At 34.7% G+C, this 60,948-nt stretch overlaps 1 protein-coding gene and 1 pseudogene across 2 annotated transcripts; one reads left to right on the top strand and one right to left on the bottom strand.

Annotated features, from left to right (window-relative positions):
- Window positions 1-382: 382 nt before the first annotated feature.
- LOC100786797 (proteasome assembly chaperone 2-like) lies at window positions 383-3,193 on the top strand (annotated as a pseudogene).
- Window positions 3,194-26,468: 23,275 nt separating this feature from the next.
- On the bottom strand, window positions 26,469-30,630 carry LOC100792442 (floral homeotic protein APETALA 2). Of its 2 annotated transcripts, none has more exons than XM_006600875.4 (10): window positions 29,581-30,630; window positions 29,372-29,397; window positions 29,099-29,129; window positions 28,850-28,937; window positions 28,538-28,683; window positions 28,367-28,411; window positions 28,112-28,200; window positions 27,836-28,005; window positions 27,485-27,706; window positions 26,469-27,135 (listed from the first exon to the last, which is right to left on the bottom strand). In XM_006600875.4, the coding sequence occupies exons 1-10, from the start codon at window positions 30,162-30,164 to the stop codon at window positions 26,938-26,940; spliced, it is 1,599 nt and encodes a 532-aa protein (XP_006600938.1). In that variant the 5' UTR covers window positions 30,165-30,630; the 3' UTR covers window positions 26,469-26,937. The 2 variants fall into 2 exon arrangements, with proteins under 2 accessions (XP_006600938.1, XP_003550051.1); XM_003550003.5 differs by having other exon boundaries at window positions 27,836-28,002.
- Window positions 30,631-60,948: the final 30,318 nt, after the last annotated feature.

Here is a 60,948-nt window from a genome sequence, read left to right as displayed (position 1 = left end):
GAAAAGCATTCCTAAGGATGCTTCCTAGGGAGATTTTGTTGGCTTCCTTTGACGCAGTTAGTAAGTAAAACTAAGTCAAATACTTCATAACATTACTTTTCTTTCAAATAAGCAGCATCACCCTGACTTTCTTTAGTTTCTATCTCATGCAATGTTGCAGATAAGGTTTTAGATGCAGCTGAAGCTGCTGACAAACAAACTCTTTTTGCCACCTCCAAAGCTACATCCAGAGCGATCTCTAACACATAAATGACATTTGATTGAATATTAGTATCATAGAAATTTATAGTTGGATTTCAATGCCACTTTATGCATTAAAATGAACTTCCCCCAACTCAAATAATCCTTGAGTCCAATCAAATACACCAACAATATACAAGCAATGACTGTGGCATTAATTCCCATATCCCTTGGTATAACTCTCATGTGGCCAAAATAAGGGTCAAAAAGAATAAAATTTTGAATGGAATTCCCAGCTGATATATGCATATGCTATTGTTTTAAATTTAATGTCATACACAATCCTTAAACAACAGGTTTGGGGAGAGTGCAGGGGAAGCTACCTACATTTTATACATATCTATCTGTGTTGACACACCCATTTATACACACACACACAAACACACCAACTAGTTGGATTTATTTACATAGTTAGGATTTTTAGATTTGACCAATTTAGTTCTTCAACCAACAAAAAAATATGTTTATATTTAACAAAACAAATATTTGTTCCAAGGGGAGGAAAGGCTAGTAAAGTTAAGTAGTACTCTAGTACTAAGTCTTCAAGATGAAGCCTATAGAAAATTGCAATATCGTTAACATCAACTATCAAAATATCTGGTTAGGATTTTCCCTCTCCCCACGAATGATCAATATAGGTGTTCGTTCACACCTTCATCAGACACAACATTTCCTCGCAGTTGGTGAAATAGTTCCAGCAAGCTTTTATCACATACACCTCTCCGTAGCTATGGCCTTTACTATGGACTGGAAGGTGAACACGTTGGAATGAGATCATCCTTGACCCTTAAATCCAATGCCTCTCTCTCTAGAATAGAAGCTCTGAGTAGATCACAAGCACAAGGTTAGTTCAAACTCAAATTTATGTTATGTTATGTTTTTTTTTTCTATTTTGGTAATTATTTATTACATGACTGTATTGAATATTCAACTTCTTGAATACTTTGTTTTGATTAATATATTGTGAAGCAATGATACTTCAGCAATGCATCCAAGCTTAAATAGTATGCTTTACAACCAACTCTTATGCCATGGACATAACAATCCAAATAACTTAAATCACGTTCAAGAGAATATCAGCCAACAACAATTCTCGTATTACTCTACCTTAAGAAGCCATGATACAATTTTATACCCAACTATTAATTATTAGTTTGGTGCTTAGGTGTGTTTATGTATATTACATGATTATAATTTGTGTGTGTGTTTTCAGCCTGCTCTGTCAATTGGCAATGTAAGGCAGCTAGTTGAAGATCTTTTCATTTCATCAATGGGTTCAGAGAGAGTTGGGTATTTGGATGATCCTAACATTTTGCCTTGTGTTGGCAATGATGCTTATGGATCTTTTCCTTTTCCTCAAGGAGACCTTGCCCTTCCTCATGAAGGTGCTCCTTTGTTTTGTGACTTTTTATTTGTTTCTTTTTAATCTCAAATTCTCTACTCTTTCTTATCACTTCTTTGTAGCTTATGATTCCCTTTCTAATGCTCTCACTATCATCCAACAGAGATCGCCAGTGGTTAAGGTATCACCCGAGGTAGCCTCTACTTTGTTCTTTTAATTTTACATTGCTTTCCTAAATCTAATATGCTGATTTTTTGGCTAGCGTATCATTATAAGTCATTTGCAATGTGTGGATTGTTCCTTATAAGCTTAGTTGTTGGTACTCGATAGTAAATATTCAATATAGAGAACCTGAGACTTTAGTGTTACACCGTTACTTTTTTGTGTTTATTTTGTGTGCATGAACATTAATTTCAAGCCCCTTTGTTCTATCATTCAAGTTCAATATTGAGTGTTTCTGTTGGTTGTCACCTAGTTATTATTCTCTGCAGCAATGGACATTATTATCTTATTCTGGAGTAATCAATAGATTATCATTGGTTTATTATGGATAGTTATATTACTAGACTAGTGTTCTTGTATATTTTCATGTTGAACATCACAGTTGTTGCCCTACTAATCAACAACTGCTCAAGGCTATGCATATTTCTTGTATGGTTGGTTTTGCTCCCCCTTTCAAAAGTGGAGGGGGTAAATTCTAAGGATGTGCTTTATATGAACAACTCTTTTCTGAAATTGACACTTCAACTTTAAAAGGCTATGCCAAATACACAATTGATTCTTAGTGTAGTTTTGAAGAGTGATATGTTTATTACTTCTTAATTTATGGATAAACAATAACATAGAATTATGGGTATTTGATTAGTGATTTGGCTGGAATAACTTACAATTTAATGTGCATGCCACTTGTTAATATTATTGTTCTTGATTCTTTTGCATTATATACCTCACCTTAAAGTTAGTTCCATGCTTAATATTTTATATTAGCTTCTATAGTGGAATTAACATAAGTAATTCTGGAATTTGTTAGAAGAAATTGCACTAATACATGGTCACTTGAAAAGGGTATGATGATTGAGTTTGCAAAAAATATGGCTAATTTTCTTGTTGGTAGTGGAAAAAAGCATATTATTGTCTTCTCCCGCTTATATTTTGGAAAATGGAAAAAAGTTGACATGTCAAGGTGAGGCAGCATATTTCGAAATAGCACTTATTTGTAATTAAGATATTTAATTCATTTATTTCTATAGTTGTCATATTGGTTTAGGGAATTGCATTGAGAAACTTCCCATTCTGATATATCTATTGGCGATCATATAAGTGGTTTGCAGATTCATTACCTTTCTAGATTCATTACCTTTCTAGTGCCAACAAATGAAAACTATTGGGTGGAAGAAACTTCGGGAGTATAACCCTTCTCAAAAGAATTGGAAATATCTTAGTGATTTAGATGAAGGAAATGTAACTCTTGAAGATATTACTTCGGTAGAAGATGAGCTAGAAGAAAAAAATTATTGTGCTAGCTTTCCTTTTGCTGCACTTTTTTCTTTTCTCAATGTAACTTATATGCATTTAAATCTGATGATGCCATATTTCTTGTTACTTATGTAATCATTTAAGCGAGAAAAGGAAAAAAATGTTCTCATCATGTAACAAAATTGTAGTATGATTGGTTCTTGATGTCCTAAACTTTCTTTAAAAAGAATTTCTTCTAATTTGGAGTAGTTTTCCTTACACAACATGCTCCATTTTGTTTGCATGCCATGATAAAGGCTCTACCTTGATTGCATGTCGTGAAAGGTGAGACCAAGTGCATTAGGATTTTTTTTTTCATATGAAGAATAAATATCCATGCCGTTACCTTTTTTTTCATATGAAGGCTCTACCTATTACTGGTTAACTTTCTTTATCTTTGTTATCTTTTTTTATAATGATTTGTATGTTTTATTTATTTTTGTCGTCTTTCTATAATGTTTCATTGTTTTTTTAACAATTATTTGTTATTTAGCTAAATAATTCATGCATTATTGCATTTGTTTGAATAAATGCACTCTGAAGTTGATGGATTAATTGGTTCAGACGCAAATTATCTTATCATGACAAGCAATGATGATATCCTTTTTTTCCAAGGATTTTATTATGATTCACTATTTTTTTTTATCTTCCAAGTGTCACCACATGATAAAATTAACCATTAATATTAATATCAATATTAATATTATTAAAATTTTTGCAAAAAATAACATTGGTTGGTCTAAAATCGATGCGGTGAGCACATTCACTTAATTTTTTTTATAATGATTTGTATGTTTTATTTATCTATGTGTCATGTTGGGTTGCTTATAAAATTAAGTGTCGTGTGTAAAATTCTTTTTGGTCAGAAGTAGTAATTCACTGTAAGCGAGATCTAACCCAGTGGATTAGAAGACACGTGTGGTATCTGACCAGGATAATACACACACACACATGTATGGGGAATGTATCAAATGAGAAAAAATTTAAAATGAGAAGAATTGGGTTTAACTGTTAGATTATAATTAAAAAAATTGATGGTTGATATTAAAACCTAATTTCATCATGTTTACCTAGCTAAAGGAGTATTACTACAGAAAATATGTTTTACATCGGTTAAAAAATATTTTTTTTACGTCGGTTGTACAACTAATGCTGATGCAAGCGACATAGAAAGTCAAACTTTTTGAATCGGTTGTTAATCTATCTTAAAAATTAACTTTTTTTGATCGATTTCTTAATCGACTATTTAAATCAGTTAAGAAAAAGAAATGTGATGTATTAAAAATTAGAGTTTTAACCTCATCATCAAATTTTTAATTGTAATCTAACAATCAAAATCAATTCTTGTCAATTCTTTTATATATATATATATATATATATATATATATATATATATAATCAATACATTTATTTGTATCACTTTGATGGTAATTCAATCCATTTGTGTTGTTACCAACAAATCGTTGATCCGAGTGGTATTGGACTTCATCCCCTTAAGCAAGGGAGAAAATTCAAGTTTTGTGGATGAAAAAAAATGTATTGAAAGGAAAGAATTCCACTAAAGGTGGTCAATCAGGTTTCCCGACGAAGATTAGTCATCAACAAAGTCAATAGAGACTCCACACCAACATGGTAAAAAAGAAGTCATCTATGTTGCTTTGATGACATGGAAGATGAGGACAAGTAAAACATGGTTGATTAGTAATAATGAAATGACATTCTAAACTTGTTGAATGTTCAAGAACCACTTTTAGAACCCATGCAACACACAAGCCATTATTTTGGAATGATTAATCACATAATATGTGCCTACAATTTTTTCTTTATATTTTATCACTTGTTAATTTTTTATTAGTTGTGTGTAAGAGTGAGATATTAGATATGTGCTCGGACAAAAATATCTCTAAAATAAGATAGGTATGAAAAATGAAATTGTACCGATACTTTAACCCACAACTTTACAAATATATATTAAGTTTTTCTTCTTCAAATGGTGTAGTTGGCTTTTAAGTAGTTAAGTAGTGTAGTTTTAACAAAATTCTCTAATGTGTAATTCAATATTTTAAAAATTGACTTTGATTTTATGAAATCAATTTTCAGCTACTTTATTGTTAGAAAATTTGTGACATTTTTTCTGTTGTAATCATGGTAATTAGGGTTTTTGGTTCTCCAATGGAATCACAAGATATCTCATAAGCTTTGATTCTTTGGGCCAGATATGAGACTAATATTTGATCTGGGGCTTTAATAAAACTCAAACTCGTCGCACCTCCTAAAGAATTTATTTTCTGAGAATTAATCTTAGGTCTTTTCCCACAAACTCAGCATACGTAGCAAACTAAACTACACCTAGGAATGTTCACTAATTGGATTGGATCGATTTTGAAGGAAAAAATTATCCTGACTAAATCACTTTGGCTATAATTAGTTGTAGCCTAACAACTCAAAATTATAATACACCATTTTGGGCAATGAACAAATTTTTTATTAATTTTCATTCCATCCAACAAAATTAAGATATGATCTTGGATTTGATCATGTGCCCAATTAGATTAACATTTTTATCAAACATCATGTATCAGATCGCATGTTACAAAATTAAGGTAACCTTCCTTTAAATAGATTGATTTTTTTATGTTTTATTATTTGGAGTGATTTCATATTTATTTAATAATTCAAGGTTATAAAAATAACCTTTTATATATTTTAATATTTAGAGTGATCTCATATTTTAATCTGAATGAGTCAAAACCATCCAAATCAGCCCAAAACCATAGCACCTAGAAAGCCACAAAGGCAAATCAAAGCTCCTGAAAGATATGAGTTTGATGTAGTGTTTTATGTGCTACAAGTAGTAGAAGACATTGATTCATTCAAACTGTCCACTTATCAGGAAATAATTTCATGTTCTAAAACCGAGGAGTACTGGACAATGTTTATGAATGAAAAGATGGAATCCCTTTAGAAGAACCCAATTGGGATTTAGATGAGCTACTTGAAGGCAAACGAGTAGTGGTGTGCAAGTAGATCTTTAAGAAGAAATCTGGATCATCCACTAAAGAAGTCATTGGTTATAAAGCACATCTGGTAGCTAAAGGATACAATCAAAAGGAAGGAGTGGACTACAACAAGATATCCTCTCTAGTAGTTTGAAACATCTCTATACGTGTTTTGCTGGCCCTAGTGGCAACTATGCACATGGAGTTAGAGCAACTTGATGTCAAAACTACCTTTCTCCATGGATGACTAGAGGAAGGCATTTTGGTGCAACAAACTAAAATTGTTGAGGTGGAAGGAACGAAAAATTTTGTCTATAGATTGAAAAGGTCTCTTTATGGGTTGAAATAATCACCAAAGCAGTGGTACAAGAGATTCATTGAGTTCATTGTCTTTCATGGGTACATCCGAAGTCTCTATGACTCATGTTTATCATAGCATGGTGGACGATGGTTCCCACATCTATCTAGTGCTCTATGAGGACAACAAGCTCATAACATCTCAAAATTTGTTGGCAATTCAAAAGTTGAAGTCACTACTTAGTAGTGAATTTGAGATGAAAGACAAGGGAGCTCCTGAAAAGATTCTGGGCATAGAGATCAAGAGGAATCAAGTCCAAAAGAAGCCTTTTCTGTGCCAAAAGGAATACATTCAGAAAGTGTTGAATCATTTTGGGATGGTATCCACAAAACCAGTATGTACTCCTCTAATAGTGTCCATTCGTCTATTTGAACTCAATACTAAGTCAGGATCTAAGAAGGAATACATGTCTCGTGTTCCTTATGCAAGTGTTGTAGGTAGTCTTATGTATGCTATGGTATGCGCCAGACTAGACCTAGCACAAGAAGTCTATGTTGTGAGTAGGTATATAGGCAATCCTAGGAAGAAACATTGGCAGGCATGTTCTAAGAAGCAAGTTCATGCACTAATTGGATCTAGCTACTTAACGTCGATTGTTGGAAACGAATTGAATCACTTGTAATTTAAAAATGTTATTGAACCAAGGTGAAGATTGTTGATTGTTGGACGATGGACAATAAAGATAGGGTTGACAGAAACATTGGTCATCTACCCCAATACTTTTTTCTTCTATATTGATCTTCCAATCTTCTAGAATCTGGTGGACCGTCCAATAACGTAGAAGGGAGTGTCAAGTTGGTGGTTCATTAACATAAGTTGTGTTGTAATTGTAATTGTTTCTTGTTGTAACTATTTTGGGTTAGATAGTTAGTTGTTGTCTCCTTGACAAGGTGCTTTGTTGTGCTATTTTATCCGTAATTATTTTCAAAGAGGTGAGTTTAGTTAATAGAGGGGTGTGGGTAGATAAAAATCTAGCTTCTCAAAGAAGCCTCTCAAGAAAGCTTCCTAAAGAAGTCTCACGAGGAAGCTTCTCAAGGAAGCCTTTTATTGAAGCTTTTCAAGGAAGCTACATGAAGTTGTCTCAGTAAAAATACTTCACAGCCTGCGTTAACCATTGGATCTTCTCGAAATTTGGTCTGTAGCTTCACAGAACACTTTTCCACAATCTGGCCGTTGTTATCTTCGATACGACATCTGAAGTGTGAGGAAAACTTCCTTTCCTGCGAGCAGAAACACTTGAGCGTTTTAGCCTTTGCTTTTCGTGTAGCCTTGGAAAAATGTCATTTCCTTCTCTTCCTTTCTTCCAAAACCATTTCCAACGTCCCAAACACTTTCTCCATCACCCACAGCCACCAGTAGCCACCATAAACCGCCATTGTTCTCCATTGAAATCCCACATCGAGAGGAACCCTTCAACCGAAGCGGAATCTTCCAACTTGGCTCGCGGCTTCAGTAGAGAACGAAGCCCTAATCTGACCTTTCATTTTCCTTCAAGGTAACCATGGTTCTACACTTGTTTCTTGTTAGTTTTATCTTACCTTTGCATCATTCTGAGTTTGGAAACTGTCATTGCATATTTTACGCTTCCTCTGAAAAACCCTAGAGCAAAGAGACTTTGTAAACGTTATCTTTTCATGAAATGAGTGTTATTTTCGTGACCTTCAATGAACCCCGGTCACATTGGCGTGATCAGAATTTCAAAATGATGTCCCTTTGTAAAACCCGAAATGCTCTCAACCCTTTCATGTAGTGATGTGGGTGTTTAACCCAGAGCATTGTTATTAGCTTTGTTTTCTGAAATCCGTATTAAGTCTCCTTTGTTTTGGTATGGTAGAGGCTTGCGTGGAACCGATGAGCAGGGACGAAAAAGAAATCTTCAAGTGACGTGACGAGGGACCCGCGGGTAGCTCACAATAGGTGAGGGGAGTTTATTATAAAATTTATCGTTTTAACACCATAGTTAAGGTCAGGGAACTTAGCTATGAGAATAACTGTCTGTCCCTGTTGCATGTTGATTTTTCCTTCATAGAAAATGATGTTTTTAACTAATGGGATGTGATATAATTGTCCTTCATGTGCATGCGGGTTTTCCAAGAGAAATAATGTTTTTAACTAATGGGATGTGATACATTTGATATTGATGTTGCAAGCTGGTTTTCAGGAAAAACTATGTTTTGACGAATGGGATGCGATATATATTTATTGTGATGAATGAAATTGATGTCTTTATTTGATTTGTGTTGTTTGAAGACCTGAGGAGTGTAAATCTCAGGCATGAGAGAAATATATATGTGCAGAATGTGATTTATTGTTGATGTCGCTATCGAGGATTTTAATTGATATGTGGTGATATTGATAATTATGATGATATTGATTTGAGATGACGTTGTTAATAAAGACCATGTCAACATGAATTGATGTTATTGTTGATTATTATGTAAATATGAAACGAGGTTTTTGTTGTTGATAACGTCATTGAGACGAGATGATGTCTATGTGGAGAATGATATGAAAATGGAATGTTGATTGATGTTGGAAATGCATTGGCATGTGCATGTTGTGTATGTTCATGGGGGGTGCATTGACCTTTTCGGATGACCCATTCGTGGGGGACTTGAGTGGTTAAAGAATCTAAGCATTCGCTACGGGGATGCTTAGGCGCTTTAATTTGTCTATGGCCATTGCACTTGATGGTGCCCATGTTCGATACATTGGATGTTGTGTATGTTCGTGGGGGGCGAAGTGCATTGGCCTTGTCGAATGGCCCATTTGTGGGGGACAAACGTGGTTAAAGAATCTAAGCATTTATGAGGGGATTCTTAGGCGTTTCAATTGGTCCATGGTCATTGGCACTTGCTTGTGGCTACGTTCATACATCGTATGTAGTGTATGTTCATGGAAGGGAAGTGCATTGACCTTGTCGGATGGCCCATTCGTGGGGGACAAGCGTGGTTAAAGAATCTAAGCATTTCTAAGGGGATGCTTAGGTGCTTTAATTGGTCCATGGTCATTGACACTTGCTTGTGATCACGTTCATACCTCATATGACACAAGAAATAGAATAACTGTGGCAGAGTGTACTTTGTACTGAGGGGGCGCATCACCTGGTAGGGAACTCCTTTGGGTCCCATGCTGATCATTTATGGGGGGGCAGTTACGTGCACAACCGGGTGGTCTCGACGAACTCTGCATGGTTTCCTAAGTGAGAGTGTCGTGTGGACACGCTTAGGCTATTTCCTGAGATTTGGTTCTTGGTACGTACCACATTGCATCTGAGAGTTAAGTCAAGTGCATGCATCATTTTGTGCAGTCTTGATTGGATCCATGGATGGATGATGAGTAATTGTTGAATATGGATGATGAGTAATTGTTGAATGTGGATCATGAATAATTGTTGGATGTGAGTGTCGAATAATGAATGTTGTGTAAGCTCATAATGTTTGCCTATGTTTCTTGCTAATTATGGTTATTTGGAATTGATATTGATTCTTTTTATAATGAACTCACCCTTGCAATTTTGTATCGTGTGGTTGATACCTGTGATGATCGCGAACATTGTTCATGGGAGCAGAATGACAACATCAGGGTGCAGGGAGTAAGATTCTAATGAGGAGCTGCCGAGCCGACGTAACGACGTTGGCATTATTTTGGGAGAGAGTTGTATTTTGTTTATCAGCTCCTCCATAATTGGATTATGAGTCATTTTGTCAAATCAAAGATGTAAACTTCAGATTTTACTTATATGCATGAACAAATTTTAATCTTCCATCATGTGGATGACGTGTACTAAGTTGTTGTTCCTATATATATATATATATATATATATATATATATATATATATATATATATATATATATATATATATACACCTATATATATACACCTAAGTAAATGTGTATGTTTTAGTGAATGTATGTTGAGACAAAATTACTTCTATTTTCATAAGCAAATTAAGGGAGTTCTTTTTATAAAAATTGAAATTATCACATATTAGAGTGTTGATATCGTAACGATGAGGCGGGTCGTTACAGTACCAAATTTTTTAAGTAGTAAATTAAATAGTAAGATCGAGTGTCGAGTCCATAGGGACTTTGATTGTACTCGGAGTTTGTATATATCTAATTTTTAAGCAACAATGAATTGAATCAAATCTTGTTCAGTGATGACGCATAAATATAAATTTGATGTAAATTAAACTATAGAGCAAAGAATCTGCAAGGGAGAGAAAACAAACACTAAGAGCAATGAAGTGACGTTGATGCAGAGTTATGGGATGTGTTGGGGGCTCATCCTACCAAAACTACTTTCGATGCAATTGTTAATGATTTTTCTCTATTTAATGTTAATCCAATTATTACCCACATCTACTAGCCTACTCTAACCATGATTCCTCATGTAAGAGAGCCTAAAGCACTTAATATTACTCATAATCCCTTAAGAGTTACATCAAATAATTTTCATTATGAGTAGAGATGCATAAATTAGGATAAATAATATCAATCTATCCTTAGAGATGGATCACGTAGATGTTCTTTTCAAGTTCTTATAATATGAACATTTTCCAATGTCTAAATCCTAAAACACTACATGAGCATGGATGATCAGACCACAAACATGGTAATAAGCATAGAAAAGAAACAATAATATCAACATAACCTTAAATAGATAGTTAGGATTATTAAATCAAGAGAGTTTGGTTTGCAGAACTCCCAACAACGATGGGTTTAGCCTCTTATTGTCATGAGAGACTTACAAAAATAGAAGGTAAGATGAAATGTAAGAGAATGAAAGAGAAATGGAATGAAATGGATTGTTTGATGCTCTAGAGAGTGATTTTTTCTTCAACCTCCAATGGCTACCTTATTCCTCCTATTCCCTTGTTCTTCCTAGTGCAGCCAATCAATGAATATCCTCGTTTTTCTCAAAATATCTTCCCACTTGTTATTAACCTAGCATTGTCACACTGTCACTATGTGCTAAGCACGATGCTCGTGCTAAGCTCGCATGTCCAACTACATTAAGTGACCACGTGCTAAGCCGTAGGGTGTGCGCTTAGCGCGCTTGCACATAACAATTGGCTTCCAAAGTGGCTTCTTGCGCTAAGCAGACTTATTGGGTTTTGCGGTCCTTATGCGCTAAGTGAGGCTGTCACGTTGCGCGTGACCCTCCAATTCTTGAATCCTCTTCCAAACCTTTGTTGTATCTCTACAAAAAAAAAAAAATACAACCAAAATCACTATAAATTGATTAACTTTAATATCTTTTAGATAAAAACTCAGAAGAAGCTATGTTCCTATTATTTTGACACAAAAGAAGTAATAAAAGAGAAGAAAATTATATAATTTTTGGGTGATTTAAATACACAAATAATGTATGCATAACACTCATCGGAAGATAAAAAAAGATTATACAAGACCAACAACTGTACCTGAACATTAAATAACAAAAAATTGTGAAGAAAAAGAACAATGCTTAACTAGGTTTAATGCATATTCCTCTAACAACAAAAACCCAAAAAACAATAACAACAAAAAGAATAGTAAGACTAACTTGATCTGTCACTATTGATTCCAACTCCATAGAGTGAGAGAAGGTTTGAGTAGAAAGAGTGAGAGAGCATTTTTACCTTCGCAGAGAGTGAGAAAGCTTCGAGTACAAGGGTAACTTTGACGACGGCAGGGTGGGAGACAACTTTGATGATGATGGCAAATGGAAGGAGAGCGCGAGAGACAACTCCAATGGTGATAATGAATGGAAGGCGATGATAGAAAGAGAGTATGGGTTACAATAACCAGGGTTAGGTGTGAGAGAGAGACCGTGAGAGGGCACGAGAGAGGGAGTAAGACTGTGAGAGGGCGTGAGAATGAAAAGGCAAAACTCGTCCCTTTGAAAGACGATTTTTGAAAACTAATGTTGAACTCTTACTTTCAACATCAATTCATGAAGAAATCAATATCAAATTATGGTTTCAACAATGATTTTGTGTAAATTGTATTTAAAAAGTTATAATTATTTATAAAAATGTCACCGTATTTTTTACAACAATAACTTTGATATAATTGTCATTGAACTAGTGTTGTTAAAGCTATTTTTATAGTAGTGGTAGTAACTATGTTGCATCTAACATGATAGTAATAAAAGAAAAAAATCTGCTATCTAGTTTAATTTTCAGTACAGTAATTTGTTTAACCCTCTAATTATTGTGTCAAACTTAGTCCACTAACATTGAACATAGCATATAATAGCCAATGAGATAGAATAGCAACCCGCTACCAATAAGCACGGCTTTGATAATTAGATGATTAAACCAAGTGATAATTACGGAACAAAATGTAGTCCAGCCTTAACTAATAAATCAATAGGATCGTATTTTGTCCCTACAGAAATGAACAAAATGATGTTACGGATGCTTTAGTGACAAAACAATCGATAGAACTAAAACACTAGACATTAGAAAATGAAAGTTAATTAATAGTTAGCGAGGAAGAGAGCATGCATACACATCAATCTTCATTTGTAGCTTATCTCTTTTAGAGAAAAGGAAGAGGGGACCATAAGCCAAACCTTCCGTTAGTAGGTGTTGCACTCACAAGAGGCCACCACAGTCCATGTATATGTGGTCCGGTTGCTTAACGTGTGACGAAAGGAATAAATGAGGTTTCCAAATACTTGATATGCTGAGACACTAATCTTATTTATGACCTAACAAATTAGTATTGCACCAATTTCTTTTAGAGTCTCAACTTTAGATTTATCATAGATTTTCCGTAGACTTTCCTTTCTCTTCGATTTTTCTTTTATTTTCATTATGTGCCGTAGAAAAACTTTCCTTTCGGAATGTGAAATGAAATTTATTCATATGTTTGGTCGGTTTTTGTCTCATTGATGATTATTTTGTAATATACGGCTAGTTGGGTGGAAAATATCAGATATGCCATGATGTCTCGCAATTTTATTATAAACATACATAATGCCTGGGTTTTCCTGGTCCCCATGTCTGTATATATGGGCTATTATCACACATGCTAATATGCTACAAAAGAAAATTCAAAACTATTCTCTATTATATTTTACGTCAAGTATTCTCAAGAATAAACTACTGGCACATGGATCAACAATTTGAATAATAGTTTAGTATATCTTTATAATTGTGATTAAATAATTTGAAGTGATAAAAAATCTAAATAATAACCACTGATTACTATAGAATCGTATTTTTTAAAAATTATTACATTTTCTTAGAATAAAGACAAATTTGAATGGAAAATTAAATTAAATATCAAATTGTAATGCAATGCATTTTTTGGTTTTGACCAGACACTCTTGTACGACTAATTCCTCAAATAATGTTATGAATACTCATTAACTACGAAGTCTTCCCAACAAGTATCGTATTGATGGTTTGAAAATTTGGTTCTCATTTTGAAATGGAAACTTGCTCACTACCTTGTCTAACCCTTAATGGTAAAATAAATTATTATGTACGATAATGACAATGATTTCTTTAAAACAAGAACGTTAGTGGGAAAATTTTATTAAGTTTGATATAATAAATTTGAGTTTTTATTCTTTTTGCATTTTTTTTTAATTTGAGTAGTTCTGCTAGTTATGAAAAAAAAATCGAAAGTATGTAGGAACTCATTTCCACGACTTCCATCAAATAAGTGATTTATTTTTCCTTTTTTAAACTTTCAAATAACTAATAAAAATGTGCACATGTATTCGTGCAAAATCTTTAGAGCTATAGTCATATCTGCCATTATAAATAGTAGAACTCTTAACTTTTTGACACATATTTTATGTGTATATAAATGAAATCAATAGTTTTCTTCTTTATTTAGTTATTTAATCAACTGGAATTTTTAGTTTCTTTGATTTTTTTTAACCAATACTCAAATTCGTTAATCAATAATGGATTTAATAAGATATTTACAAATCATAATTACTATAATGTTTTTTTTACAGAAAATATAATGTTTTTGGATCACTCAGATACAACATAATTGGATTAACATAATTTAATTACACATCCATGTGGTTAAGTGAAAAAACTATTAAATCTAAGTGCTCAAATATTTTTACAATTTTAAATTAAAAAATTCAGTTAGATAAATTAGAAATGAATTTGATTGATCTAAAGTGAAAATTTATTTCAGATAATATATAAGGGATCTTCAATAATTTTTTATTAAAAAAAACTAAAGGATTTAATTTGAGTAAATTTATATTTTATGATATATGTCTATATAATGTTAATAGTTTATGTCTTTCTATATATTGAAGAGATAATCAAGAAATAGGGAAAGATATAAAATAAAATTAGAATACATTTATTTAAAATTTTAACTTCATAATTTAATTACTCAACCATGTGGTTAAGTGAAAAATTATTAAATCTAAGTGCTCAAATATTTTTACAATTTTAAATGAAAAAGTTCAGTTAGATAGATTAGATATGAATTTGATTGATCTAAAGTGACATTTTATTTCAGATACTATATAAGGAATCTTCAATATTTATAAATAAAAAAAAAACTAAAGGAGTGAATTATATTTTTCAGTCAAAAAATAAATAAATTTATATTTATGATATATGTCTATATAATGTTAATATATAGTTAATTTCTTCCTGTATATTGAAGACATAATCAAGAAATAGGAAAACAAATATAAAATAAAATTAGAATACATTTATTTTAATTTGTACATCGTAATACTAAAGAGTATTTTCCTTTAAATTTAAATATGCTAACATTATGACCATTTTAAACAAATAACTTGCAAATGCAAACTTATAAATACACTTTATTTAGTTATTATAAAAATATTCATTATAAAAGAATCTTATTCTCCTATAAATAGCCAAATTTAATTAAATATGGAAGGGATGGTAAAGACAAATAACCATATGTGGGAGGAGCGGCTGCTGAAAATTTCACATGGGTGTAGAGGATATAACACAAAATTACACATACACCTCTTGCTATGCATGGTAGAAAATTCCAAGCAGATGCGGGTGAATACAATAACCAACCCACAAGAATACTAGAAAAGGAAAGTGTATATTATGTATGCAACAAGAGGGGAAAATAAATAAGATAAGGCACAAACACAAACACAACACAGTATATAGTGCAGTCAGTGAAAATTGGAATGAGAGAGATGAGGGAGGAAGCGCGTCCCAGAAAGGGAAACCAAAGGAGTAGTTTGTCTGAGTGAATGATGAAAGCGATCTAACAAATGAGAGCACAATGTATCTGATAGGACCAATGACTCCTCACCCAAGTCCTAGTCTCTGTCGCAGTCACTATTTATTATTATTAATATTAGAATTTAATATTTATGTATTGATATTATAAAATAATTTAATATTATTCTTCAATAATAAATTATTATTTAAATTATTTTAAAAATCAATAAATTTATCATATATAATAAATTATAATCAAATAATTAAATGTCTAAATAAAACTTTTTATATATATATAATCTTTTTCTCTTATTGTTATTATTATATAATATATAGTAGTAGCATCAATCACAAGCTCGACCACACACCACCACTTGTCCCCAATTATTATAAAACTACACGATGGGGAAAGAAATTTGTCTTTGAAAAAAGAAAAATTGTTGCAAGTAGACCCCAATTATTTTCCAACCGTTCAAGAAATCCCATATTTGGAAACACCCAACTCAAAGGGTAAAAAAGGTGGTCTCGACCCCAACCTATTTGCTTGATGGCTTTACTCTATTGGATTTCCATTTGTTTTTCACTTTCTGGACCGAGGTTGTCTTACTCTCACCATAAATCAACCATGCTATGTTTTTTCCGTTGTTATTATTATTATTATTTTTAATTATTTATTTAGTTTTTATAATTTCTAAACTTATCCTTCCTTTTTAATTCTTGAGGTTTCATAATTGAATTTTTTAGTTTTTAAAATTTATATTTTAACTATCAAAAGGTTTCTGCTGTTAAATTTTTTAACTCCGTTAGTTAATGAATTTTAATCGTATAAATCTTTTGAGAATTAAAATATAAATTTTAAGGACTAAAAAATTTTCTGATAAATTTGGAAACTATAAAAACTAAATAAATAATTAAACCTTATTATTATTATTATTTATACGCTTAGGGTTTTTTTTTACTCACTTCTATCTTTTTTCTATTAAACTATTTATTTTGTCCATCACTTTCTTTTCTTTTATTTATTTTTCACTCATACACTTCTAAAAAAATATCAACAAGTATAATTCAATTAATTAAATAAGATGCGTTAGTTATTATAAATCTTTGATAATATCTTTAATTTTCACTGATAAAAAAATACACTCCTAAAAATGGGACGTAGGTTTAACATTTAAGGTGAGAAGGGCTTTAACCTGTACTGAACACTGAATTGCAGAGTCTCACTTTGTACTCCAATCTGCAATTTACTGGCTTTGTTCTCTACTTTTCTTTACGTAGAATCAATTAAGGCCCATGGCATCAAATCTTTGGACCGCCACTCACTGAACCTCTTCTTCTTCATCTATATCCTGCAGTGCATTGGCTCTCATGATTCTTAGCTTACTCTCTTGAGGGTTTGCATAACGGGATCTAAATCTTGGACCACGCTAGTTCTTCATCCATTATAAGCTCTTCAAGAAATCATCAGCTTAGATACATTGGTTAATATGATTTTTTTTTTTACATAAATACACAAAATTTACAAAGACATATCAATATTTCTTTTTATTTGCATGACTATATCATTAAATGATAATCACAATTTAAAAAATACTTGTCATAGGAAAAAAATGCAATTTTGTAATCTTATTTTAAAAACATTATTGATTTTATATAATTTTGTACTATTTAGTATGGCTTTAGTCCTATTCCAAATCACATCCCAAATGTATTGGTCAGTTTTTTTAAACAAAAAATTAGATAAAATTAAGCGATACTCCTTACATGTGCATCCAAAAATATCTTACATGTATTAGTATTGAATGCGGGTAGAATACCAATACATTTTGATTTTTAGAGTATTAATTTGCAATTTATAGTCGTAGGTATAAGTATCCTTTAAATTATTAATTGTAGCTAACAAAGTTTATAGTCTTACATATTATAGTTGTTAAGTTATTAAATATTACTATCCATGGAAGATCTTTTGTAATCTAGGACAACATTGTGTTAACTTTTGTACTTTGCTTGAATAATGAGAAGAAACTCGAGATAAATACAAATAAAGAATATATTACTTAGATAGATAAAAATAAAAAATAATAATAATCTCTTTTCATCTATCCAGATAAATCGCAGAGTAAAATAATGAATGATTTTTTTAATTTAATAAAAATGATAATATCAATTTTATATGAATTTTTCTTATGCAGAAATTCATTTTTATTTTGATAAAAATATTTAAAAAAACAAAAGGACTATTGTACAGAAAATCTCTCCTCAAGGAGAAATATTTTTTTTCGGTATAAACTCCACCCAAGAAAATTTTCCTCTTTTAATTTTGCCACAATCCAAACATTAAGAATTCCTTTCTATCGTATTTTTCTCCCCCTGACTATTTTTTCTCTTTTTCTGTAATTCTTCGAAACGAAACAAAAATGTAATGATCTCTTTTGGGCAGTGAGCTGCAACAACAAATCAATCAATATTATAGACGAAAGCGTATCGTTTTTCCTTACTCAAATAATGTGGTTTGCAGACTCATCAAGTCTAATCATTTTTCCCTTTTATTTTATTTTTCCATCAAAGTAGTAAAACCAAGTACAAGTAACCTAAAACTTCGGCCTTATTATATTAAACTATTTGGAGCATACTTTTTGGCTCAAAAATCAAAAAAGACCCCGGGGAGACGAAAAAGGGTTTTGCTTTAATTGATTTTTTAATTGTTTACCAAACCACAAGGTCCAAAGAACAAATGGGACGATTATTTTAGTCACAACAAGCATTATTATTTTTGCAACCTACGAGATAACAAAGTTTTATCATTAAACATTGAGACTGATTCATTAACGAGTCAGAAGTTGTTCCCTCTCAAACTCACAAGTCTAGAATCGTTGAACCCAACCAATCCATTAACCAATGAAACCTCTGCTTCACAAAAGTACATCCCCTCCTATTATTATATGATGAAACAAAAAACCTGTTTTTGCTTTTATAATTAGGATATAATTAATTATTATTCTAAAGAAATTTGGCTTAAAAATTAAGTTATGACTAACTGATATCCTTGACATATTAATTAAGAAATTAAAATAAAATATTTTTACTAAATGATTTTATTATTAAATAAATGTTTATCATTTGATTGTGTATTTTTTTATTTTGAAATCATGTCTATTCAAGACATGTTCAATCATTTGATTAATCAAAAGATTTTAAAATTCTTCGAGGCCTAAATTTATTTGGGTCATTTTGTATCCAAAATATTTGATTTTGGTGCATGTTAACCAAAACTTAATTTGCATTTTGATTTCTATTCATCAAAATAGGGTTTGGTTGTTCTCTGTCATTCACTAACTCTCTTGGGACATTAACTTTATTTTCAAGATTATTATTATTATTATTAGGTCTTTCTTTCACTGGTATTTCCTGAATTATATGCCTAATCCCAGGTTGGTTTCTAGGAATGATCAAAGCATCTCCTATTCAGGTTAAGATATCATTCATCTATTGATAACTTTCATTGGTAGTTCTCAACAAAGGATTTAAAATCGAGGCCATGTGATTTGTCAAAGTATTAATCATCTCATGATTATTATGGCCTATTTGTTGTCTAAAAACTACTAATGTTTCATTAGAAACACATGTGAAAATCATGTTGTTATCTCCTGTTACCCTATCTTTGATAGGAACTCTCATATTTCTTAACTGTTCGACATCATAAGAATGGTTGTTGCTCCCAAGTTCTAGAAGCCTATTGGTTCGCCTACTAATTACAATAGGTGGTATTGTATTTTGACTTTGAGGCATGGATAGACTCAATTGTGGCATATTCATTTCGTTAGACAATGGTGGCATACCTCATGGTCTTATAGTAGAAAATGGTGGGGTGTTTGCACTACTACAAAAAGAAGTTTAAGTCAGTTCTAAGACACATTCAAAGACGGTTTTGAATTGTCTTTGTAGTCAACATTGTGGAAAGTTAAAACTTTCTAATTTTAGAAACGCTACACATTCTAAGATGGTTATCAGGAAAATAATCATCTTGGAGTAACCACATTTTAAGACGGTTGAAAACTGTCTTAGAATGTATTTTTTTTAAATATATATAAAAATTAAGAATTCTAAAACGGTTTGTCAAATAATCGTCTTGGACTATGATTCTTTTTTTTAAAAGTATAAAAAAATGATTCTAAGACGATTTTTCAAATAACGGTCTTAGAATGTTTATAATCTAATACAGTTTTTTCAGAGAACCATCTCAGAATGTATTTTTTTAAACAAAAAAAATTAAAATAATTTTAGGATTCTAAGATAGTTTTTCAGAGAACCGTCTTAGAATATCTTTTTTTAAAAAAAATTAAATATATTATGGAACTTATTTCATTTATGTTATTTTAAATTTTACATAAATTTAAAATATCTATAATTTTGTGCTATACGTGTAGAGATTAAATTAAAACAATTAAAAAGACATTACACATATAAGGAACCTCTTGATGATTTTAACTACAAATAAAGGTAGAAGACCAAGAAACTTGCAAAAAAGGGAGAACAATAATTACATCCACAAGAAATTCTATCATTAAAAATATAAACACTTTTCAAATATGATACTTCCACGAGACAACTAAAATTATAAATACCGTTAAATCAAGTACTACATAGGTACAAAGTAAGCCCTTCCCAACACGTTTGAAAAAATGGTAGTCTTCGCTTTCCAACCCAATATTCTTTAGGTTTTTCTTGGCATGCATTGAACTCAGTAGATGAAAACCTGCATTGGAAGATAAGAATATAAAATAAAACAAATGCAATGAAACAAAAAGGAAACATAGAAGAAATAAGGACGATATTTCCACATCACAGATCATGTCCACTAGTGTCTGAATTCTGAAGCTTGCATTACAATAGATGTTTTTAAAGATAAAATAAATAAATTATTATTATTATATAATAGCATACCCAAAGCGAATCATTTCTTGATTAGGTAAAATGTTCACTAACTTTTGCTTAGATTCCTAAGTAGAAGCATCCTTTCTAATTCATTTTTTTTCTCTCTTCTTTTTTATAATTATTTAGGTGGTAAGTCCTACTCTACTAGGTGACTATGATTATTAAAGAATTTGGCCATCAACATTAGTATTATTTTTTTAATAAACGTGTTCATATTTTAAAGGATATAAAATGCTCAGATTCAAGTGCAAGAACAGAATGTATTACAATGATAAAAATTAATAAAAACAAATTATTTATAAAATTTAAGATTGTATAAGTTCTCATTAATAATTATGTATACTCTATTCCTATAAAATTTAAGATTGTTGTCTTAATTATGTATTCTCTACTTGCCATGCAACATTTTTATGGTTCATGTGAGAAAGTAATCAAAATGAACACATCATCAGTTATAACAATCGATTAAAGCATGCGTTATAACTCACCAGGTTCTCCTCCAGAGAGTATTGGACTTTCAGCTGGTTCCATACCATAGAGCTGGATAAAAATAAAATAAAATAAAATAAATAAAAAACAATGAGAAAGGGGGATCATTAAAGTCCACAGCGGTAAATGAGAGCCAAAATATATCTCTCCATTCTTAAGAAAAATTACATGCACATATTTAAACATATATACAAATTTAAAAACTAACATTTATATTAGGATTCTTCTCTTTAAGAAATTTCCCTACACCCATTATGGTACCACCAATACCTATACCGCTAACAAGTGCATCATCTTTCCCTCCTGTGCCTTCCCATATCTCTGGACCAGTGGTTTCATAATGTACCTACAAATACAATAATAAAAAAAATGTGTCACCCAAGTTGTCAAGCATCCACTCTTGTAGTTAGATAACAAATTTTTTAGATACACCAAATTAATGCCAACATTTTCGTTTCACGCGTCCACTTCCTAATATTTCTACACAAAAGTTGTAGTAGAAACTAACTTTCCTATGTATAAATACAAGTTCAATTAGAGTTTGAATAAATACAAGTTGTGATTTTAAAAGTACTCAACCTATTTGTGTTACTTTCCTATGTACTCCTAAACATATCAGTGACATTAATGACTCCACTTCAAACCAACATATGAAGAAATAGAACTTGCAATTGCATGACCTCAGCTACCTGACAAGCAGAAAATAACTAATAGCTCAAGCTATCGATGGTTTTGCATAGCACCTTGAGTAACAACGTCCATTAGCCCTGGTCCAGCCCCTGACCAAGAAGTGCAATCCAAAAGATTTGCTTTTTGTGCAGCAAGATATGTTGCAAAAATAATAAAAACTTATAACGACCTTTGCCACTGTCACTATTGTTAATGCCAGAAACAATATGATTAGGTAACAAATGAATGAGATCTTATGCAATACACACCAACAAGTAAGCTGAAAAAAGAGGTAGGAAACTATTGTAAAAATATTTACTTACCTTTTTAGCCCACTCTTGTGCTTGCACATAATGTGAATGGCTAGGTCCCATCCTTGAAGAACCCAGATACACAACTACTCTCCCTAATTTGTTTGTGAGTTCATAATATTTTTTAATCTCTTCTTTAACATGTAATATTAAAATAAAGAAAAAAAAAAGTGAGTCAGTTTCCTGGATTTTCGCTAGAATTCCAAAGGACTACAAAAATTCTTGATAGAAGGACTTTGTGCAAAGTGCTTTTCTTGTGAACTCAAATATGTACAATTTAGAATCATTTCCGGCCATAACAAAATTTATACCAAAAGCTTGAGCTACTATTTCCTTATCCCTTCATATAGCCATAACACAATGGGAGCAAAAGTGCAAAACCACCAAAGAGAACCCAAAATTCACTTGAGTCTGACTCAGTATCCAGCTTGCCATTGTCTACAGAAAAAAGACCATTTCGCTAAAGGAATATAACGCAACACAAAATAAATAAATAAAAAGCCATATTGCAAATAGCGCTTGATCCACATCAAATTGAAAAGACCGACTATTGAACCTTGAGCCATATTGTAGGCATTTGGAATATGTTGCATTTTTTTTATTATTTTGAATGGAAAAAAGATGTTGATGCATCATGCACAGATGACTAGCCCTGGCATTTGCCAACCAGAGTTGCACAAAGTGATGGAGGGTGCTAGTGTTTTCTGCACGATCAAAAGATTTTTAAGGAATGACTTTTATTACAAAAATTACAATTTTTATTACAAAAATTACAATCATTGTAACGACGCCTATCACCTTGTGGAATTTCGAGCAACTCGTGAAAGTCCAAACCTGAAGATTAACATGGCAAAAACATCAGTAAAAAGTAAAACCAATGATCCATTATGCGAGTTTTAGATATGGTAGGCAACTTATGTAAGGAGAATCTCCTACGTAGTCTATTCTAAACATCTCCAGAAGTGCGTTGTCCACTTTTGCTGCATAAGATAACCACTAGCAATAAGAAAATGCAAAATAGTATCCATTTAGAGCTAAGTAAGTGCTGCTTAGAATTTAATGTGCCAGATTTCTAAAGATGCACTGAAAATTCATAATTCAATATTCCAATTTTAGTTAAGAGGAAATACATTACTAATGTGACATTAATTTTCTAAAAGAATGAAATCCAACATGAGTATCAACTTTCTTCTTTTTATACTAAGAGCTCATAGGCTTGAAAAATTCATTGCTACTCCTATACGCATCTATGGCATATATAGTCAATATTTATATTATATTATATATATATATATATATATATATATATATATATATATATATATATATATATGTATGTATGTATATGTATATATGTATATGTATATTATATTTAATAAAAGAAATTATTAATGAAATAGTCAGAAGTTCTAAACTCATTGTCATCCAGATCATCAAGATTAATGATTCAAAGAAATTGTAAAGTATGAAACGTACGAAGTAGCAAGAAAATCATCGGTCAATCCACCAATAAAAATGACTTGCCGCTTGAAATCACCATCTTAAATGCAACCTGCAAATAAAAATAAAAATCTATCACAAGCCATTACACAAAAATCAGGAAAAAAAAAAAAAAAAAGAGGAATTGAAAAGTAAAGAGACAATGACAGAGACTGAACTATGGCATTGCAGGAACCATAATCACAAAAGAAATAACACAGTAGTGGAAAAAGTATGAAGACATTAACGATTACAGAGCACACAAACTGAATAATTACTACTTAATTTTTTTTGGTTTGTTTGAAAAATCAGAGATCTCGAAGGCCAAAGACAATGTAGGAGAGTAGGTGCAATATTTTATTGATTTAAAATCAAAATCATCCACGATAAAATCATTTTTTTTTATAAAAAGCAATAAGGTAACGGACCTAAATAGGATTGGAACCGTACTTGAAAAGAACCCCTCCGAATTGATTTTTGCGGACGACGGGGATTGACAAACCTTGAAAGCATTGACTAGATTGGCACGATTCTCTTCATCGAGGGCTGCACATAGAGGGAAACAAAAAGATGATTGAGAAAAAGAAAGAAAAGAATGAAGTGAGAGAGGAAGGAGATGCGAACCAGAAGTGAGATCTATCATGGCGATGTTGTCGTTGATCATCGAGAAGGTGTGTGACTGAAAGAGGCAAAAAGGAAGAATGAAAATGGTGTCGATCTAGTGTAAGAGGCGCTTCTCCTCCACCTGCCACGCATTCTGGTGTGAGGCGAAGATCTCGACTACGCATGCATTGGCCTAGGAGTCCTCCTGTCGCTAAGACTTCATCTGCAGAAGCTCCTCGGCCACATTGATGACGATGAACGATTAGGGTTTTGAGGGGGGAGGGAGGGATTAATTCTTTTGTGCGAAATGGGGTCGAGGTCTTTTTAAATGACGCGAGAATGACATTAATTTCAAAGACAATTTTTTTTCGATTGTAAGTTCTTTTTAATCAAACAGAAAAGTTCAAGAGTTTTAAACTTATCAAAGAATTCTCTAATATTTAATGCATATAACAATAGTAATTTCAATAAAGATATCCATTTTTAATTATAGCAATATCATATAATAGTCTATAGATGATTTGTAAGTAACTTTTATGGTAGTGTTTTCGATTAAAAGATTAATTTTGATAATTATTATACTTCGATAGTAATTTCTATAGATTGAAAAACTAAAAGTTTTGAGAAGAAATAGATATTGAAAAAAGTAAAGGTTTAAAAATATGTAATAAAGTAAAGAAACATGAATTCATAAAAGGTGGGAATAAATACATATACAATGACCTTCTATATTAGTAGCCAATTTCAATGCGAGACGTTATTAGTGTTTAAGGAGTTAAGTGATACGATTCAATTCAACGAAAATTGACAATCAAAAGTCTTACTTCTAATTTTAATGATCGGATTATATGATTTCGATACGTGTATAATCATATTTCTAAATACACATATTTAATGTTATTTGATGTTTTCATATCATGTTTTTGAACTGCTTCAACGATATTTTAAAATTCAAAATAACCTTGCTCTTGAGCACCTTTAAACTCCACGAGTACTTTGATAAATTTGTCCAAACATGAATTTCTATCGAAATGATTTACTTCCGTGACGCATTCAATCTTTTGAATTTCATTTCATATATTGGTCACTTTTATTAAATGCACTCTTTGGTGTGTCTCGAAACAAATTCATCAAACCAATATATAAGTTTCACAACTTAAATAAATTTTACATAACAAAAATATCACACAATAGGTATTATTATTTTTGCAACCTACGAGATAACAAAGTTATATCATCAAACATTGAGTCTGATTCATTAACGAGTCAGAAGCTGTTCCCTCTCAAACTCACAAGTCTAGAATCGTTGAACCCAACCAATCCATTAACCAATGAAACCTCTGCTCCACAAAAGTACATCCCTCCCTATTATTATATGATAAAACAAAAAACCTGTTTATGCTTTTATAATTAGGGTATTGTTAATCACTATTCTTAGGAAATTTGGTTAAAAAAATTATGTTCTAACTAACTAGTAGCGTTAGTATATTAACTAAGAAATTTAAAAAAATATATAAAAATTATAAAAAAATATATAAAATAATTATAAACATCACAATTTTATGTATTTAATTAATTTTTTTCATTTAAACTCTTTAACTAATATTCTAAGAATACTGATTAATATTTATCAAAAACTAAAAAAATACTAAATATGCAAATCATAAAAAAATATAAAAAAGTTACAAATATCTCAATAAAAAAAATTCCTTTTAAGTTTCTTGATTAATCAATGCCTTAAAAACATTGGCATCATTTGCCTTACAATTAACACTGCTATTATGCGCTTGCTTTTCTGCTTTGTCGTAAAGGTGGAAACTGACATGGCTGGTTAAAGCGTTAAACCCTCTCAAAACCCCTTCACCATTATACCCTTTTGGTCGCTTCTTTTTTCTCTCTCTCACTCCATGTATCAGAGTCCTTTTGAAGCTTTAGACGAACAATGATAGGTCCCTCTCGCCATAATGGCTTTGTCTGACTGCTTTTGGCCGAGAGAACTGATTCAAAGGACACCGTTGATTGAGACTATTCATCACCATCCGATGATATTTCCAAGACACCAGAAAATAAACCCATTTTGTATCTCTGATTCCCTACTCCTATATCAATATTTATAAAATTTAAAATTCCCTGATTCGTCATAATTTTGAATTATTATTATTTTGCTCATTTAAGCTTTGGCTAGATTTGTTGTCTCAACGTTTTTTGTCAAAGCTAAACAACCCAGCATTATTGCCCTTCTAAGCAACCAAAGTTAGCATCTTTCCTTGGAAAAGTTTTTTCTTTTTGCCAAAGACCAAAGAGAAATAAGGAACAAATTGACAACAATTATGTGTATGTGATAGCAATGCATCCCAAATTAAGAAACGAATAGGTGCTGTCATAAATATACCACAAACGTAGAAAAGCAATAAAATCAGAGTTATATAAGATCATAAAATTTTAGTCAGAGCCCAGAATATCTAGTTAAAGATTTCGTCCGTTTGTTAGTTTGACTGACCTAGACCAAGACTAGTAATAAGTTCCCCATTTGGATTTTCTCTTCTTTTTTTTCCTTTTTCTTTTATCCTTTCTTTTTCACCTCAATAGTAAAGTTGTGGTCTTGTGTGAGCAGGGGTCTGGGTTGGACATGGGCACAATCTAACACTGCATCCTTTTTACATGCTAAGAAAAGAAAATAATAATTTTTTTTGGGGTGGAACCGTTGAAGGGTAATAATAATAATATTACTTGAGGAGCAGATTAATGATTATTTGAATGTAACTAGTACTTGGCGAGGCAGAAAATTCTCTATATATAATAGGGATCATGAGGGTCTCATGAGAATGTGGAACCCATTTTTCTGCAGCCAACCTTGAGAAGAGGGTCTTATCTGTTGTTGGAAACTTGATGATGCTGCAGCAGTTGCTAAATAATGTGAAGGCCCGGTTTGCCACTGTTGTTGATCAGTCATTGATAATGAAAGATCACTCCCAATTCGGCCTCCAATGCTGCTGCTGGGAAACTACATTTACAAATTAAATATAAATATTTATTATAAAAAAAGATAAATATCAACAGGGGTCCTATGAACACTTTAACTAAGGGTAAAAGGTTTTTTTTATTAACAACACATAATTGTGCTTTCTATAATTTCTTTTTACTTTCTTATATTTTACACATTAAAACTATTTTTTTAATTCTTTATGGACAAATCAAGTCTTAAAAAAATTGGAATTACAATTCTAATGCTAATGTGTTTCAATGATGGTAATAATAGTGGGGGGGGGGGGGGGGGGGGGGGTCGTGTTTCTATATTTTGTTATGTCTATTTAATGTGAGCTAAAGTGAAATTAATTGAAGAGGGTACCCACATGAAAATTTGGTGGGTGAATGTGTGCAAAATTTTGAAGCATTTGGGACTCTCCACCGTGAGACTTGTAGGGACCATATCTTAGTTGCATTTCATTGGAGGCTGGAGAATGAAGGTGGGTTTGACTTAGCATCCTCAGTGTTTCACTCTCCCCGTGCACATCCCTTCCATGTGAGTCCTTGTTGTTGCTTCTATTACATGGTTTGGGGAGTATATTCACCAGCTGAATGGAAATTAAATTAGTAAGCAGGAAAGAAAAAAGAAGAATAATATTAGGAAACTTAAGAGGAATGAACAAACCATCAAGCAAAAATAATAATAAATTATATTATAAAGTGTATGAAGTATGAACCTTAGGCTTGTTTCCCCCATTACGCCAATTAGACTCAGATGGCAGGTGCTGATCATGGGTTACAGCATTTGTGGCGTGATTCCCCAACGCTTGATTATTGCCAGGCTTTGAAGTTGCATTGCCCAAACTTAAATCCAGATTGTGATCTGGAGCGTTACCTGTGGATTCTGCTAATGCATATACATATAAATTATATATGTGGAGTGTAATTATTAAAGCATAAACATGAACTAATAGAAAAAGTATTTAATTTTATATATATCGTCCATTGCTTACCGGTATTGAGCTCATTGTTGTAGATGCTGGGATCAAAATTCGTTACAGCCTCTTTGCCATTGCATTTTATGGCGGCTTTGTCATAAGCCCTATGGTAAATATGTGGAATAAAATGAAAACCCTAAAGATGAATAATAGTAATAGTTTATATTCTTTGCTAGAGAAGGGTAATCTAGAAATTGGAAGGTGAAAAAAAAATGACAATTGACAATGTGACCAAATTAAAACTAAATATGTAACTAGTTAGCTAGTTACCTTGCAGCTTCTATCTCAGTGTCAAAGAGACCCAAATAAACGTACCTAATGAATCATAAGAATTAATCTATCTCGGTCATGAAAATGAAAGAATTTTCGAATAGCAAGAACAAATAGAAAATTTAAGAAGAAATAAAAAAGAGATAAAGAAAAGAAAATAAGAACGCATACTTTTTCCCTAAAAATTGGCCCATTCGAGCCTCCCATCTTCCACACTTGTGCAAAGTGACACCTCTATATTTGGAGCTTCCTCTCGGAAATCCAGTGCTTTGTCGGCGAAGCACGTGGACGAACTCTTCCTTGGTAAGATTGCTCATCTATTAACATTGCATTTAACAAAATCATGAGAATAATTCAAGATAAAAAAAAAACACTAACTGTAGGAGATAAGGTGCATCCTATACGTATGACTGTTCAAGATAAGATAAATACGATAAATGCATTTATATCGAATAAAAAAAACATAATCCACAAATTGATCACCTGCTTCAAGTCATCTTCATAGTCTTCAATATTGAAGTTAATGTCAGCCTCCACTCCTCGGAATTTAATAGCCGCTCTATCATAAGCACTGAAAAGAGAGACGGAAAATACACAATTTTCTTTGAGACTCACAATTCCCCGGCCCACAACGAAATGTGATTTACAATAATATTTGATATTTGGTTCAAGACATGGAAAAAGTAATATTACAAGCTTGGTATAATACTAAAGGAGGGGGCAAGGGCTCACCGAGCAGCCGCATGTGCTGTGTCAAATCCACCTAGACAAATTTTACCCAGACAAAAACCATCAAGTCAGTCACCACAAAAAAAAAAAAAAAAAAATCCCCACCCACACACAACACACACACTCACACTCTTGTCTCTACCGCATCACAGCCAAGACAAAAAACACAAAACAAGAAAAAAAAAACCGTTTTAGCCTCTTAAAACAATATTAGGAAAAATAACTGCCACAGTTCACACAAACACATATACAATTATTGTTATTAATCAACTTTACCTAGATACACTTGTTTTCCACAATCCCTGCAACACAAATTGAACAAAAAAAAATCAAGTTTTGATTGTCGAGATGAGAAGAAAAAAAAAACACATTTTTTTTAATAACCATCTTATTGGTTGGCATGTCCTTGTGCATACAAGATGAAGTATTCTCTCCCGAACACATCTATTACATTTTCATGTAATGGAAGGGAATTAAGTACTAACCATATATGAGACTCCCAGCGACCCGTTCTTCGGTAGAAGGTGACTCCTCTATACTGAGAGCTCCTTGACCTCGGTCCTCGGCGACTCTTCTTCATAGGTTGAGAAACCTCCACTGATGATTTTCCAGCGCCAAGTGTTTCTGATTGGCAAAATTTCACACCCACCCAGTGAGCACGAGGGAAAGTAGAGCTTCCACCGGTTCCACCACCTGTTGCAACCGCTACGTCAGCATCTTCCACCGGAAAAAATTGCCTTGTCACAGGTGGGTGGTCACTGTCCATGGACTCTTCATCTTGGGTCACAGAGAACCCGAAAATCTTGCTGCTACGTTTCTTCATGCTTCTTCCAACACCACCTTCTTCATCATCTTCTTCTTCTTCTTCTTCTTCGTCCACTTCTTCTTCTGATCCGTCTTCGATGACTACTGCAGAAGAGCTCGAATTGGAAACAGATCCAACCCTTTTGCCTTTGTTGTTGTTGATCATGTCATCTCCATCGATGGAAGTCTTGAGGGAAGAACACCCTTCTTCGGATCCTTCGTCCTTGTTAATCCTCTGATCGGGTGAGTCGTTGAGATCCCACATTCTAACATTAACCGAACCCAGCAACAAACCAACCCAGATGTCTGATTCTTACTCTCACATCAAAAGACCAAACCTTTGTTTAGTTTTTGCTCTTGTTTTCAATTTAACTTGGGTTGGCTCGAGAGGAAGAAATTGAGAAACTAAGTTTGTGTTGTGTTTGTGTGTGTGTGTTGGGGTGTGTTGTGTTTTTGTTGTCGTGGTTTGAGAATAAAATAATGGGAGATGCGAGGTTGGGAATTGAGGGAAGAAAAAATCAAACCTAGGACGAGTGAAAGAGAGAGAGAGAAAGAGGTAGGTGTTGCAAAAATGTAGTAAAGGAGATGTTCAAAGATCTTTGTATTCCACAACTGCCCAATACAGCATAGACGAGGCCAGTTTGAGCAAGCTTAGACGAAAGCATCTCACCCTCTCCTTAACACACACACTCTCTCTCTTTCTCTCTAACCACTTGCTTCTCTCTTTTCTTTTCAATGTGACTCATTATTTCAACTCTCTCGAAAATTGTCTTTTTTTTTTTTTGCGTTACTGAAACAACAAATATTTCTATTTCTGTTTTTATTTTTATTTTTTTTTAAGTTATTAGGATGAACTATTCATCAATTTTATTAATAATTAATTTTATTTAAAAAATCAATTAATTACTTTTAATGATTTTTTTAATTATTTTTTCAATTTACAAGATTTGAAATGAAAATTTCATTTAAAAAAAATTAAATTTAATATTACTCAAATCAATAACTTTATCTGTGGTATTTTTATTTTTGTGACTCGTCCTTTATTTTTATTTTATTTTTTTACTGTTTTTTTTTCTCTTTCTTTATTAGAGAGGGGGTCAGAGAGTTAAATACGAGTTGGGAAAATAGGGGAAGAAGGAACCATCTCTTTCTTAAACAACTTTCCCACGTTAACCAAATCGAAAAGCATCCCGGGGTTGTCTTTCTCCCTCGTCTTTCTGGCGCCTAATTACCCAGTAATGGAAATAGACAGCGGTAGGAGTCCTAAAGAAAGATAAATTACTCAAAAATTAGCTTTTGTTATTGTTAGCCTCTAAATTCTAATCGTTAATCATTTCGATAAGCAAAGCACCTCCAAGCGTTTTTATCTTTTAAGGATTATGACTACGTTTTACCATGTGGGGAGGACAAAAAAGGAAAGTAATTAGGGGTGGTGGAGGAGGGTATTTTGGGGAAGAAACTCCTTGGAATATTAAATAATTGTTTGATTTTATTGTATTTGTGAGTCTAGAGGAGCACATTGTGCAAAGAGTTTGAGTTTGTGATGGGTTTTGGCATCAGAAAAGGAAATGAGAATAATAGTAGTAAAAGGAAACTCTTTCCAGAAAAGTCCAATCCAAGAGTACGGGAAGAGGGCCACCTTTGCCTCTTTCGTTCTCCAAGCGACCAATGCCCTTCCTACGCTCAGTACGCTGTACCTTGTATTTATGACCCTTTCTTACACACTACTACCTCACTCTCCTCAAACTGCGCGTGTTACCCCCCGCCCTCCCCCCAGATTAATCTTTCTTTTCCCTTCTAACAAAACAAAATAAATTGTAAAGTATAATTCTCTCAAATTTAAAATTCATTTTTTTCTGGTATTTTTTTTTCTTTTTGTTCCAAAATAGGTTTTCTAGGATTTGAGGTTGTTTATCAAGAACCCAATAGTGTAATCTATCTTGCTTTTAGGTCTAGTATGAGTTATATAATAACATCATATTTAAATTGGATCATTCAACATCTAAGTCAATCAGTATGAAGTAGACCAATCCAAAAAGAACTCTAGGACACATAGTCTTTCAACCTCAAGTGTTGTGACGCAAAAATGTTAAATATATGCGAAGCTTGACTCAATGACGATTAGAGGATATTAAAGGATACACAATCCCTAAGCCTCAAGTGTTGTGGCGCAAAGACGCTAAATATATGTGAATCTCAGCTCAGAGACAATCGAAGATACGAAAGGATACACAGTTCATTGGTCTCAGGCACTAGTAGCATAAAGAGTTATAGCATGAAAAAAGATTGACACATGTACCTTTCAATATAACACTCGGAGAATACACTTTTCATTTTTTCTCAACCCATCTCTTTTTTTTTATCTATTATCTCATTTATAACAATTACCTTAAAAGGTCAAGATGGGATAGAATGAGGTGAAAAATGAAAGAGAATAAAGTGAAAAATATAAAGATAAAGAAACAAACCAATATACCTAATAAGTAATATAGTAAAAAAGAAGAAGAAGATAAAGTGAAATAAAATAAAAAAGAAAATAATATAAGTATATATTTATAACTTTTATTGTAAAATCATGAGCATAGAAGGTTTAACTCATATAGAGCCTCATAGATATTCTTTGGAAAGAAACTTAGAAGTTAAAGTACACATTTAAAACAATTTTTATTTCAATTGAGTCTAAGCTCAAAAGAAGATTATATATAAACTAAACGGGGAGTAAGTACTCTCCAAACATCAGAAATTAAAAGTTCACTAATTAAGTAGGAGAATGTTCATATATCACTAGATTCAATGTGACACCCTGTACCCCACACATATATGTACTAAAAATAAAAGGAATAGGAATACAAAATTAATCCACAATTTTAAAACACATTTAAGTAAAAATATTTCAAAGGGTAAAAGGCTCACATTCATTTTTCTAACATCATAATAGAACTTGTCTAATAAATAATAAAATCATCTCAGCTAAAAACAAATTCGTTCAAGACTTCATGCAATTAATATAGAAACCTATGCTCCAATGTCACATCCTATCAGAGCATTGTGTTCCAGCATCCTCTAGCATGAGGTTCTCCGTAGCCATCCACCTAATCATCTGCTCCCACGAACACAAGGTTTGAGATCATCACAGGATTCAAACACAAATAACACACAGAGAGTGAGTTATCACATTCCTAGCTAATAGAGAGAAAACAGATATATATATATATATATATATATATATATATATATATATATATATATATATATATATATAAAATACAACTTACTTAAACATAACTCATGTCATTCCACCACTTGTCGCGTAACATCACATCTCAATACAACACATCTCATTCATTTTCACATCATTCACGTACTCAAGGATCAAACACAATATTACTCAACCAATTAATATCGAAAAATACACAAGTGTTATGCAACAGATATACTAAGACTCAATCCTATGTGCAATGTGATACCATGTCAGTGAAAAAACTCGTCAGGCGCTTAAGAGTACATGACAAGATAGACCACACACTGGTAAGTTAGGTCACTCTCACTAGGTAAAATTATAGGGAGACCAATCAGGGTCACATTGTTTTGTGAGAATGCTCCAACCATGTGGGATCGACACATGTTTAAATGAGCACTCAAATTGGGGGTAAATCCCAAGGCCTAGACTCTGAAGAGTCCGTCAAGGCCTCTCCTTCCTGATTCAGGTCCAACCCAGAAAATATTTTAGCACACAAACTCTATCTATGAACTTTACAAAACACATAACTCCTCAATTGTTCTCAAAATGATTTTATCTCGTCGCGCTTGTGACTAAACTCGTTGGGTCTCCACAATGGTTCCCATCACAATACTCGTCGCACATTAACTTGTCGCCCTTAAAAGGTCTTACAGTCGTGTGATTGTATAGTTCATAGCTAATAACTCAATGCACACAACATCTCAATACACATGTATATTACAATTCAATACATACTCAATTTATCACATACACTCAATCTCAATCACAATGGTATAATTCCAAAGCAACATGTTAATCACACATCATGAATCATATACGCATTACACAATATTAATATATACATAACACACACATAGGCTTTACCTATGAACTATGCAATACACACAACTACTCAATTGTTTTCAAAATCACTTTAACTCGTCGCGCCTCAAAGTGATTCAACTCTTCAGGTTCCCACAGTGGATCTCATCACAATACTCGTCGCGCAAAAACTTGTCGCCTTTAAAAGGTCTTACAATTGTGTGATTGCATGATAACTGCGAAATATAAGCTAATTTGATAGTCAATTTTGATTAATAAGTGAGTGTAATTTCTTTACTTTATTATTGTTTTTAATAAATAATGAAGAAATTAACATCTTTGCTACTTTTTATTAGCAGAATTCAAAAGAAGAAGATTTCAAGTGCTTTAGAGGAAAAGTTGATGCAAAAACTGCAAAAAAGGCCTTGAAGAAAAATTAAAGAAGTGGACCGCTCGCTTAGCGTGCCACTCAGGCTTAGTGCGTGCCCGCGCTTAACGCGCAACTCAGGCTTAGCACACAGAAAAGCCCACGACGAAGCCCAAAGGCGCGCTTAGAGCGAAAGCCCGCGCAAAGCGCGAAGTCAACATGAAAAGTAAGCTACCTAGTGTCTATATAAGGAGGAGGAAGCAGAAGAAAAAGACACACCGAGTCTTAGAGCTATCCAAAGCCTGAGCCTATCCCTTAGGGGAAACCCTCTCTCTTTTAGCCATTCTCCCTTTTCTTATTACTATTAATCCAACCCTTTCTTTCATTAGCCTCTGAAGTGTAAAGTCTCTCATGGTTATGAGAGGCTAAACCCCCTCAGTTGTTGGAGCCTAGCTGCCAAAACCCCTTGTAATGTAACTGTTCTTCTTATCTATTAATGCAATTTCAATTTCTATTGTTCATTTTTTGCTTTTCATTGTTATTGTGTGGTTTGACCATCCATGCATTTGTTTTTAGGGATTATTCATTGGAAAATGATAATGTCTAAAGAACTGGGAAAATGCATCTCAACATTGCATTGCTAGGGATAGAGTGACTTTGTTGTGCCTCTGCATACATCTTTATACTTAATGATGTTTATGATTCCATCTTTGCAAAGGAATTTGGGAGAGAGAATACATAAGTTAGGCTCTTCATCATGAGGGATTAAGAGAAAGCATATTAGTATATGTGGGTGAAAATTGGGAAAACAGTTAATAGAGAAAAACATTAATATTGCATCAAGGGTAGTTAGGCATGCTAGGCCCCAACATTATCACATTCTGAACTCATTTTTTGCATTTAAGTTATTGTTTAATTTTCTTGTTATCTTTTTCTTTTGCCTTTTACCCTCAAATTTCACACTTACAATTTCTTTCCTCTTCTACTTCTTCTATTGCTTATAAATTGGGTATTTACCAACACAAGTACAAACAAAGTCCCCGTGGACTCGACACTCAATCTTCCATTTTAATGTTTACTACTTGTGATAAAATTGGTAAACTTGCCAATCTGTTAACATTGTACATTTCATAGCTCACAACTCAATAGTATCTCAATACACATGTATCTCACAATTTATCACATATTCAATTTATCACTTACATTTTCAATCAAAATTTCATGATCTCAATATAACAATTTATACAAAATTTTTCTCACTGTGACACCCTCTACCCCTCACATATATACTAACAAAGGAATAAAAATTCAAAAATTAATTAAAAGTATTTTTTTTAACATTTTTAAATACAAACCTTTCAAAGGGATAAAAGGCTCACATTCAGTTTCTTCTACATCATATTCAAACTTGTCCAAATAAATAATAAAGTCATCTCGGTTCAAACAAGACCGTCTAAGACTTCATACAATTAATATAAAACCCTATACCCCAATGCCACATCCTATCAGAGCGTTGTGTCTCGACGTCCTTCAGCACAAGGTTCCTTAAAGCAATTCACCTAGTCATCTGCTCCCCCAAACACAAGGTTCAAGATCATCATAGGATCCAAACACAAACGACACATAGGGAGTGAGTTATCACATTCCTAACTAATAAAGAAACAAGAAAACTATATATACATATCATATAAACCAAATAAAACTTACATGTAATTCACGTAATTCCACCACTTTGTCATTCAAAGTTCACTTTTCATCCATCAATCATACTTTTCAATCATCAATCACATTACACAAGAATCACACGCTCTGATCAAGACATAATAATACATCAATTTCATAATAAACAATTAGCAAGCGCATGAGGCATTTATGCTAAGACTCAAGCCTATATGCAATGTGGTACCATGTCAGTGAAAAACCACCCTGGGGCACTTAGGAGTACATAACAAGACACACCACACAATGGGTTTGTCAGGTCACTCTCACTAAGTAAGATCATAGGGAGACCAATCAGGGTCACAATGTTTTGCGAGAATGCTCCAACCATATGAGATCAGCATAGGCTTAAAGGAGCACTCAAACCCGGTGACCCCCAAGGCCTACACTCAGAAGAGTCCGTCAGGGCCTCTCCCTCCCGATTCAGGTCCAACCCCTAAAATCTTTTTAGCACACAGACACTGCTCGTGAATTATACAATACCCATGACCTCACACTTGTGTTTTAAACACGTACAACATATTGCGCTACAATTTAACATTGGTTCCTAAATAGGAAACCTACACTTTCTCTTTAACACTGGTTCCTAAATAGGAAACCTACACTTTCTCTTTAACACTGCGCATTTACACTTTTCTCAAGATAACACTGGTCGGGTTATTGTACAATTCACAACTTACAACATAAATAATGTCACATCAAGAGTTAATCACTCATTTATTCACAACCAGAACTTATTCACAATTTCACATCTCATAATGTCACAATCCACCATCACATGTTTTCACGTATCTCACAATTCAACACTTGTTTTACTTTACACTTTTACTCAATCTCAATAACAATATTATAATCTCAAGGCAACATATTATTCCATAATTCATCACATATTTCATTTATAAGCACTGCTCATGAATTATACAATACTTACGGCCTCACACTTGTGTTTCAAACACGTTTAACACATTACGCTACAATTTAACACTGGTTCCTGAATAGGAAACCTATACTTTCTCTTAAACACTGCACATCAACGCTTTTCTCAAGATAACACTGGTCGGGTTATTGTATAATTCATAGCTCACAATATAATTATTGTCACATCAAGTGTCAAACACACACACTTATTCACAATCAAATATCATGCCCACAATTTAGCATCTCATAATATTGCATCAACCATTTCAGTTTTACATGTATCTCACAAATTGACACATTCAACTTTGTATTACTCAATCTTCACAATAATATCATAATACCATTATAATAACTTATTACACCTTATAACTCATATACACATCACACAATAATAATATTTGCATGATACAAAACATATATATGTATATGTGTGTATATATATATATATATATATATATAGTAAATTAAACTACATTGTTTTTAATTAAAGAATTTCTATAACAATTAATTTAATATTACATCAAAAGAAATTACCACTAGGCATTAACCTTATAATTTTCTTTAATTTATTATTCTAGTATTACAATAATTATATACACATAACATGTTGATCATTGTCGTAGAAAAATTAGAACAAGATAATAATTTTTATAAAATAAGTCATTGAATAATATTATTTAAAATATAATTTACGGAGTTTAATTTTTCTAAGGGGTTCACACTCAACACAAGAATATATCAATTTCACAGTAATTTCTCATTGGGACATCAACTGATTCCTCAAACATATATAATTCACTGCAATAATTATAAGGATAAAATAAAAATTGTAAAAACACCCCAAAACCCATTCCAATTGATATCTCTAAGGATCCCTACACATGTTCTCACTAATCCCCAATTGTGAATAACTCATCCCTTACCTCTGAGCGGATTCACGTGTCTTCAGACCGCGATAGTAGCATCTCTAACGGTTTCCTGAGATTCTTCCAGTTTTTTCCTCTAACCGCTCCGATAGAGTTCTCAAACGTCAGAGAGACAGATAAGGGATTGAAGCCTCCACTTGTACTGTCTTGGTGCGATTCCTTTGTCTCTCTTCGTAAACATTATCTCACAAATCCCAACGGTTAAGTTGTGCGAAACTGCATCATGAACCACATATCAAAATTTCACGAAAATCCAACGGTTAACGAAACTGAGATCGTAGTTTTACTGAGACCGTTTTGGGTTTCTGCGGGAAAGGAAAAGGTTACGATGCGAAAGGTATTTCTCTCAGCTCAAACATGATATCGAAATCCCCAACGGCGAAAATGCTCGTAATTGGGTTGCAAACATGGTGCTCAAATTTCACGACGATCTCACGGTGAATGAGTCTGAGATCGTCATTTTTCTGAGACAGGTTTGGTGGACTGCGGGAAAAAGAAAGAGTTTTGAGAGGAGAAGGGAAAAAACGAAAATGAGGGAAAGAAGAGGCATCGTTAGTCAAAAAACTGACCTAACATCGCTATTTATACCTAGTGTACGCACAACTTATTATTACTCTATTTATTTGTTTTTAATATTTTATAAAAAAGAACTCTATTTTATTCCCTATCAAATGAATAAATCAAATGTCCTTTTTTTTTTCTTTCAAATCATTATTTCTCATTGTTTATTTATTTATAAAAACCTGATCATTTTTTCTAAAACTCTATTTATTTAAAAATAAAAATTCTTTTTAAATTGGCTTATGAAAAATGGAATGTTACACTCACAACATGGGGAGTAAAATCCCTCAAACTATTCCACACAATCATATTAAAATCAATGAATCAAAATCATAAGTCAAAAACATAAAAACACCAAGAGCACTCAAGTTTATCAATCAATTCACATCAAGACATCAATTGGTCTATCAAACACAACAATATCGTATTTATAATTGTCAAAGAAAATTATAATTCAATAAACATCTCAAAATAAAACTCAATTTAATCCTCTAAGGATCTCTACACATGTGCATTTAAACCCCAATTGCAATAAACTCATCCCTTACCCCTTACCTCTAAGCGAGCTCACGTGTATAGTCCGACAGTGATAGCGGCATATCTAGCAATGCCTTAAGATTTCTCAAGTTTTCCCTCTATTTACTCTATTAGGGCTTCCAAGTGTTAGAGAGAAGAGGAAAAGATTGTAGCCTCTATTTTACTGTCAACATGCGAGACTAAGTTTTCTCTACAAAAACATTATTTCTCAGATACCAACGGTGATAATGTGAAAAAATGGGTTTTGAAGGGGGTGTCCAATTTTCATGATGATCCAACGGTTGACAAGTTCAGGATCGTAGTTTTTCTGGGACATGTTGTGGGTATCTGCGGGAAAAGAGAAAGCCCAGTGCGAGAGACATTTCTTCCACCACAAACATTAACTCAAAAATCACAACGGTGGGCGTATGTGAAAATAAGTTTCAAACCATGCATTTGTATTTCATGACCATCCAACGGCTAACACATCCGGGATCATTATTTTACTGAGATGAATTTGAGTGTATGTGGGAAAAAGAAAGAGTTTTGAGAAAGGAAGAAGGGTAAACAGATGTGAGAGGAAGAGAGAGTACAAAGACGTGTCATAAAGGTAAAGAGTGACATATTACGTGTGTATTTATAACTAGGGTATCCTAGGCATTTTATTTACTCTTATTTTTTTATTTTATAAAATAAACTCTATTTTATTTCCTATCTAATGAATAAATAAAAGATCATTTTTATTTTCTTTCAAACCATTATTTTAATTAATAAAGTTATTTATTTTTATTTATTTAATTATAAAAATCTCATCATTTTTCTAAAATTTAATTTATTTTCAAATAATTTTTTAAATTTATTTTACGAAAAATGAAATGTTACACTGAACGCGGCCCAAATCACATGCAATGTTTACCAAGAAGTTTGCACATCTATTTTCATCCTTGTAAATATGAGTCACTTAAACTTGCCAATTTATATATATTCGGGAGTTGCTAAATTGCTGGAACAGACTATCTAACAAAAATTTGTAGCAGCAGTAATAATAGTATAGTAGAGTTCCCTTCGAACATACAAATAAGCTCATGCATGTTAAATGTTCAAGCTTATAAATAATTTTTTTAACTTGAAATAACCCTAAGCCATAAAAGCGCTAGAGCCTTTATTTTTAATTTTTATTATATCTTATCATAGTTTATATAAAATTTTGATTAATCGATTAAATTTAAAGGCTAAGAAAAGAGGTAAGATTAATTTTTTAAGAAAAAAAATGGATTTTGGGTACATTTTACTATTTTAATTAGTATATTTTAAATAAAAGAGGCTTTAAAATGATTTAATCATTATGATATAAAAATGAAGACATAGACTATGTTTGTTTTAGTTAGTTTTTAACTTTTTTTACTAGCTGAAAAAATTTAGTTGATTATTTGATAAATGAAGTCTCAATGTTATACTCAAATTAGTTAGAATGGTTGATGTAGGTTTAGATTTTTCAATTCGTAAGAAATTGGTAACTCAATAGGTTAGAGATATGATACTGTTAGCAGATAAAGTAAGAAGAATCAAGCAAATAAAATATGAGAAAGAACGGAACAAAAAGATTTGATAAAAGTAGAAGGGAGAACATAACATATGTGGAAGCAAATATGGATAACAACAATTCTATAAATTATCAAGATTTAAATGTTAATAAAGAAAAAGATGAAATATGCATGACAGAATTACAACCTGGACCTCCTTATACTTATCTGATGTTAAAATTGGAGGAAAAGCATAAATTTCCTAATTCAAAATATAATTTCAATGTTACTAAGGCAAATAAAATATTTGATGTATTATTGAATGATAAACAAATTGTCCTTAGTGATGATCATAAAATTCCTTCTTTTGAACAAATAAAAGGAAAAAGATATTGTAAATTCCATAATCTTTTTGGACATTGGACTAATAGTTGTTTATGTTTCAGAGATGTGGTAAAAAAAAGCAATTGACGAAAGAAGATTGAAATTCGAAGAGAAACCAATGATGGTGGACACTTATTTGTTCCACATCCAGGCTAATTATATCGAACCCATGTAGATCATGATGGTGGGAGATTCGATAGGAACATCAAAGGTAAGTACTCCTTATCTGAAGAAGAAGTCAATCAAGCTTTGGAAGAGTTTGAAAAGGAAGAGGAATCAATTTTCCCACCTACAGTAGAATCATTGGTTGAATTTCTATCAAAGAAACAAAAGGTTGAAAAAGAGGTAATGTTGTGTTCTTGCTGCAGTGCTGTCTTTGAGAAATTGGTAGCTAAGGCTTTTGAAGCTTCAGAAATTTGAAAGAGTTTTCAGAAAGTTCAGGAAATTGATAGCAAAGGAAAGGTGAAACAAAACACAAATATGATTGTAAGTCAGAGGCTATATAGTTTTTATTAGAGGAAATCATAAATTCCTCATGCAAATGTTCCATCGAACAAATGGTTTCGACATGGGAATAAAAGATTCAGTTCCCATTTTAAAGCATTCAAAGTAAGTGATTTGACACTTCAAAGAGGAGGAACTACTGAAGGTTCCATGAAAGGATACTATGAATTCCAGAATCCTCCATGGGTGAATATGAACATGTCGAAAATCCAGTGGAGGAGGCATAAGAGAATAAAGAGGGATGCAACATTGAAGATGCAATAAAGGAATGGTGCTAGACCTTCAATTTTTGAAAGAATAATCAAAGGCCCACCCCCAGGCTTAGAAAAGAAAATATCAAGCAAGGAGCGGGAAGATAAGGAAATAATAACCGACTGCTTTGAGTTTGGTTTCGAGGATTCCTTGGAACCCATTTGTGGAGTAATTTTGATATTACCCACAAAGTATATTGAAGATGATCAAAATAGGAACATATTGAGAGATTATGCCAGGGAGGATTATTTCGATGATCCTTCTCTAAGCCTAAAGGTAGTTTGGGTTACTCAGGTTTCTTGTTTTACTCCTTATCACAATGCTGTAGTTTTTTGTCCTTTTAGTGATGACATGAGATGCCACATGAAGCCACTCCACTTGACAACTATGGTAGAAGATAAAATCATTAATAAAATATTGGTAGATGGAGGGGCTTCACTCAACATCTTACCAAGATCTATGTTATGGAGGTTTGGTAGAAATGTAGAAGATTTGATACCTCATAACATAGTGGTAGCAGATTTTTGTGGGAAGCCTTTAGATTCTAAAGGGGCTATTTGTTTGGATGTTTTTGTGGGTAGCAAGAGAAGACCTACAGAGTTTTTAGTAATTTCCTCACTAGCCAATTTCAACATGTTATTGGGAAAAGAATGGATACATAAAGTAGTAGCAATTAAATCACCAGTTCATCAAAAACTGTTCTTTTGGAATGAAGATGGAATACTTGAAATGGTGGAAGCTGATCAATCATCATATGGAATATATGTTGCCTTTGCATATGAAAGTGACCAAGCAATGGCTATAATTGCTCCATTCAAAATTGAGGATTTGTTCTATGTGAACAATAAGTCAGGTGATGAAAAATATAAGTTCTTTTCTTGAGATTTGACTAAAGGTTTCCTTTTGATTAACAAAGTCATAAAAAAAAATGGCCAAGGTTGAAGAGTTATGACTTCCTCAGAAGCATACTCAAGCTTTATGGCTCGGCTATCGACTTACATAGCCGATAATAAGAAACAAACAACTACTGTGGTAGTTGAAATTGGAGATATGACTACTGTGGCCGTCAAAATCAAGGAAGCGGCTATTGTGATCTTCGAAATCAAAGACAAGAAAAAAAGATGGATATTGAAGTAATCAAAAGAAGCATTGAGATAGAAAGAAAGATGGATACCGATGCAATCGAAGATAAGAAGGAAAAGATGGATACTGAAGCCATAAAAAAAAAGCATTGAGATATAAAGAAAGATGGATACTGATGCCATCAAAGAAAAAAAGAAAATGTTGGACGATAAAGAAAAATCCAAAGAAAATGTTTCCGGGCGTAAAGTTGAGGAATTAAAATTAAACTGTATTTATGACTATTCACCTTTAGGCTTCAAGAAACCATTGTCCATAGGATTAAAAAAGATGGAATCTTAAGATCCTTTGGAAGAAATTAACATGGGGGTTGAAGAAAATTGAAAGCCTATGTATGTTTGTAAACTGCTAGATGTTAGGCTTCGAAAAGACATTGTTTCTCTTTTACAAAAGTTCAAGGATTGTTTCGCATGAGACTATGAAGATATGCCTGGACTTAGTAGAGAATTGGTGGAACATAGATTGCCTATCTATGAGGGGAGAAAACTAGTGAAGCAGACGCTGAGAAGATTTGCTCCCAATGTCATGGAGGTCATCAAAGCAAAGATAGAAAGGCTACTAAAGGCCAATTTCATTTGAACTACAAGGTATGTTGAATGGATTTCTAATATAGTTCATGTAATTAAAAAGAATAGGAAAATGCGTGTGTGTATAGATTTTAGGGACTTAAATTCAATAACACCTAAAGATGAATATCCTATACAAGTTGCTGATATATTAGTTGATTCAACAACAGGCAATGAGATTTTAAGTTTATTAGACGATTATTTAGGATATAATCAAATATATATTACTAAAAATGATGTATCTAAGACTACTTTTTTATGCCTGAGGGCATTAGGAACAAATGAATGAATGGTAATGCAATTTGGTTTAAAAAATGCTGGTGCAACGTATCAAAGAGCATTTACACCTTATTTTTCATGATCTGATTGGGAAATTTATGGAATTATATATAGATGATGTGGTCGTCAAATCTGAATAGAAAGACAATTATTTGGAACATTTAAGATTATCATTCGAAAGAATGAGAAAGCATGGATTGAACATGAATCCATTGAAATGTGCTTTTGGTGTCTCAAAAGGTGAATTCTTAGATTTTGTTATCCATCAAAAGGGAATTGAAATGGATAAAATAATGTAGAAGTCATTTTGGAGACTTCCCCTCCAAAGTATAAGAAACAACTTCAGTCATTATTAGGTAAAGTGAATTTTCTCAGAAGATTCATTTCTAATATGTCAGGAAAAACTAAAGTGTTTTCACCTTTGCTTAAATTGAAAGATGAAGTTGAATTTTGAGGGAAAAGGAACACCAAGAAGATTTGAATGACAAAGCGTAAATGACTAAAGACATTGAAGTCTTTTGAAATGTAAATGAAGACATTGTCGTCTGTACAAAAGACATTGAAGTCTTTGAAATGTAAATGAAGACATTGTAGTCTTTTGAATGCATAAAGATAAAAGACCTTGAGTCCTATGAAAGATAAAGACAGAGGACTTTGAGTCCTATGAAAGATAAAGGCGAGGACTTTGAGTCCTATGAAAGATAAATGCGAGGACTTTGAGTCCCACGAAACAAGCCAATAGGTACTAGTACCAAAGGGCTTAACCTTATGAGAAAACAAGAGGTTGACTCTTTGAGAGGGCCTCTCATCCTAAACTTGAAAGATTATATTTGAGAAAGTGGTATATAAAGAGAAATCTATGCACTTATAGCCTAACATGAACATGATTTGAGATGCAGATGCATGTAACCTTCATCTTGAAATGCTAGTAATGCAAAAGGTTTTGAATCATGAAAATTGTGTAATGCTCTTGACACTCTTTCCTATTTTTTTGTGATTTTGATTTTGATTTGATTTTTTTTGCTTTTTTTTTATGGAAAACACAGATTGACTATCTCTTTTTGGAAGACGTGAGAATTCATGCAACCTCATTCTATTTTTTTTTGCAAATCTCTTCGGGGACTCCCTCAGAGCATATGTTTTGTTTAATCACTTGACAATTTTGGGTGACGATAATGGAGCTGTTTGACATTTAATCAATCAATCGAAATATTGATCCTAGGGTTTTCCCTTTTCTTTTTTTTTTTTAAAAAAGCTTCGATTATTTTGCACAACAAGAAAACATAAGGCTTTGGGATCGATTGTGTGCCCCATTGAAGGATGGCAATGGATTGTCAACCTTGGTATGTGACTAAGTGAAACTTTCTTGATTTAAGATCGTAGAGTGATGCCAAGGGTTTGTCAATCCCCTTGAAGCTTGATGACATGGGTTAATCCCAAAATATTTTATACAACAAAGGCCACCCTTGGATTCAAAAGGAACCTTAAGGAGTTTGCATGAGCGACTAACATCAAATGTACCCTACTGTCACAATTTTCTTTGGGCATTTTCCACGAGCTCCTGGTTGAATGAGTTTTCTTCTCAAATGTGCAAGAGCGAAACCTCGAGGATTCTTTTTTTTATATATATATTTTTTCAAAAATCAAAAGCGTGTGCGGGTTTCATTCTAGAATCGCAACTTAAAAACAAAATTAGTCATTCCTTGATCCATATGGGCTTTACTGGGATTGTAACATGGTCAGGGGTAAGAGGTCCATGAAAGAAAGGATTAGAGAGGCTCAAAGAGTGTTTGGGGGTTATATTGAGTAAGAACCTTGAGAATCTTGCTTGTACTTTTGGAGATCTTTGTCTCTTTTTTTCTTCACTCGCCTTTGGCGGATTTTATTTTCTTTTTCTTCTCATTGTTGCCCAACTCCATGCATGTGTGCATTGCTCTTCCCGCTGGTTTAGCGGTGGTTCCTACTCAGGGTTCCTATTTTGCTTTTGTTGTTTTTTTTTGTTTTTATAAAACAAATATGCTTTGGCTCGGAGGGGGTAGCAAAGGATAAACTAGTGTTTGGGATGTTGAAACATGGCCATGTGTCATTTCAAATCTTGACTTAGATCCTTTTGTAGTTTGAATTTTGGGACAAAACCTTAATAACACGCTCCTGATTGTTTTTTTCCACTTTTTATTTTTTTTATCATTTATTACCCTTATTTTTGCCTAGGTTGCCCTTTCGGGTTCTCGACCTACCGGGTGAGAACTTTTGATCTGCCCTTAGGTTCACTCTAGGTCGAGACTCATGCATGGTGCCTTTCATTGCCCTAGTGTAGGACTCTGAGGTATCCATTGTTGTCTTTTGTCATGACCATGTAGCAAGGACAAATGAAAGAAACTGTGCAGGTACTCGAAAATGAATTTTCAAGGACGAGAAATATTTAAAGGATTTTTTGATTGATAAATTAAGCCGAACAACTCTTGTTCTTGACAACTCAATTTTCTCTCAAAAAGAAAACTTTTAAGAATGATAAAATGAGGTCACATGAACGTCTGTACTTTTTGATTTGAAACACAGTCAATCGAACTTTTTTTTAACTTTTTACTTTACTCTTTGTTTATGGCACCCTCACCAAACATACAGAATGAGCAATTTCTGATTGAATAGACTTGGAGATCAACTTAAGAGCGCAGGTCATTTGATCAAACAAACCAACGACTTACATTCACATTCCAGTGAAAGTTAAATAAGCAAAGATGTAATTGTGAGAGAATGAGAGACAATGACATCATATTTATCCATATTATTAGCATTGTGATTGTTGTTTACAGTAATGGCATAAAATTGAAAATCCTAATGAGTCATTGGAGACATCTAACAACAACCTTCAAATTGCCCCATGCATAGTGTCGCTTGCCAACGCCAGAATTCACAAGTGATTATCCTCCTCAAATTTTAGCCAGCCCACATCAATTAGACTTTGCACCTTATGTTTCAAGGTCATACAATGCTCAATAGAATGCCCCGGGACTCCTCCATGATAAGCACATGTTGCGTTCGAGTTGAATTCTCAGAAAAATGGAGGTTAAGGAACCTTGGCTGGGGTTATGGCTACCATTGCATTATTGAGTAGATATGGGAGTAAGTTAGCATACGACACCAGAATTGGGGTGAATTATACAGGCTTCTTTGCTAGAAAATTCCTTCCCTGGTTGGTGTTTTGGTTCATGCTAAAGGTGGTGTCTGGTATCGAATGTGCGGCAGGCAGACTTTGTGGCTGATTTGGGGTGGCCTTTGTGGATGATTGGGTGTTCTTGGCTAATAGGGTGGTGGATAATGAGAAGGGCTGATATTGGCAGAGTAGTGACATTGTTGAGCTGGTGGGAAATTTGGCCATATATGAACGACAGTCACAACATGGGTTCCTCCCTTCTTCTTATTCTCTCCATTTTCCTCAGGCTTCTTATTTATCAAAGCAGGATGATTAAATTTGCCAGCAAAAACTAAATCGGCAAAGCTTGAAGGCGTGTAACCCACCATCTTCTCATAGTAGAACACCAGTAACGTGTCTACTATCATTGTGATAATCTCCCTTTCCATCATTGGGGGGCGCTACTTGAGCTACCAGATCCCTCCACCTTTGAGCATATTCTTTGAAAGATTCGTGCTCTTTCTTGCACATGTTCTATAACTGCATTCTATCTGAAGTCATATAAGAATTGTACTGATACTACCTAATGAAGGAAACCATTAGGTCCTTCCAAGAATAGACTCGGGAGGGTTCCAGATTAGTATACCAGGTGACGGCTGCCCCAGTAAAACTTTCCTAGAAGAAATGCATCAACAATTTTTCATTTTTTGAGTATGCCCTCATTTTCCTACTGTACATTTTGAGGTGATTCTTGGGGCAAGTAGTCCCCTTGTACTTATCGAAGTCCGACACCTTGAACTTCGGAGGAATGACCACGTCGGGTACTAGGCACAACTCTTCCATGTCAGCAAAGGCATAATCTCTGCCTCCTTCAATGGCTCTTAGCCTTTCCTCTATATGATCCAATTTCTCCCTTTCCACCATAGCAGGAGGGACTCTTCCCACTGCAAAATGCAAGGGTTGTGGTTGTGAGTGATACTGATGGCCCCCCAAAGTGTTTGGTAGGGGTGTGCCGCAAAATTCCTGTCCCTCAGCGGCACATCCAAGGTGAGACTCAAAGTCGGCTAGATTATGGTCTTGGGGTGCCTCATGTGCCTCCCCCATGGGTTGAGAGACATGTGCATGATCAGATTGAGGTTGTTGGCTCTCAATGAGTATGAGAGTGGAGTTATTGACATTCTCATCGGGAGCGTGTGCAACATCGGGTGGTGTATAGTTGGGAGGCAAGCCATATGGTGGGAAGGAATGCTTGTTATGAACTTGCACAAAATGGGGGTCGACCGTACTTCCTAACGCTTTGCCTCCCTGCCCTACCATATCCGAGACTGGAGGATTTACCGGATTGAGGCCAGATGGGTGAGTTGGGTCCACCTCAGTGGCGGTATTTGCGGCAACGACTTTAGCCGTGTTGACCTCTATCATTTTTCTCATACTCATCATGGCTTCCATCATTGTGGTCATTTGCTCCTTCATGGCCTCCATTTCAGCCTTTATCTGCTCTTGCACCTCCTCTATTTCACTTATCACTCTAGCTCTGACACGCGTTCGATAAGGGTGCCGTAAAGCGCGTTCTTTCCTTTTGATTACAATGATTACAGTTCTGATTTCAAGGAAAGAATGCAATGAGCAATGCCACCAATGTGAAAAGAAAAATAAGCATGGATGTATGTGAATGATGCATTGTTGAAGTATTGCGAATTTTAAATAGGACATAGGGTCGAATCATTTTAGATTTTCATTAAAACAACCTGGTTTGTCACATATTGTCACTGGAAATAAAACATGGACGTCAACAGTCCTTAATTTATTTTGTAAATTATTTAGCTCAATCATGTGTTGGCAGTAGACAAAGAAGCGATGTAACTCGATTCATCTTCTGCCCCAACTTTTGCAAGCTGGTTACTTCCATACTTGACCTTCACTTGATGAACCTTTCCTTAAAACATGTGCTTGGTTCAAACCCATAATCCAAGGAATAGCAATTTTGATCGCCAATACTTTGACAACATATCATAGAGATTAATGACTAGGGCATACTTATGCTATGCATATAATTATGAGATTGACATGAGATGCCCTAAGAACCATTATCTTCCTAGTTAACCGTGCATTAGGTACCATGTTCACATGATTTTTAATCATTTTTAAGAGAAATGAGTGTATAATCCCAACATGGTTGGTTTATAGCCATCATTATGGTACCCAACACATGTAACTAAGAATATGGTGTAAACTTTCATCACTTTCTTTTGTTCCTTTTTTTTGTTTTGTTTTTTTTTGCAGAGAAAAATGTAAGGATCATGCATGAGTGAACATAACATGCAAATGATGGAAATGGACTATATGCAATTGGTAGATTAAAAGCATGCCAAATGAAGGTGTATGATGATGCAACAACTTATGCAAATGCAATACATGAATATGATAAATGATAAATGATAAATGTAGGAATGATATGTCCATTACGATGCCATGAAAAGATGCATGATGCGATCAAGGAACATGCCAGAGTGAGTTTGCTATGTGCCCCCTAATTTAGCAACCTAATGGAAAGGATCCAAAAGTCCACTTCTAGTGATAATTCCTAAGGGTGGTTTCATGTAACTTTACTGGCTTCTAGAGATATCATCCTCTTATGAGTTGGTTTTATTTTGGTTTTGCTTATTAACCTTCAATCCTTTTTTAAAGATAACTTGCGGCACTAATGAACGGTTAAAAATTACTTTACAAGAAGAAAATGAGATTACTGATGATAGAAAAAGAAGATGAAGATGCATAAAACAAGAAGGGGACCACTAAGGGTGCATAGATCGCATTCAAATCCTTAAAACAAAAACTAACTGGATGCGCCTCGGCCTCATTTTTCTCTTCTTTCTTCTTCTTCTCTCTGATTTCTCCCAATTTCTCTCAATGCTGGACCTTGGCACCCCTTTACTCAGCCTCCCTCACGCCTATTTATAGTAGGGTCATGGCAGCTCACCCAGGCGAGCTGTTGCTTCAACCTGAAGTAACCTTGCTCTCCTAGGCGAGCTGGTTACTTCACCCCTAAGCTATTTGTGGGCCCAAGCGAGCCAGGGTTCAGAAGCCCCCGTGAAATGACCCTTTTGCCTTTTCCTTTCAGTATCTTTCGCATTCTTGATCAAAACATTGAATGATCATCTGTTTCGCTCTGTAACTTGCATTCAACACCGTAAGTCGACTAACAAGGATCAAAAGATCAACAAACAATAGTCCTTGGACAAAATTAGGGTATGACATGGAGGAAGGATGAAAGTAGATGCCAACTTACTACACCAGCCGAGTACTTGAGGGAGTGAAAAAGTGGTACCAAACGATCGAGAAACTTGGCTTAGCATTGATTACTTCCACCAGGTGGTTACAACTATACTTTAAAAGTCACTAGGTACTCAGAAAGCCAGACCTCGTCGGATGAATGGTAGCATGGTCAGTTGAACTTTCCTAGTCGAGCTCCCTCCTACCGACGACAACAGTTAGTGGATGTTGTATGTGGACGGAGCCTCCAATAGTAAGGCAACGACGTAGGCGTTCCCCTTGATAGACCAAATAACATCTCCGTCGAGCAACACTAAAATTCGACTAGAAGGCTTCAAACAACCAAGCAGAGTACAAAGCTTTTATCATAGTCATGAAGCGATTGAGGTCAGCATGAAGAAGTTAAGGTGCAGAAGTGACTCCAAAATCGTCATCGAGTAAGTTAATGAAGTTTTCCAGGCTAGGGAAATGCAAATGCAGAAATACTACCACCTGGTCAAATAACTCTTGGATCGTTTCGAGCAGAAGGAAATGGTCCACGTCGATAGAGGATAGAACGACCGAGTATATGCTTTAGCCAACCTGGTGAGCACCAAGAGACCAGGTCAGCACCAAACATTTATTCTGGAGACCCTTACCTCCCCCACCACCAATGTTACAAAGTCTTGCTCAAGTCGAATTGCCCCCAATGGATGGATGTCCTCTATATGGGACTACTTGGTCACCAACGCCTTGCCCTAAGAAACAGTAGAAGCCAGAAAGGTAAAACTCCAAGCTTTACATTATGTTATCATAAATAATGAAATGTTCTGGAGAGTCGTCACAAGGCCATTGCTGAAGTGCGTCGACAAAGACCACACATTATATGTTCTAAACGAGGTGCTCAGGGGAATTTGCGGAATACAAGTCGGAGGTTGGAGCATGACACCAAGGGTCATCTGCGTTGGTTACTATTGGCCGACCTTGAGGGAAAATTGTGCTCAGTACGTTAAAACCTATAAGGAATGCCAAGAACTCAACAATGGCCACCACACACCACCCAAGGCACTCTACAACATCACGTCCCCTTGGCATTTTGTCGTGTAGGGAACGAACATACTCAAACCATTTCCCACTACAAAATGCCAAATCAAGTTCCTCCTTGTTGCTGTGGACTACTCCACCAAATGGATCAAAGTAGAGCTCTTTGCAACAATCATAGCTCAAAAGGTCCAAAAGTTCACATGGAAGAACATCATCTGTAGGTATGACTTACCTCAAGCCATTGTAATTGACAATGAAAGACAATTTATCGAAAAAGACTATGAAGAATTCCTCATGCCACTTGGTATCAGGCATCTCACATCCTCAGTAGAACATCCCCAAACCAATGGGCAAGTAGAAGCAGCAAACAAGGTTATCCTTTCTGAGCTACGAAAAAGACTATCAAAAGTCCCCAAGGGCCTGTGGGTAGACGAGCCCCCGAGCATCCTATGGGGGTACCATTGTACTCCCCATTCTACCACGCAGAAAACTCCATTCAGGTTAACCTATGGCACCAAAGCTATGATACACGTGGAAATAAGTGAACCTTTACTTGGAAGAAGAATGTTCAATGTGGGCAACAACTCAAAATCATTGTCAGTAGAGTTGGACATAACCGAGGATGTCTGAAGTGAAGCAAGGGTTCACGAAGAAGCATGTAAAAGGAGAGTAACTTGGAAATATGACTCGAAACTCAAACTGCAGAGCTTCAGGACCAACGACATGGTTTGGAGGCTAAGAAGGGATGGCAGGAATTCAAAAGGTAAAGTCGCACCAAATTGGGAAGGCCCATTTTGTATGGTGGAATCATTGCAAAACAATTCATACAGACTTCAAGACAAGGCAGGAAGGGTTGTCCTTGGGACCTAGAATTCAACTCACTTAAGGCCACACTACACACTAAGTCATTAATGAAACCCTTTTACATTACTTATATTTACTCGTGTATTCTTATTGTTCGATGTTCATTTGCTAGAGTATTTGTTTAACAAATCTACACCAAGTTTAATTGATAATAACAAGAGGTTGAATCCAAACCTCAACTTTTTAGATCAAATCTTAGAGGTCGAATTCAAACCTCGACTTTTTCAAGCAGTTCTCAGGAGGTCGGATTCGAACCTCAGCTTTTCAAGTACTTCTTAAGAGGTCGGATCCGAACCTTGAATTTTTCAAGCATATCTTAAAGGTCAAACCTAAACCTCGGTTTTTTTAACCTTAGAAATTTCATTTACAAAGACTTAGCCTCTTTATGCAATTACTTTATGATTAGACACTTGCATAGTATAAAACAAGCGAACATAACAATAACTTCACATTAATCATTCAAACTTCATGTTTACAAACATATATTAACCCAAAAAGCATTGTATTAAATCAGAACAAAGTTGAGACTCTCTAACAATCTCATCATCCACGATGTCGCAATTCACATCGAGTTGTGCAGAGTCAAATGAGGGGAGCCACACTTTGACTTGACGTTGTGCCTTCTTGAAGCCTTCTTGATGATTTAGCACAATCAACCTCTTGGCCTCATCCAACTTAGCTATTTCCCTCCCTTGCAACTCGCTCTTCATCTTTCCAAAGGTCTTCTTCATCTCAGCAATCTCGCCCCTTGTGGTCCCCAACTCCTCCTCAGTCGTTTTCTTCTCCGAGGTTAGATCCTCAATCTTCTTGCCAATGTCCTTCACTTGCTATTCTAGGTCAACAACTCGGCCACTCAAGGCCTTGTTTTCCTTAGTCTTACTGGGTAGATAGGCAACACGCTTGTCAAGGTCCTCTTGCAACTTCTTCACCGTTCCCCTAGGCCAAGTTGTTTGGTTTTACCAGCCTTAACCTTCATGTGCTTCAACTGCATAGACATCACCTTGGTCTTCTCATTAGCTTTTAACATCTTCTATTTCCAATGCTGAACAATAGCAAGAGATCGGCCAAGAAAGATCTTAGTAGCATCCACACTTTCTACTAGACCCACGTAGTCCATCATATCACGATCAATTTGTCTTAGGAAGGCAGAGGAAGTACTTCTTCAAGAACTTTTCTACTACTTCATCGCATGACTTCAGACTGTTTCCTTTTAAAGAATGAAGCCATCTCTTAGCTTCTTTAGCTAAAGAAAATGAGAACAGACTCAACCTGATTGCATCCGCAGGCACACCCGCCAGCCTGATAGTATTGCGTATCTCTATGTAGGTGGCCAAGTGAGCATAAGGGTCTTCAATGGGTAGACCATGAAATAGATTATTTTGAATCAGCTGTATCAAAGAAGGAGGATATGTAATTGTCTGAGCTTGAACTTTTGGCTGTGCAATACTAGTGAAAAATTGTGGCACAGTAGAACTTGAATAATCCTCAAGGGTTACTCTTCTTGGCTCTTCAACCATGATTGGGTCTTCAATAGGTTCTATATGAGAATGCCTTGCAATAGGAAAACTAGAAGATGCCTCGGAAGATCGAGGTTCTTCTTCTAGAGTTGCTGCTGCTTCTAAATCCTGCAAAAATTTTCTGATTCTCTTTAAATTACGCTTTCTACAAGTGGCGTTAATGGGGATCAAATCACCTGCAGTAGATCTTCTTTGCATACAAGAAAATAGAACAACAATTATCCAGTTCAAAAGAACAATGATTGTACAGTAACTAAAATATAAACAAAAAGAATTAATGAATCAAAGAGAAAAATATAAAGCAATGCCGTAAAACTGAACTAAACTCTTCTAATGAATCTAGATCCTCGGCAACGGCGCCATAAATACTTTGTTGGATTTCCCCTATAGTTACTTTTTGGTCCAATTTTTCTTTATACAAATATGTTCAAGGGAAATCCGATTCGTCGGCAAGCGCACCGGATCGTTAAGTATTTAAAATTAAAACGGATGAATCCGAGTATCGAACTCGAGGAACTAGTATTAGACAGGGTTAAATTCAGAAATAAGGCATCGTTGAAAGAAACATTGATAATTGATGGTTTAGAACAAAATTAAACTAAGTCTAGGATAAAAACAGTGAAGATGCAAGTAAATAAAATTGACAGCAGTAGGTAAAAGTGTTGGGTCTTTTTAACAAACAAGCTGATGTATATAAAGATGTTTCTCTAATCAATCATGTTTTTGTGTTCTATGTTGTAGCCTAATATACTAAACCTCGACCCCTAGTTATGCTGAATCAATCCAAGCTTCGTCCTCAGATCCCTCTTGTTGGACTAGGCTTAATTAAGACAGCCCTTATAGGTTTAGACTAACTTAAACTAAGCTTCGTCCTTAGATCCCTCTTGTTGGACTAGGCTCAGCTTAAATAGCTTACAAAAGTTTAGACTAATTTAACCTAAGATTTGTCCTCAGATCCCTCTTGTTGGACTAGACTTAGACCAAACAACATTATTGTAAAAACATATTTAAAACCAAAACTTAATCCGCAGATCCCTCATTTAAGACTAAGTTTCAATCCTGCTTCAATCAAGTTATAAGGCAACAGTACATTTCCCAATGCTAAAGTCACCTAACTATGCACACAAATGGGTGATCACACCAAGAGCATACAGAATTTAAGCACTGAAAGAAGCATTGAACACAGGAAACACAATCAATTAGGTATTAAAGTAATTAAATCAGTTGTTCCTTAGAAATCCCCAACAAGGGTGTTTAGCCAGCCATTAGAAAAAAACCCTAACAATAATGAGGTTAAGAGTATAGAATAACTGCTCTTTCCACAAGAAGGGGGATCCCTCCTCCTCTTCTTAGCATTTCACAATCAATATGAAACTCACTAATCTCTCTCTAATTGCAAAACCTAGGTCTCTCTGCAAAAGCTGCTTCTCTTGCTGCCTCTAGAGCTTTTTTCTCGAAATAGACATTATGGTGTGCTATGGAATTCTCTGCAAATCATCTGTCTGTACCTTAATTTTGCGCAAGACAGACTTCAAATAGGCTCTGAATTTGTGACGTTGTGCTTAGTGCCACCCTCGCGCTTAGCGCAAGTAAGTGGATTTGAGGTTAGCGCCAGTCATGCGCTGAGCCTGGCTAAAGACAACTGTTGCGCTTAGCGCATTGATCTCGCACTTAGCGTGTGGCCTTGATATTGATGCTCTACCAGATTCTTCTGTCACGCTAAAGCTGCGCTTAGCGATGGATGCGCGCTTAGCCCAACTGATGAGCTGAGCTCAACTGTCCCTTTTAGCACTTCATGACTTAGCCTTTTTTTAACTTGAAATTGCACAAATTTCATCATTAAATCCAATGGAAATATTCTAGAGACAACTTTAACAATAAAACAAGATTTATTTACAAAATTACTACAAAATAACCATAAATTGGGGGAACTATACAAGTTTTGGAAAAAATTTTCTATACAAAAGTTAGTTGTATAAGACGACTAACAAACTCTCCCAAATTTACAGTTTTGCTTGTCCTCAACAAAGAAAGAATAGTTCACTTGTTCTCAAGTGACAAACTACAGTGGTCACTCAAAAATGGTGTTTGCTTCACAGAGAAATTCAACCATATGAACTGAATATCATGGAATGCTTCAATCAAATGCTTTTAAAAAACATGCAGCTTTTCAAAGATAGGAACATACGCATTAGGGTCACAACTGAAATAAGCTAGTAAGGATGGCAGAAATCAAGGAAGCATCATCAACCAAAACCTCACAGTCATTGTTTCACTCAAACTCAAATGTTTAGGCTCATTCCATCATAAACAACTAACACAAGTCCCAACCTTTGCATTTCATCTCATATCATACAAAAATAAACACACAAATTGAATGTGAAGGATTATTTAAGCTTGTAATGGGGTTAGGCTACCAACAAATCATGGTTTTTCTAGGATTCAAAAGCTTAGGTTCTAGGAGAGCCTTCATCCATAGATAAACCTTCACTTTTTCATTCATTCCTACCCCATACTTGCCTTTTATTTAGGCACTCAGCTTCATTTCATTACTTTGCAACATACACACTTATTAATTTCATTTGTACTTACAGTTATTATTTTTTTAACACAATACATAAATAGTATGTGTATATACAGGAATAGTGTATGTATGCTATTTACTTTGACCATTTCAATTCTTACCCAGTATCTCCCCCAAATTTGGAACAAATTTACCTTGATAATTACTTCCCCAAATTTGGGACAAATTTGTTTGGAACCAAGCTTTTGTGGATGATGCTCTCCTACAACTTAAATCAAGGAAGCAGGAGATAACACTATGTAGGCTTAGGGTTCAATCAATCAATAATTCATTCAACTCAAACTGGGTGCAAGGGATAAATCATTCAAGCATGTGGTCAACTTGTTGGCTAAGTGCCTATCACAATCAAACATGGCCTTCATCTTCCTCAATTTTATGCATTTAGTCCATACTTCAGAGATTCATGCAAAAATCAGTACTAAATGATAGTCGTTTCTCTCAAAATTTAAGGATCATACTCTCACCGGGATACGATCAATGCATTCCTTCACAATCAATATGACAAACTGACTAACATTTTCAGTCATACTTCCAATCACATGCTGATTCTCTTCTAATGGTTGCAAGCTTGATCAAAACAATTATCTAATCATTCCAGTCCACTCAAATCATACAGTTGCTCATTCAAATCATTCGCAAACACTCATTTCATACAAAACAATCCACTGCATATCAAATTCAACTAGTTCACTGTTCAAGCAAGCTTTTTGTACAAGCAATCAAACAACTACACTACAATTGAAATTTAAATAACTAAAATTTAAAGAACTAAAACATAAAGACTGAAATTTAAATGACTGAACATAAATCATAAAAAAAATGAAATAAACTAAATTGTTCAAAATGCACAAATTTAAATGTCCTGCTCTTGTGATTGCTCTTGTGCATGCTCATTGAGATCCAACACCTAAGCAGCTGGTGAATCCTGAGAGATAGGCTGCTCTAGCTCAGATGCTGGTGCGGATGGCATGGAATCATCAGGAATGGGTGCTGGAGATGGCTCTGGAATCTAGTCTGTGCAAGTCTCCTCCTCCTGAAGCATGTGTACATCTGCATCAAAATAAAAGGGCTCAGGAGAAGTGAGCTCATCCTCCCCCTCTGTTGCTGCTGCTAGCTCCTCTGGCTCAGGCTCCTGGGCTACGGAGGCCTCACCCCCTCCAGAAGGAGAAGGCTGGACTCCTGGCCAGGCCACCTGTGTGTCAAACTCATCCATGCTCATGATGGATGGCAGTCCCAAGCCCTGAAGGCTTTGCATGATAATGGCCTGCCCCCTGTGTAAGCTATGGAGCATGGAATGAAGAATTTGTGGTGTAAATAAAAAATCTGAGGGTCCAAAAGATAAAGGAGCTGGAAGTGGTATATGAGCAGATGGAGCAAGAATGGTTGGAGTCTGTGCTGGAGTCGAAATGGGAGGTGCTGGAGCTGTGGAAGAAGAAGGAGCTGCTGTCTTTGGTGCTGTTGAAGTAGTGGAGACCTCAGATTTCTTAACCCTGGTCTTCCTTGGCCCTCTAAATGTCACCGTTGGATCATCTAGATTCCAACAGTTCTTCTTGATGTACGCCAAGTTAATGGCAGGGCTCAAGCTCTCCAGGGATCTAGAATCTGATTGGACTCCTCTGGCCTTGCATAGAGCTGTGATCAAGGCGGGGAATCCAAGTCTGGATGAATCATGCTGTGCAGTGATAGAGATCTGGTGTGAGATGAGGTAACCCACATTCGTATCCATCTTCACGATGATGCCATAGATTAACTTGGCTCTGTCTAATGTGACATCAGATGTGTGGGAGGTAGGAATCAAGTTAGAGAAGGAAAGAACACTCCATGTCTGAGCTAAAGTGGTCAAGTTCTTCCTTAATATCTTCAAAGGATGACCATCAGCGTTTAGCTCGAATCCCCTCCCTGGGATACAAAGCTTAGCAGCCAACTCCTGAGGATCCGGCCTCAGGAGTGCAAACCTAGAATAAGCACAAAGATTCTCCCCCTCTTCCAGAATTACAGGGGTCTTCAGGAAGGTGTTCAAAGTATCTTCATCAAATTTTATCAGATGACCTCTGACCTTCACCTGCTTAGGTGACTTGTCTTCCGAGTCATAGAGATTAGCATAGAATTCCTTCACAATGGCAACATCTATGTTGCCGTCAGCAAAATCAGTCAGCTCCTCATCCCAATGTCTTCTCTCGAGTTCCTCCTTGAACTCATCAAACTCAGTGTAATATACTACTACATTTCTCTTTGGTAGTAGTTTCCTAGGCACAATTATATTAGTATACCTCTCCCAAGCTTCTTGAGAGGTGAATCTAGACCGATCATATCTGACTTGGGAAGGTGTAAAAGGAGCCTTCCGTTTCTTAGGTGCCATTTGCAAAATATAAGATCAAACACAAGAGATTAACACAGGTTATTTTCTACAAAAACAGAAAAATAAAACTAAAATTTTGACTGGGCGCTTAAAGCAGCAGGCTGGGCTTAGCGCGCCTTATAAAATTGTACCCATGGGCTAAGTGCGGCAGACTCACGCTTAGCCTAAAGACATAGAAAATATTTTTCTGCAGATTAGGCTTAGCGCAACAAGCTGGGCTTAGCCTAAGTCTACAATTTTCAAAACAAAAGAGAGTTTGAGTTTAGCGCAGCATGGTGCGCTTAGCTCAGCCTCACCAGAATGACACTCAAACTTAGCGCACAGGGCACGCTTAGCCTAACTATAAAAACTCAAAAATAGTGAGAGAGTTGAGCTTAGTGCAGCAGGGCGCGCTTAACTCAACATCCTCGACACACAACAAGGGCTTAGCGCAGCAACTGCGCTTAGCCTTATTCAAAGGACTGACTACAGAAGCCAAGTGGCACTAAGCCTGACAGGTCAGGCTTAGCGCTGAACAAAAATTTCAAAAATCTTAATGTCTGAACACTAGGCCCGCTTAGCGCACAAACACGCTTAGCGGGATCATTACTTTCGTTCATCAGCAAGGATGAACGCGCTTAGCGCAACATGGCACGTTTAGCGCGATCATTTGGAAATCCAAAATTTTAACAATTGCGATGAACAGGCTAAGAGAAGCAAGCGTGCTTAGCACGTTCATCGCGATTTCCAAACAGAACCACAGGGGTTTTCACCCCTTTCAGCGACATTGCTCATAATGGGCTTCTAAGTTACCTAAAATCCTAAAATGACTAACCCTAGAACTAAAAATCCTAACTTAAGAACATTACTAACTAAGAAAGCAAGAAATCGTCTATCCTGTGGTTTAAAGGATGAAAATGAAAATGGAAATGTACTCACTTACTTGGATTGTGATTGTAATGCAAAAGGAAGCAAGGAGAATGCAGATAAGTTAGTTCAAGAATGCAATAGAAATGCACAAATGCTCAAGATTAGCAAAGGCAGAGGCTAATGATTTTTGGGTAACACTCAAGTGCCTCAGCCTTTGATTTTTTAAAAACTGAAATTCGTATGGTGCGCTTAGCGCAGCGCAGTGCTTAGCTTGCCCATGGGACGTTTGAGTTTAAAACCCAAGCGCGTAGCCTAACCTTGTGCTAAGCCCAACTTGAAGTTGTAAAGTCCAGTGAGCATCTGGGGCTTAGCACAGCAGGTTGCGCTTAACGCTTTCTGCAACACAAAATTTTCTGCAATATGCACTTAGCCTGAGATGTGAGGCTTAGCGTGCAATCAAGCTTCAACTTATAGAGAGCAGTTTAGGCTTAGTGCAACAGGCGCGCTAAGCGCACTTCCAAGAATTCAAAAATAGTAAGAGATTGGCGCTTAGCGCATCCTGCGCCGCTAAGCCCAGCTTGAAAGCTCAAATTACAGAATGGATCTGGGGCTTAGCTTAGGATAGCGCGCTTAGCGCTGCTACAATAAAATTTTCCAGAGAAGAAGTGGCGCTTAGTGCATCATCCACGCTAAGCCCACTGATTAAGGTTTAATTTTAGTGAAGATGTTGGGCTTAGCGCAGTGATGTGCGCTTAGCTGAACTATTCAGCCAACCAATCAGGGGTTTCTGCGCTTAGCGCGAGCAAGCTCGGGCTTAGCGCATGAAGACTGGGCACTTAGCGTAAGGTCTACGCTTAGCGGATAAACAATTGCAAAATTTTTTCTAAGTCTTTTTCTGTCTATCTCTTCACACAAGCTTAAAACCCCTTGTTCATTACTAAACAAGCTGATAATTAATCACAATCAGAAGCAAGGTATCCTAACTATATGCAAGAGATAAGAACAAAAAATAGAAAAGGGAAAGAAAAGTTGGGTTGCCTCCCAGTAAGCGCTTTTTTAACGTCACTTGCTTGACGCATCATCCTATTATCCAGGATCCAACAAAGTTCCTACTTCAAGGACCTTCTTCTCAGGTGTCCTTTCTTCCATCACATGCACTTTCAGACAGGCATTTTGGCTAGGTGGATCTTTATCCTCATGGAACAATTCAAAGCTGATCTTCTATGTCCATCTGTAGCATTTTCTTTCCCGTGTCTACCATGCAACTTGCGGTAGACATGAATGGGCGACCAAGAATGAGAGGAATGTCAGCATCCTCTTCTATATCTATGACAATGAAATCAGCTAGAAATATAAGGTGCTTAACCTTCACCAAAACATCTTTAATGACTTCATATGGCCTTGTGATGGAACGGTCAGCTAACTGGAGGGTCATGCGTGTGGACATTATCTCCAGCTCTCGAAGTCATCGGCACATGGAGAGAGGCATTAAATTGACACTGGCTCCCAAGTCTATGAGAGCTTTGCCTACAACAACCTCATCGATAGAACATGGTATCGTGACAACTCCAGGATATTTGTGCTTGGGTGGAAGAATGCGTTGAATAACAACACTACAATTACCTTCCATAACAATTCTGTCACTATGGATGTACCAATTCTTCTTGGTTAGCATATCCTTCAAAAATTTGGCATAGAGGGGCATTTACTGAAGTGCTTCTCCAAAAGGCAAAGTAATTTCCAGTTTCTT

This window comes from Glycine max, chromosome 17, assembly GCF_000004515.6.
Source record: "Glycine max cultivar Williams 82 chromosome 17, Glycine_max_v4.0, whole genome shotgun sequence".
In the NCBI taxonomy this organism is placed as follows: Eukaryota; Viridiplantae; Streptophyta; class Magnoliopsida; order Fabales; family Fabaceae; genus Glycine; species Glycine max.
The sequence above is the reverse complement of the archived record's forward strand: the minus strand, read 5'-3'. Positions and strand labels throughout refer to the sequence as shown.

What these genes read in the sequence shown, in the direction of transcription:
- LOC100792442 (XM_006600875.4), bottom strand. Translation starts at nt 30,164, where the DNA reads ATGTGGGATCTCAACGACTCACCCGATCAGAGGATTAACAAGGACGAA. An exon ending in ATGGGGGAAACAAGCCTAAG is followed by an intron (nt 27,707 to 27,835) that starts GTTCATACTTCA and finishes ATTTCCATTCAG; the next exon opens with CTGGTGAATATACTCCCCAA. An exon ending in TTCACCCACCAAATTTTCAT is followed by an intron (nt 27,136 to 27,484) that starts GTGGGTACCCTC and finishes TTGTAAATGTAG; the next exon opens with TTTCCCAGCAGCAGCATTGG.